This window comes from Antechinus flavipes, chromosome 3 (genome assembly GCF_016432865.1).
Source record: "Antechinus flavipes isolate AdamAnt ecotype Samford, QLD, Australia chromosome 3, AdamAnt_v2, whole genome shotgun sequence".
Classification (NCBI taxonomy): Eukaryota; Metazoa; Chordata; class Mammalia; order Dasyuromorphia; family Dasyuridae; genus Antechinus; species Antechinus flavipes.
Window position 1 is genome coordinate 615,233,100 of NC_067400.1, and position 60,859 is coordinate 615,293,958.

General features: G+C 42.9%; 3 protein-coding genes across 4 annotated transcripts; all 3 read right to left on the minus strand.

Moving 5' to 3' along the window:
* Positions 1-4,782: 4,782 nt before the first annotated feature.
* On the minus strand, positions 4,783-28,467 carry C5AR1 (complement C5a receptor 1). 2 transcript variants are annotated; one of them, XM_051989288.1, is made up of 2 exons: positions 28,390-28,467; positions 4,783-6,760 (listed from the first exon to the last, which is right to left on the minus strand). In XM_051989288.1, exons 1-2 carry the CDS (start codon positions 28,403-28,405, stop codon positions 5,700-5,702), a joined length of 1,077 nt encoding a protein of 358 aa, XP_051845248.1. In that variant the 5' UTR covers positions 28,406-28,467; the 3' UTR covers positions 4,783-5,699. The 2 variants fall into 2 exon arrangements, with proteins under 2 accessions (XP_051845248.1, XP_051845247.1); XM_051989287.1 differs by lacking the exon at positions 28,390-28,467 and having other exon boundaries at positions 4,783-6,809.
* Positions 28,468-30,273: 1,806 nt separating this feature from the next.
* Positions 30,274-31,554, minus strand: INAFM1 (InaF motif containing 1). Its single transcript, XM_051989290.1, has one exon. It carries the CDS (start codon positions 31,464-31,466, stop codon positions 31,032-31,034), a length of 435 nt encoding a protein of 144 aa, XP_051845250.1. The 5' UTR covers positions 31,467-31,554; the 3' UTR covers positions 30,274-31,031.
* A 480-nt stretch (positions 31,555-32,034) lies between these two features.
* CCDC9 (coiled-coil domain containing 9) lies at positions 32,035-47,835 on the minus strand. The gene is made up of 12 exons (XM_051989289.1): positions 47,647-47,835; positions 47,303-47,367; positions 46,397-46,501; positions 46,211-46,312; positions 45,851-46,129; positions 45,039-45,122; positions 44,784-44,954; positions 44,329-44,504; positions 33,499-33,545; positions 33,245-33,377; positions 32,999-33,086; positions 32,035-32,878 (listed from the first exon to the last, which is right to left on the minus strand). The coding sequence occupies exons 2-12, from the start codon at positions 47,303-47,305 to the stop codon at positions 32,441-32,443; spliced, it is 1,626 nt and encodes a 541-aa protein (XP_051845249.1). The 5' UTR covers positions 47,306-47,367; positions 47,647-47,835; the 3' UTR covers positions 32,035-32,440.
* Between the last annotated feature and the right edge of the window lie 13,024 nt (positions 47,836-60,859).

The following is a 60,859-nucleotide window of genomic DNA, read 5'->3' on the forward strand; positions in this document are numbered from 1 at the left end:
TGTCTTTGAATTTTTTCTGGAGCTTTGTGCAATTTGTAGTTCCTTAGTGTTTCTATGTCTTTTGTAGACATGCTTCTAACATTTGTTCCTCAGGTGCACATCCCAATATATCATCCATGTAATGCAATAACATTACTTTTGGAAATGCTTTTCTTACTGGAGTAAGAGCAGCAGCAACATACATTTGGCACATAGTAGGGCTGTTTTTCATTCCCTATTCATATCTTTTATAAGGCTCAGCTAAGTTAATGCTGGGCACTGAAAAGGAAAATCTTTTCACATCCACCTTATCCAGAATGATAGAAAGAAACAATCCTTAATGTCTATAACCTAAAGAGGCCATTCTCTAGGCAATTGACTAGGAGATGGAAGTCCAGGCTGAAGAGTTCCCATAGTTTCCATCTGTTCATTAACCTTTCTTAAATCAGTCAACAGCCTCCATTTTCCAGATTTCTTTCTTACAACAAATACTGGGGAATTCCAAGGACTTAGAGAAGGTTGTAAGTGTCCTTGGTCAAGTTGCTCCTGTACTCCTGAATTTTATTGTTACCTAAGGGCCACTGCTTTATCCACACTGGTGTATCAGTTTTCCATTGGATAGGAACAGGTGAAAGTATTGGCAGGCCTTCAACAGCAGCCCTGCCTAAAAAACCGAAGTACTCATTTAACTAATTGTTGTAAAATATCTCTTCCCCACAGATTGATGGGGATTTTTTCAACTATAAATGGAATAAAAACTCCTGTTTCACCTTCAAATATCCATCTCAAAGGAGTAGCACTAACTTCAGCTGCTATTGATCCTCCTATGCCAGACATATAGGTGTCTGCCTTAATATTTGGCCAGTGACTGGGCCAATTGGCACCTCTAATGACTGTACAATCTGCACCAGTGTCTACCAATCCTTCTAATGGTATGCCATTTATATAGATAGTGAGCATAGGTCAATCAGCTATCACAGCTGCTGTCCAGAATATTCCTGGATTTTGTTGCTTGGAGTCAGAATCTGGGTGACTATCACCAGATTGTTTGTTAGGAGTCTGTATCAGTAAACCTGATGCTACTATTTCTCCTGTGTGATTTATCAACCATTGACACCTGTATTAGTGTCACCTGTGTGATTTATCATACATTGTCTACCTGTATTAGTGATTGGGATATTAACTACACATTCCCCAGTTTCCCACATCAGTGTATGGATGGACACTGTTTTGTACATACACTCAGGAGGTGAAATGGTCAAGCCTACTGTGCTTGGAGGCAAGGGATCCATAGGCTGGAGAGGAACAGATTTCACCTCTAAAGGGGGTATCTCAGTTGTCCCAGCTGCATATAACTCTGTTCTTCCCAATTGTAATCCCTTTCTCCCATCAGATTGCTTCCTGGCTGGTTGATTGTGTAATCCCCTTCTCCCATCATATGGCTTCTTGGCTGATTGGTCACGTCTGGGTACTGGACTTCTAGGCACTCTCTGGGTGTAGCATCGGCTGCCATCATGCCCCAAGTGTTTTTTGCCTTGTTTGGGCCCTGGGGCTGGGCCTCTCATCCCATTTCTCTGAATCAGTCTACATTCTGAGGCCCAATGGAAGCCTCTGTTGCATTTTGGACATGGGGTTTTGGGTCTTGTTCTCCCACCCTGTTTTCCCATTCTGTCTCTATACCAACATTGAGCTTTCAGATGTCTTACTTTACCACATTGAAAGCATTGACAAATATCCCTGGAAGTCCCTTGCCAGAAGGCACCCTGTCTTCCCATGTTGGGATCTTAGGAAGTCTGCATTATAGCCTGGCTACAAAAGGTATTTGTGCCCACTGTGGCACAGTGTCTTATGATCTCCTCTAAAGGAGCATCCTTGAGTAGTCCTAGTATAATTCTTCTGCAAACCTCATTAGCATTTTCTTTAGCAAGTTGCCTTATCATAATGTCTGTTACTGCATTTTCACCATTAGTTCGTGTGACAGCTGTCTGCAAACATCCCACAAAATCAGCAAAGGGTTCATTTGGCCCTTGTGTTATTTTTGTGAAGGCCTCACCATTGTCATTTTCATCGGGGAGAGAAGCCCATGCTTTGATAGCATCATATGCTGCTATGGGGTAATTAATCTGCACTGAAATTTCTGCATAAGAACTTACATCTGTTAGTTGGTCATAGGTGATTGGAGGATTAACTCCACTATGACTATTTTGTTGGGCTTCTATCCTACAGAGCTCACTATATTCAGAAAGGCACAGCAAGTTTTGTCCAGGTTCTAAGCATGTCCTTGCTATAGATTTCCAGTTTTTAGGAGTTAAGACTTCATAAGCCAAATTCTGTAATAACATCTTAACATAAGCTGATGTAGCCCCATAAAGACTGCAAGCCTTTTTTAGTTCTTTGAGGATTTCTATATCAAAAGGAATATGTCTTTGACTTTCTTGACCTGAAGAGTTAAACTGTTGAATCACAGGATACATTCCTATTTTCAAATCAGCTAAATCTTGCCCTTCTTCTATGGCTTTAAGTACTGCCTTTTGCAATCTAGTCATAGGAGGGGGTGATGGCTGGTGGGGAAGGTGCTGGTGGTATCACTGCCCCTTCCACTACTCCTCCTCCCTCCATCCCAGAAGGTGAAGTTGATGGGGGCGTGTCAACAACCTGTTCCGATTTAGGTGGGATTGAAGCAGCTTTGTGAGAGCAAAAATCACCCTGAACTTCGACATGCCCTTCATCTTCACTTAACTCCTCATGCCCCCTAGTGATATAGCCATTAGTCTGTTCATTGTCTTCCTCTTTTTTCCTCATATTTCTCATCTGGCCATTTTTAGAATTTTTCTTTTTTCTATAACTTGCAGGATTTTTTAAGATGAATTGTATTATGTTGTATGTATAGAATGTTTCCTTGGAAATTGAACCAGGACCTTTATCATTGTAGTATTCACATAATTGATCTCCTACTAGTTTCTAATTATCTGGCCCTATATCTTCTTCCTTTAAGAACCAAGGGGTGTGCGTTCTAATGTACCCAAGAGTCTAGCGATCTGCAACCAAGTTACAATTAAGCTTGTCCCTTGATCAACTTAAGTTTGCTTTCTATAGCGCCCCCTCGGAGCAGGGGTGGGGTGGGGCTGGCACTGGGGGAGAATCTTTTCCTAATATCTGCCCCATTTCAGCTAGAAAAGGTTACCAGTTTAGCCCTTAACAAAGTAAGTTTCCTGTTTGTCTATTAAAATACTCACCCTATTTCCTGGTCACCAGAGACTTTTTCAGTGAAATTAGGGTCCTTGGTCCACACATTGGGCACCACATGTGAAGACCAAGTTAGCACCCTGGATACCTTAGAATCAGCTGAACTCAGGATAAGCAAAAGTCCTTGGTCTCTATTCTTGGTCTTTAGCAGTAGAAGTGAATTGGATGGATACAGGATCTCTACGACCTCTCTTCTTCATCTCCCGCCCAGAAGTGACTCTGACTAGTCTTACTCCACCCTCCTACAATTCTCTGTATACAACAATTATCAAGCCAACACAGAATAGTGGGAAGGGCCATTTTCCAAGCATATATTTATAGAGTATTATCCAATCGGTAATTAGCCTTAAGTGCTCAGTTGTCTGACCTCAGTGCATTAACTCAAGAGTTTTAGCCCTTTACAAAAAGTATTTAATAAGTGTTGATTGCATTAGATCAGAGGCTGTTTGCTACAAGGAAAACTACAGGTGGGGAAGAATTCAGGGAAAAATGTATGGGAGATGGGCTATTGAAGACTTAAGTTCAAAACCCGCCCTGCCATATACAACCCATGACCTTGGGCAATCAGCTTCTTCTAAATTGAAAAGTTTGAAGTAGCTCACTGCTGAGATCCCCTCCAGCTTTGAATCTATGATCCTGTGAATCAAATGTTCTAGGTTCCTCTAAAACCCTATGTCTTATTTTGAAGGTCCCTGACCACCCCCAAAGTCTTGGGATTCTTAGAGTGTCCATATGTGCTTTCTTTACCTGCTCCCCAGAGGCTTTTTGGACCAAGATGGGAGACTGGAAATTGGAAGACATGAACAGTAAGGACCTAAAAGGACCATAATCCTCATGGCTCAGGAGCTGGGCAAGAACCAGAGGCAGGTAAGAAGAGGCGGGCACACAGACAGACTTGATCAAGATCAAATAAAACCAGGTGTAGAACAAGAGACAGAGGAAAGGGCCTGTGCTCCATGTTCTTCCAGTCTGATAGGGGAAAACCCTCAAATGGTGAAGGGTGGTAAAAAGGATCTCAGCAGTTCCAATATCCAGTTGACCCATTTTGAACTTGCAAATTCACTGTCCATCCCTCTCCTCTTTTTTTCCCAAATATATTATTGCCTAATCATACTTCTTCCATAAAATGAATTTGTCTCTCTAAATGTCAATGAAGGAGAGAGAAAGGACAGCTGAGCAAGGTTGTAAGGAGGGAACATGAAAGAATAGGTTAAACTAGAAGGGCTTTTTGGAGGAGGCAGCTAAGGAGTAGAAAGGGGCAAAAAAATGGGGATGTTGGAGAGAAGTTTGGGAACTGAAACTATAACTAATTTCCCTTTCTTGAAAAGCCCCTCTCCTCTGTTTTCCTCTCCTGCTTCTCTCACGACCTTCTCCCCACTCCTACTCCCCCCTTTCCTCACCCCCACTCCGGTTACTTCAATTTTCTTTTTTTTTCTTTTTCTTCTTCTTCTATTTTCTTAAGACACTGATTCAACGAAATGAAATTTGATCGAACTGGAGATGAATTTGGTGACCGGTGACATGCCCCACCACCCCACCGGCTCACATTCTCTGAGCTTTTAAATTATCTTAATAGTATTTATTATTTTCAATTATACATAAAATAACATTCACTTTTGTAAGATTTCAAGTTCCAAATTTTTCTCCTTTCTTCTCCTTCCTTCCCCCCTCCCCAAGAAAGCAAGCAATATCATATAGGCTATATATGTACAATCATTTTAAACGTATTTCCATATTATTCATGTTGTGAAAGAAGAATCAGAACAAATGGAAAAACCGTAAGAAAGAAATTTTCTTTAAAAAAGTGAAAATAGTGTGCTTCACTCTGTATTCAGCCTTCATAGTTCTCTTTCTGGATTTTGATGGCATTTTCCACCACAGGTGTATTGGAGTCTCCTTGGATCGTTGTACGGCTGAGAAAAGCTAAGTCTATCGTAGTTGATCATCACATAATGTTGCTGTTACTATATACAATGTTCTCCTGGTTCAGGAAGCAGTCATCCTTAAACCATACTTGGACATCCAAAACCTGATGGAACGCTGGACAGAGTCCACCTGTACGTACTCCCATTCGATTCCAACCAATTCAGAGTCTTAAAGATTTATTGAATAAAGTGGGAAAGGTTCAAGAGTTCCTAGTCGGGGGTGAGGGGAGCAGAGTGGGATGCAATATGGGAAGATTTTGTGGAAAATGAAGGAAAGAGGCCACCAGAGAATCTCTGAAATGGGTCTCTTTGGGCACTGAAGGCATTCAGGCAAAGCAAGCATGGAGAACTCTGGGAGTGATGGGAGTCCCATTTATTAATCCTACATGCCAAGCACTGTGATAAATAGAAAGGCAAAAAATGGTTTCTGCCCTCAGGAAGCTCCTAAACTAACTGGAAATTAGAGGAGGTAGAAAGGGAAGAAATGCAGTCCGTCGGGTCAGCCTGACCGCCCCTCCATCGAGAGGAGGCTGTGGGCCCCTCTGTGCCTCAGACTGCATCGCTGCTCGACTTCTCCTCGGGGACTGCCGTAGACCCCATCGTGGAGCGAGTAAAGGATCTGCTGTCTCGCCCCACCGAGTCCTCCATCAGTGCATTCCGGAGCTTGGTGCAGATGGAGTGGCTTATTATGCGGCCCTTGATGCCGTGGCCCGCGACCACGTAGATGACCGGGTTGATGCAGCTGTTGATGTAAGCCAAAGAGATGCTCAGGCTGTCGATAGTCTCTGCCCAACTGTAGAGTCTGGAGCCCCTGCGGTTCAAGGCCAGCATGAGGCCCACGATCTGATAGGGGGTCCAGCAGAGGAAGAAGCCCACGACCACGGCCACCACCACCTTGATGGTCTTGTGGGAGCGAGTGGCGTGGCGGCTCCATAGGCGGGTGAGCAGGAGGATGTAGCACAGAGAGATGATGATAAGAGGACCCAGGAAGCTGAAAAGGAAGCGGGAGACAGCCACGCCGACCTCTACCGACTTGTTTTTGTAGAGCACCCCGCAAGACCAGCTGGGAGGAAAGAACTCCTCCTCCAGAGAGCGGTACAGTATGGAAGGGATGATCAGGACCAAGGCCAGGACCCAGGCCAAGAAGCAGGCAAACCAGGTACCGTACAAGCTCCGGTGGTTCTGGCACCAGATGGGGTTCATGACCAACATACACCGATCGATGCTGATGGCCGTGAGCAGCAGGATGCTGGCGTACATGTTGAGGAGGATGATGGAGGGCAGGAAGCGGCAAGCGCCTTCGGTGAACGGCCAGTCCCCATGCCGAATGATGGGGATGGCCAACAAGGGAAGGACCAAGCAACAGAGCAGGTCAGCCAGGGCCAGGTTCAGGAACCAGATACTGTTCACCGTCTTGTGGGTCTCCATCGCCGTCACCCAGATCACCACTGCGTTACCCGGCACGCCCACCAGGAAGACCACGGAAAAAACCAGGAGGGAGATGATTTCGGAAACTGTATATGGAGTCTCCCCATCTATACGGCTATTGTAAGTCCAGTTTTCATAATCTGGGTATTCTGTAGAGCCATAATCCATGGGAAACACAGTGCCTGGCAGGGAGCAAACATTGAACATGGGACCATTAGTAATAAGTGGCATTAATTAGCGGATTAGTAATAGCACCTTTTTGTTGTTGCCAAGTCATTTTCCAGTCACATCTAACTCGTCCTGACCTCACTTGGGGTTTTAATGGCAAAGACACTAGACTGCTTTGCCATTTCCTTCCCCGTCTCTTTTTACACATGAGGAAACTGAGGCAAACAGGATGAAGTGACTTGACCAGGGTCACACAACTAGGAATTGTCTGAGGCTGGATTCGAACTCAGGAAGTTGAGTCTTCACAACTCCAGGACGGGCATTCTGTGCACTATGGCGCCATCCAGCTGCCCCATATAGATCCTTAAAAGGGCTTTATCTCATTTGAGTCTCATAAAAAGTGTTCTAAAGTTGATGATATAAATGTTGCCTTTTTATAGATAGGAAAACTGAGGTCTGGAGGGATTCATTTCCTTATGTTAATATAATTAGTGAATATCTGATACAGAATTCAAATTCAGCTCTTCTTTCCAGAAGGTTCTTTCAAGGGTTCTTAACCTGGGATCTGTGAACTTCTTTTTAAATATTTTTAAAGATTTCATATAACATATATATTATTTTATATAAATATATAAATGTAATTTTTATATTAAATAAAATAATATTTATTTATACAAAGAAATATATGATTATATGTAAATAGATATCATTTCTATCTAATAAATATATAAATACTTATACAATTATTAAATAATAATATATAAATATAATTTCTATATTATTTTATATTCCAATATAATTGGTTTCCTTTTCAATACTATGTATTTTATTTTAGAGTAGCAAGTAAAAAAATAGAGATAGTAATAACACATCCTTCACAAGGTTACCGTCTGAATCAAATATGTGTAAAAACACTTTGCAAATCTTAAATTGCCATAGAAATCCTAGCTCTTATTACTATGAAAGCAACTAGTATGTGTCCCTGGGGATACGAAAACAAAAGTGATATGGTCCCTGTCCTCAAGCTTATATGCTACTGGAGGAGATAACATTCACAGGTACATACAACACACACACAAAGTTGAGGGACAGGTAGAGCTAAAGGGGGGACACCAGCAGCTGGAAAGCACCTTTCTGAGAAGGTGGCACTTGAATTGAAATGTTGAAGTAATCCAAGGATCAGGGATTCTCCATTGTAGGTGAGTCCTTTGATCCAACAGAGGCCTATTGGGTCTGTATCCCAAATAGAAGATTTAAAAACTAGAAAGGGGGGTAGGGTAGCTAGAAGATGCAGTGGGCACCAGCTCTGAAGTCAAGCAGACCTGAGTTCAAATCCAACCTCAGACACTCAACACTTTCTACTTGTATGATCCTGGACAAGTCACTTAGCCCCAGTTGCCCAGCCCTCCTCATCCAAATTTTTTTTCACTAAAAAAATTGGAAAAGGTCACATTATACAATACTATTTTGAAACTTTACCCTCTTTTTGATTTTTCCATACAAAGGAATTTCTTAAAATTGCTAGTCTTTTCTCTCTTTTCTCTGCTCTCTGTCTCTATCTCTGTCTCTTGTCTCTCTCTTCCTTACCCTCTCTTTTAAAATTATGTCTTATATATTACATTCCCTAGAAGAATAGAAGCCCCTCCAGAAGGACTTTTTATCAATAATATCAAGCAGAAACATTCTCATGAACTATTTGATTAAACTTTCAGTGGGAGATAAGAAGAAAAACTTTGTTTCTATGTATCTGTTTTGTCAGATTATTTATGTTTTGTGCCTTAGTACTAAATCAAACTTTTGATCTGATCAAAGAAAATAGAGTTCAAAACGCAAAAACCTTTCATAGTCTTTAAAAAGGAAGCTCTCTCTATGTCTTTCTAACTCTGGCTAAGTTGGAGAGGTCGACAAGGGGCACAGATAAGAAGGAAGGGAATCTTTGTTTCCAGTCTGCAGAAATTTGTGGCATTGTAAATCAATTAGTTTTTGGAAAGAAGTTTTTGATCCCATTGAGATAAGAAGGATTTGAAACACTTTGTAGAGAAATGCCCATTGACAATTTCAGATAGACAGTAATTTGTCAAGATATAACATTTACCAAATGGAAACCCTTAGAAATAAAAATTTGCAGCATATAATTATTTGGATAAGCTAGCTGACACTCTTGTCTTTGAAAGGATGAGTCTCATACCTTAGGACCTCCCAAGAACTGAAACAGGGGAATGGGAATGTAAGGGTGAAGGTTAAAACTGAAAAGAATAATCAGGGAGTAAATCAGGGAAAATTTTAGACATACACTTTATTCTCCTTCCGAAAGTATGGAAGAGGGGAGGCATATTAAGAAAATAAATGGAATTGATTTGATTCATTGGGTGATTTATTTTTAAATGCCACCATGAAGTCAAACAAACATGAACTAACTGAAAAACAGTGAACTCTAAAGTGTGAAGAATAATAGTAGATAGCCCTTAGGAAAGTCAAGGTTCTAAATATCACCATTTACGATTGTAATCCCAAACTTGAATTGTTGAAAATTTTGTCCTGAAACTAAATTATGTGGTCTCATTTACAATCAAATGTCTTCTCTTATTAGGAAAATTATAGTAAATTAGAGCTTTCTGCAAAACACATTTTCTTTTTAGCTATATGCTGAAAAATGCACGGATCAGGAAAGACTAAATTAAAATCCAATATTAATTATGTGAATGTTTACCATAGTCTCCTAATCTGAGAAGGATATAAAATAACTATTACTTCCCAGGGTTGTTGTGAGGATCTGCTGATTGTACAGGATTTGGCACAGTGCCTGACATATAATAGGCAATATATAAATGTTAATTATTATTCTTTTTGAATTGAAGGTCATTACTCAATATTGAATTATTCTATACTGACTTTCGGTGTGATTAGTATAGAATGCCAAAAGTGATCAATGAATAACTTTCTTTTCTTTCCTTTTTTTTTTTTTTTTTTAATTTGAGGCAATTGGGGTTAAATGACTTGCCCGGGGTCACACAGCTAAGTTAAGTGTCTGAGACCTATTTTGAACTCAGGTCCTCCTGACTTCAGGACTGGTGTTCTATCTGGTGCGCCACCTAGCTACTTTAATGAAAAACTTTCTAAGTAAAAAATTTGGAATTACATTCTACTGAATTGATGTCACTTAACTATTAATGAGTTTTGTTTAATGTTTTAAATTCCAGATATTGTTGTGTGTTATTATTGTGTCTCTAATATTTCTTTTCATATCATTGTAAAATTTCAGAAATCGTTGTGTCAGAAATACTATTTAAAATGTAATTTCTCGGGCCTGGAGAGACTTAATATAAACTGATGCTAACTTCTAAGAAGAAGGCAGAACAAGAACATTATACACAGCAACAGCAAGATTATATGATGATCAACTGTGAAGGACTTGGCTCTTTTCCACAGTGAAGTGATTCAGGCCAATTCCAATAGATTTGTGATGGAAAGAGCCATCTGCATCCAGAGAGAGACTGTGGAGACTGAGTGTGGCTCAAAATATAGTATTTTCACTTTTTTATTGTAGTTTGCTTGCATTTTGTTTTCTTTCTCCTTTTTTTTCCTTTTTTGATCTGATTTTTCCTGGGCAGTGCGATGAATGTGGAAATATGTTTAGAAGAATTGCACATTTAACATATATGGATTACTTGCAATCTAGGAGAGGGGAGAAGTGGGGAGGGAGGAAAGGAGAAAAATTTGAACACAGGGTTTGGCAAGGGTAAATGCTGAAAACTATCTTTGTATGTATTTTGAAAATAAAAAGCTATTATTATTTTTTTAACGTAATTCCCCTTTCCATCTGGACACTCTTGGATTATGAATTGAGCTGTTAAAAGAATATGATAAAATGTGTGAGAACTTATTTATTGAGCTATCTTTTGCTTTAAAGTGGACAATAATAACAATTTACTGTTGGGAGAAAAGTAGCAAAGTCCTTTTGAACTATCTTTATCTATGAGGTTCCTTGTGACTTTCTTCTGAGGCAGAATCATAAAGTCTTATCAGTCTTACTGACCTCTAAATTACTCAATTTTGAGAAATTGGAATCTCTCCAAGCCAAAGTGGGGAAATTTACAAGGTTGTGTCAAGTATGACTTTCAGTGGAGATTATCTGACCATCACTTATGAAAAAATTATGAATTTGTCTCTGTTAATAATTAGCTTCTATTGAAGTTATAACTTTGAGCCAATTTAGTCACTTAAATAGAAGTGGCAGAACTGGAAACTGAGGAAAGTTTTTCAAAGAGACATATTAAAGCTTAAGGTCTGGGCTGCCTCGGGAGGTATTAGATTACCTCTCCCTGGAGGGCTTCAAGGATTTACCCAGAATGTTGAGTGTCTTTGCTCTCAAAGAGTAACTGTTAAGGTCTCAAAGTCCCTGTGGCAAGAAATCTCCAACAGAGTGTCCCATGCCCATGAACTTTGCTTGGTTTTGGGCTGTTTTACTTAATTTATCTATGACTCGGACAAAGGCATTGATAACATGTTACTCAAAATGCCAGATGATATCAAGCCAGAGGAAGTCAGGGAAACACCCTGTTTGGCCATCAGAATCCATGGCCAAATCCATGGATTTGGGCTGGATCTAATCTATTAAGAAGTAGAATAGGGATACAAGTAAAGTCTTGAACCTGGATTCAGAAATCAAGTCGCCAGTATAAGATGGGGAAGGTACAGCTAAATGACAGTTGTTCTGAAAACATCTGGGGGTCAGAGTGACATGAGGGCGGTTTCTAGGGAAGATGTAACAATAATCCCCGACGTCACCTGACCTTGGGAGTGATGGAGTTAGAGATGATATATCTCTTCCCCTAGGTTATCTTGTCCCTGTTTACTCTTAGACCAGGATGCTACAAATCTTGCTGGCTGTCAGCTAACAGCCTGTTGGTCAGTTCTAATACAGTTTTTGAGACTAGTGAGCAACAATAATAAAGTGCTTCAAATTGATGCAGGTGCAGAACAAAATTGTGTATCTAGCAACATTTCAGGTCTAAAAACATACTTCCAGAAGGTTTTCCCCTTAAGCTCCACCAAGAGAATTATGGGTATTACACCTGTGCACAAAATCAGAATTCACCCACTTCTCAACTCCACCTCTAAACCATGAAATGAGCCCATCAGTGCCACAAAGCACCTAATTTCTCTAACTTTATCCTATAAATTTATCTTCTTTCTCCTGGTTCTTTGCTAACTTCTTTTGGAACTTAGCCGCTTTAATTGGTATTATAATTATAATAAATTTTGCCCCTTGACTTGGAGATGGGTCCGAGCTGCAAATTCTTTTGAGACACCTCGCAGCACCCTAACCTTTTGGGGGGTCTCCCTTGAGCCCCAACAAAAGTGGCCCACAAGCACACTATGAAACAGCCATGTGATGAGGCACTAATTGGGGAAGAGCTTCCAGGCACAGGGAGGGGATGGTCCCCTTGTAAGCAGCACTGGACAGATGTCATCAGAGTATTGCATTCAGGTTGGGGGCTTTCCATTTGGGAAGGAGTTTGGTAAGCCGCAGAGTCTCACGAAGAGAGCACTCAACATGGCGAAGGGTCTTGAGCCCATGTCACATAAGACTTGGCTGATGGAGCTGGGGAAGAGGAAGCTAAGGGGCGGGGAGGGGGGGAAGGGGGGATATGATCGTTGCCTTCCAATATCTGAAGGGCTGTATGGGGGAGAGATTAGACCTAGTTTGTTTGGCCCCAGAGCCCTGAGTCGGGAACAATGGTTGTTAAAGTGGCAAAGGGGCAAACTGGTCTATATGTCAGTGGCTAGAGGCCCAGGTGGAATGGGATTCTTCTAGAAGGGGGAGGCTCTAAGCTAAGGTTGAACAACCAATTATTGGATGAATGCTAGCAGAAATTCCTTTCAGGTTTGGGTTTCACTAGATACCTACTAAGGTCCCTTCCTGAATCTAAATCTGACCATGATTCAGGGTTTGAATTGAATGCAACCCCAAATCTCTCCCAGCTCAGAATGTGTGAATCACTCTACAAGAAGAAGATATTGGGGTTCAGAGAAAGGGGAACCTGGAAGGTAAATAGGGACCAGTGGCTAGAGCAGCAGCCCTGAAATCAGGAGGACCTGAGTTCAAATCTGACCTCAGACACTTAACACTTCTTGGCTGCGTGACCCTGGGCAAGTCACTTATTGACTCAGCAAAAATAAAGAAGAAAGAGGTAGACAGCCATAACAGGAACAAAGAGAAGAAGAAACAGAATCACAGAGATATTAGAACCCAAGAAACAAAAATGGGGAGGGGGATAATGTTGAGGTATAGAGAGAAAGAGAAAAAAGAGAAAAAAATGGAGCTTGAGAAATGGAGAAGAGAGAACACCTAAGGAAAGAAAAGATAAGAGACAAAGAAATAAAGAAAATGGAGAGACTAAAGGCCCAAGAGAAAGAAGACTGAGGAACAAGGTTAGGGGAAGAGTAAAGGACAAAACAAAAGACATTGTCGGACAAAGGGAGGAGACTGAGAGACAAAGAGGGCAGAGATTGGGGTACAGTTGGGGTATCATGGAAGAAGGTTGGTAGGTCCTGCTATTCCATGGATACACTTAAGAGCTGACTTTCCTTTTCTGCTCAACTTCCAGCTTTCAGCCAGATGTTGACCCAATGCTGAAAGATCTTTGTGTTTTGTAAAGTCTCCCCCACCCTATAACTGGGACTTCATCAGTTAGGAGAAGGGACAAGAATCTTTCCATGGCTTACCAATTCTCCAAGGGGTATCATATAACCCTGAGATTTCCAGTAAAGAGTGAGGAAGTGCTGGCTTTTCTCCACCCCAGTATCATGTTGACCACAAGCAAAATGCAAGCCACAGAAACCCCCAAATCTCTGTTTAGACAAGCAACTGTCTGCCCATCCTTCTCCCATAAGGAGGGTTTGGTTTTGTGGATTTCAGTAGATCAGTGGGCAGAGAAGAGAGAGGAAGAGGTAGCTTGTACTTTTACCCTTCGCTTCCTTTTCTACTTTTGTGTTTGTTCTTTCTTGATCTTAGATAAACAAGTATCAATCCCAAGATGGAAATGATCTTGTGAATTCCAAAATGGCAGGAACTGCCGGGTTCTTAGAGAAGATGGCCGCAGATAAGAGAAGAGGTCCCCGTATCAGGAATTAATTTGGACAAGTGCAGAGTCTTGGTGAAATAGAAAATGCCTATTTAGCTATTTTGCCAACACTGGTAGGTTCTGGTGATTGTACTAGATTGTTACGGTCGTAATAAATTACTGAATCTTGTTTTGAGTTATTCTATTAATGCAGGTTTGGAACCTTTTATGGTTTTTTAGCATTTTTCTTGTGGATAGAAAAAATGACCTATCATATACTTGATTCATGTGGAACCCCTTTTTACCCCTCCTTTTTTGGGGAGACCCTTGACACGAGTCACAACCTAAGCCATAAGTAAATGTATATCTAGGGCACCAAATAGGGGTTTGGTGAGACAAAAAAAAAGATAAAAAAGAACCCCTCTCTCATTAAAGACAGATTCCCCAGGACTGAATCCAGTCTAAATCACACACCTGAGTACAGAATAGAATGAAGGTACACTCTTGTGGGTCTAGTAGCTGTTTCTTCAGGTTAGATTTATTTAAATGGATACAAAAATGAAATGAGGAGAACCCAGACAATAATTTACCCAAACTCACAATGGAAGAAGAAACAACAGCCATTATAACAGCAAAGAACAGTGTGGATTTATAATGACCAAGTTTGGCCCAAGAGAAGACTTGAAAAGGTGTATTTCCCTCCCATCTTGGAAGAAGTGGGGGACCACTAGGGTGGACTATTGTATATAGTGTCAGGCACTATTAGTCTGTGGTTGGGTTGATTGGACTGCTTTTATATTCCTTTTTTTATTCTTTCTTACAAAGGATATCGAGGAGAAGGAGAAAGGAAGGAAAAGCAATATTTTGAAAGGAAAATGATATAATTAAAACTTTTAAATATATCAGTAAATTAAAAAACAAAGAATAGCAGTAAAAACATTTAGAATTTCACAAGAGATAAAATTCAAGAAGAAAGATGGCAATAAAACTCATGGCCTCTGAGTTTTAAATACATATATAAATGAATATTTAAATATATATAAAAATAAATGAAATATATAAATTTAAATATATAAAATTTAAAATATAAATAAATATAAGAAATTATATGAATGTATATACCATGTATAGATAACAAGCAAGAAGAGGAGATATTAATGAAATAAGCTACTCTAGCTCCATTGCTATCTGTAAGACTTGAGGAAATGGAATTAATCATTCAACCAACAATCATTTAGTAAGACCCTAGGGTATATACAGGGATAGAAAGACTCAGGAGACTTGAATTCAAATCCAAGTTCAGATACTTCTAGCTGTGTGGCACTGGGCAAGTCACTTAAGGCTGCCTCAGTTCCCTCAACTGTTAAATGAGGATAATAGCACCTATCTGCCACAGTTGTTGTGATGATCCAATGAAATGTTTTAAGTGCTTTGCAAACTTTAAAGCATTCTATAAAAGGTATTATATGTTCCAAAAAACTGTGCGAGGTGCTAAGAATATAATTCTAGATTGAACTATAGTTCTAAGGGCCATTCATCAAAACAAAGAGGAAAGGAAAAGTGGTGATGGGTAGTTTTGAGTTATAAGAATAGATATACTTGTAATTAGGGGTGGATTGGAATCAGCTTAAGAAGCTTTACCAGAGCTAATTACATTTACACCTCAGGAATCATCAGTCCTTATAAACCAGAGCTTGATTTATTTTTTCTTGATACCTAAACTTGAGAAAGTATGAAAATAATGCAGATTAAACTTGAAAGTGTGTGTGTGTGTGTGTGCAGAATTCCCTTTTTCCCTTCCTAAGAGCCTGGTTATTTCATTTATCAGTACACTCTTGCATTGTTTTATAAACATGATCAATAGAAATGCCGGAGAAGGCTCAGGGAATGAAGTCATCCTCAGACTATGGACTAATTAACATTAATAATAATAATTTAAAGCTGGAATTTATATAGCCCATTACTTAACAATTATCTCATTTGGGTGTCATAACAACCTTTCTTGGAATAAGACGGGGAAATCCAGGAATGAGAAGAGGGAAACATAACAGAAAAATTTTGGATGAACAAACAGAAAGAACAAGAAGTGGTTTTCCTTCAACAGAGGAAGAAAAACATGTGAGTTGTTGAGGGTACCAAAAGTCTTAGTGCAGTAAGTGAGAAATCTTGTTTAAAAAAAAAAAAAAAAAAAAAAGGAAGTAGAAACCCCTGATGAGTTTAAATCTCTGGCCCAGATGAATTACATCCTTGAGTCCTGAAAGAATTAGCATCATGTGATTGTTGAGTCACAATGAATTGATATTTGAAAACCACCAATATTGGAAAGATTACAGAGAATTGAAGAAATATCACAGGAGTGGAGAAGGGTTTAACTTTTGCTTTGATTTCAAAAAAAGAAGAAGAAGAAGAAGAAGGAAGGAATGGAGTTTTTAAATTATAGGCTAGTAAATTTGACTTCATTCTCTGTCAAAATTATAGGAAAGATTAAAGACATGGCTTGTGAACAAACAGAAGAGGAAGCAGAGATGACAAAGCTTGGTTTCGTCAGAAATAGGTCATAAGTAGAAAACACCAGAGAAGCAAATCTCAGGAAGTATCCCAACTCAGCATTTTAATTTTCAAACATTTGGAAACACAAAATGACTAAGGAAGATTCTCTATTCATCAAAAACTTACACGAAAACTAGAAAACAACTGGGCAGAAATTAGGCTTACACTAGCATCTTACACCATATACTACAGTTAGATCCGTTTAGATATTTGAACTAAATGTAAAGAGTCAAGTTATTTTTTTTTTAATTTGGGGGAAATGGAAGGGCATCCTTTTTATAATTGTGACTGAGGAAGAATTCTTAGCTAAATGAGGAGTGGAAGGATCTTAAAGATAAAGCAGACAATTTTGGCTACATAAAATTATAGTATTTCTGCATGAACAAAATCAATGCAACTAAAATAAGAAGAAAAACTGAGTAGAAAAAAATCTTTGTATCAACTTTGGTAAAATTTAGATATCCAAGATATATAAGGAATTGACACAAATATGTAAGACTAACAGCTATCACTGAATAGATAAGGGGTCAAGTGATTTTCAAAAGAGCTCCAAAACTTAACAACAAAGTCTGAGTAAATGTAATGAAGCAGAATGATTGTTAAAAGGAGAGGTACAGTTGCGGTAATGAGACTTGAATTCAAGTCCTGACTTTACACTTACTATCTATGTGATCTTGGATCTCTCTAGACTTCAGTTTCTTCATCTGTAAAAACAGATTAGGAAGTAAAATATACATTTGGTTTCGCTCTTACTATATCCTAAGCATTGTTCTGAGTGTTTTGGGTTTGTTTGTTTGTTCTTAACAAATATTATCTCATTTGATTTTTACAACAATATTATTCCTATTTTACAGATTAGGTTAAGTGATTTATCCAGGTTCAAAGCTATTAAGTGCCTGAGGCCAGATTTCAATTTAACTTCCTGACTCCAAAACTAGCACTCTGTCCCCTGAGCCACCTAGCTGTCTCTGATAATCTCAAATATTCCTTCTAAATTTTAAAGTGTTCCAAATTATCATTAATAAGATTGTATGGTTCCATGACGTCAGTAGACAGTTTGTGGAGGTTTCAGGAAAATAATGTCCTTGGTTTTTCCTTCTACATTTCTTTCATTTCCTTTCATATCCTTTCATGAAGGATGATGTGAAATGTGGATTGGGTATTTATGAGTATCTGAAACTGGCCAGCTTGGGACTGGACCCAAAGAATAGTAATAATAGGTTAATATCAGCTTGGAGGGAAGCCCAGGAATCTGTCCTTGACAGCAATTATCAAATTGGCAGGTGATCAGGACCTGGAAGGATCAATAATGTATTATAAGTAATCTAAAGTATCTAAAATGACAAGTTCAAAGGATGGACTAAATTGAGGGTGTGTGAAATTAAATAAATGATGAATCAAGTGAAAATTATAGGCCAAATCTTGGAGCAAAGATAGGAATAAACCCTAAAATATAAAAGGGATGAATAAAAAGTTCTATATTTAGATTCAAGGAACTCAGCTTTCTCAGTTCAACTCAGGGGAAAGAGACATGACAAGATTGCAGTTTCTGTGCTAAAAGTGGGAGAGGGGTACAAAGCAGATTTTTGATCTCATTATGAGTCAGAGTTATGACACGGTCAACAAGAGAAAAGCAGTATCCAGAAAAAGGGAAGTGATAGTCCAATCCAGAGGTACCCACCCCAGCTGTGTTTGGGTTCACTTTGGGGTTCCTCAAATTAATATGCTAAGGATACGCAGAGAAGATGAATCAGGACAGTGAAGACACTTGAGTCTAGGGTCAATAAGGAGAGCTTGAAAAATAATCTTGAGATTGTTTAATCTGGTAGAGAGAAGATGGGGGACGGAGAGGGAATGATAGCAACCTTCAAGGCTGGCTGTCTACTTGTTCTGTTTAGACAATAAAGGCAGAAATTTGGAGCTCTGCTCAAAAAGTTATCAAACTGTACATACCCTTTGATCCAGCAGTGTTACTACTGGGCTTATATCCCAAAGAGATACTAAAGAGGGGAAAGGGACGTGTATGTGCAAGAGTGTTTGTGGCAGGCCTGTTTGTAGTGGCCAGAAACTGGAAACTGAATGGATGCCCATCAATTAGAGAATGGCTGAATAAATTGTGGTAAATGAATGTTATGGGATATTATTGTTTGGTAAGAAACAACTAACAGTAGGATTTCAGAAAGGCCTGGAGAAACTTACAGGAACTGATGCTGAGGGAAATGAGCAGGACCAAGAGATCATTATATACTTCAACAACAATACTATAGGATGACCAATTCTGATGGATATGGCCATCCTCAGCAATGAGATGAACCAAATCAGTTCCAATGGAGCAGGAATGAACTGAACCAGCTACACCCAGGGAAAGAACACTGGGAGATGACTAAGAACCATTACATAGAATTCCCAATCCCTCTATTTTTGTCCACCTGCATTTTGGATTTCCTTCATAGGCTAATTGTACAATATTTCAGCGTCCAATTCTTTTTGTACAGCAAAATAATGATTTGGACATGTATGCTTTTTTTTGTATTTAATTTATACTTTAACATATCTAACATGTATCGGTCAACCTGCCATCTGGGGAAGGGGGTGGAGGGAAGGAGGGGAAAAATTGGAACAAGAGGTTTGGCCATTGTCAATGCTGAAAAGTTATCCATGCATATATCTTGTAAATAAAAAAACTATTAAAAATAAAAATAAAAAAGACAATAAAGGCAGAGCCAGCAGCAAAGAAGGGACCAAGAGCCAGCTTGATCCCAGATCTATCAGTCAGTTATTACCTATGGAACTTTGGTCATGTCATTTTACCTACAAGCCTCAGTTTCCTCATCTGTTAAATGAAGGAAGTAGGCTACAAATGACCTCTGAGACGCCTTTCAACTCTAAAACTAAGATCTGTGAAAGGAAAAACATGTCCTAACATCAGCCCTCTCATGTGTTCTTCCTCAATATGATGAAATAGTGAGTCAGGCAGTCAGTGGGTTAATTTGCTTTGCTTAACCACATTTTCAGCAGAAGAGAAAATAGAGGGAAAGGAGGGATAGCTTCAATGGTAACTAATGACCCACCTCCAGAGAAAGAACTGGCGGCATCTGAATGTAGATCAAAGCAGATTTTTTTTTAACTTCCTTCATTATTCTTGGAATTTGCGATCTGCATTTTCTTTAGCATTGTGGCTTATGTGGAAATGTTTCGTGTGACAAGATAATTTATATCAAATTGCTTATCAAGGAGCATGGCAGGGAGGGAAGGGAGGAAGTTTGAAATGGAAAATTTAAAAAATAATAATAATGTTAAAATCTTTGTTTGCATGTAATTGTGGGGAGGAATTAAAAGGATTTTAAACATAACCATAGCTAGCAGTTTTATAATACTACAAAAGTTGCAAAACATTTTATATGGCTGTAAAGGGCAGGATACTTAACCCTGGGCAGTCACGTATCCTGCCTTTTACGTAAGGTTTATCTCCTTTTATCCTCTCTGCCATCCTGGGAGGTAGGCGCTATCATTATCCCTATTTTTCAGATGAGGAAACTGAGGCAAGCAGAAGAAAAGTGACTTGCCTAGGTCACACAGTTAGTATCTGAGGTCAAATTTGAACTTCCCGACTCTGTCGAACATTCTATCTCTACTAAGTCACTTAGCTGTCTAATTAAAATATTTTAAACCACCAATAAAAATGAATTAAATGAATGCTTTCAAAATTAATTATAAGTTATAATGGAATTGAAATTTTAATTAATTTATAATGCTTTAATTAGAGTGATTCCGGAGGGGAAGTAAGCTATAGGTTCCTTCCAAATCCAAAGTTTTGAGATTCGGTGAGCAGGTAGGGATGGTTCGGACGTACCTCAGGGCTAAACATCTACACGGACAAGATCACAGACCCATGGGGGGAAATGCAGGGAAAACTTCTTGATGATGAAAGGTGCCAAAAGGGAACGGGACACTTAGAACATAGCAGGCTATTCTCCCCATCCCCACCTCTAGGGTCCCCATGGGAGGAATTCAAGCAAAGCTGGAGGAGTCCTTTGTGGGGAACCTTGTGAAGATAATTTCTCTCTGAATCTGAGAGTCTGTTTCTGGAAACCTGAGCCACAGTCTGGGGACTAAAAGACAGAGAGAAGAGGTGGGATTGATAGACAGAAGGAGGAAAAAATAAGGTAAGGAGAAGAGGGAGGTAGAAAGGAGAAACTGAGGGGCAAAATCGAGGCTGCTGACAGGGAGAGAGGGTAGAAATTAAGAGGCAGAAAGGGAAATCAGAGAAAGCTAGAAGAAAATAGAACGGGACAAAGAGAGGACAGCCGGAGTGCCCCAACAGAGGAGCCTGAAGGATAGAGATACAAAGAGGCAGAGACTGAGGGATGGAGAAGAGGCAATGGGGAACAGAGAGGGAGAGTAAGATAGAGAGAAGAATGAGGGACAAGTGAAGGGGAAAGAGAAAGGAATGGATGAAGCTAAGAGACAGAAAGGAGACAGAGGAACAGGGACAACAGGAATATAAAGAAAGCAGAGATTGAAGGGCTGAGTTGGACAGAAGAAGAGTTGAGGGTCAGAGTGGAGTGAGGGGAAGGATAAAGGACAGAAGAAAAAAAACTACAAAGGGAAAGATGAGGAATAAGTAGGGAAGGAGAGAGAATCCCTAGAGTAGAAACAGAACAGATTCATTTCAGTTTATGTTCACACAAACAAAACCAGTGCATTGAGGGCAAGCAGAAAGAGAAAGAGAAGGAAATATGCATTTATTAAGCACCTACTTTGTGACAGCATCATGCTAAGTGCTTTCCAAATATTATCTCATTTCATCCTCACAATAACCCCATGAGATAGATACTCTTGTTATCCCCATTTTACAAATAAGGAAACTGAGGTCGACAGATTGACTTGCTCAAAGTCATCCAGAAGTGTAGAGGCCCTAGTGTACTTGATACAAGTAATCTTACAACAAGGTGTTAACTCAGTGGAATTGAGATAATGATTCTCTGGTTTACGTGTACTTAGTATTTAGTGTAATTCTACAAGTTAATACCTATTATGATGTATTTAGAGTATATAAGAGCTAAGAGATCTGAGAAACTATCAAGTGGATAAAAATTATTGTTGGTATCAATATATCCCATAATATTTTAGTCTCCAAAAAAAAAAGAGAATTCACACAAATATACAAAATCAAGAATCATTTTCCAAAGATTAAGTGATCGGAGGATGTGAATCTAACTTCTCAACAGAGGACATGCAATTGGTGACTATAAGGAAGATGGCTCCAAATTGTGAATAAAAAGAGAAATGCAAATGAAAACAACTCTAGAATTATACCTCATACCAAGAAAACTGGCAAAGGTGACAAAAGAGGCAAAGAGTATTTTGGAAGAGCTACCTGAAAACAGGTACACTAATACATTATTGGTGGAGTTGTGACTGATTGACGATTCTGAAAAGCAATGTGAAATTATGCCGATGGGAAAATATAGCTAAAGCATCCATATCCTTTGACCCAGAGATCAACTGGTGATCAAAGACCCCAAGGAGGTTGAAGACTGAAAGTTCTCATACATGGAAACAAAATATTGGGGTCTCAGATGAAGAGAAAACTGGAAATTAAATAATGTGTAAGATTTAGGTAATATTTACTAAGTTTCTATATTGTTGATCAGGGAAGCTAGATGCTGTTCTTAGAGTCAGAAAGTCTGAAGTTCGAATCCAGTCTCAGAAACATGACTCTGAACAAACTACTTTCCCCTGCTTACCTCAATTTCTTCATCTGTAAAAATGAGCTGGAGAAGGAAATAGCCAATCACTCCAGTATCTTTGCCAAGGAAACCCCAAATGGGTCATGGAGAGTTGGACACGATTGAAAAACGACTAATAACAACAAACTATTGTTTGTGTTTATCTCTTCCTGTTATTGGGCAATATCACAATTTTTATTTCTGGACCATTTCCCTTTCCATTTGATAACAATTTAGCTCACTGATAATTCTCTCAGTGATTCTTAACTTTAATGCACACCCAAAGATAGAAATAATTTCTAGAACTTCCCAGAAGTAGCTACACAAGGGTATGTTAAATCCTTGTTGGCAGAGGATCTCCATAAAGGTCAGTTGTCCATTAAATAGCTGTTTGATGTGATTTAAAAAAAACTATATTATTTTTAACTGATTTCCTTAATGCTTTTCTTTCCTGGAAAGATGTCATGCACAGTGGGATTCTAAGTCTGGAAGATAGTATGGATGTCTTGGAGCAAAGGTCCTCTGGAGACAGAAAGGAAATTTTCTTAATTGTTATGTATGTGGGTATAAGTCTTTGGTGGAGGAAGGAAAGAAGGGAAGAAGGAAGAAAGGGGAAAGGAAGACAAGGGAAGAAAGGAAGGGAAGGAAGAAAGAAATAAGCATTCATTAAGCACCTACTGTGTGCCAGGTACTGGCTAAGCACTTTTTTTTTTTTTTTTTTTTTTTTACAAATAGTATCTTATTTAATCTTCACAACATCCTTGAGAGATAGGTGGTATTATTTATCCCCATTTTACTGATAAGGAAACTGAGGCAGACAGAAGTTAAATGACATGCTCAGGATCACACAGATAGAAGGTATCTGAGGTTGAATTTAAGTCTTCACTACTTCTCTATCCACTGTGCCAATTTGCTGCCTCCGGGACAAGCGTTTACCCTTAACTTGATGTTTTAGTCCATCTGAATACTTTCTAGAGGATCTAACAACAGTTTTCCCAAGAGACCTTGGAAAGCATCAGACGCTAATGTTAGCAGAGAAATTTCTAATTCGGGGCAAGCAGCAAAGAGTACGATTATTGAAATACTCTCTCGAGGTTGAATTTGGTCTGTGTGAGACAAGAGTTGTGGCTGAATTTGGCTGAATTATAATTGGAAGAAGAAATGGACAAGAATATCACCTGGGGATTAGGAAGGGCTAAACAGGAACGGGACAGGGACAACAGCAGAGAGATCCCAGAATCCTAGATTTGGGAGTAAAAGGAGATTCTTGCTTACAGTAGGGACACTGAGGTAATTTAGAAAGGAGGAAGTGGGAGTAATGCATTTAAACTCAAGTCCTCTGCCTCTAAACTCTACTTGAATTGCATTTAATTCCCTGAACTATGTAGAGATCCTTTAAATTCAATAATAATAACGCATGATAGAAGGGCCCTTTCCAATTCAAGGAATCCACTGGGGTTCTCTCTTTCCGGTCACTTTGCTGAAGGACAACAAAAAGCCTTTAAGGAGGCGGCCGAGTCAGAATTATATGACTAGAATATAAGTTTCTCCAAGCCAAGGACCACAAGGAGGCTTTCTTGGTATCCCCTACACAGCACTTTGTCTGGGACCTAATAAGTACTTGATAAATGGCGATACATATTAAGAAAAACTAACAAATTAACGTTCTCTTTCTCTCTCTTAACTGCTGAGGGCCTAGGGCTTGCTCTCCTACCTGGCCACCGCGGGGTTACGGAAGCATGGCAACAATGTGTCTTGCCTCGTTGTGTTTTTCCTTTTCCTTCTTAAGTGAGCACATATTAGGAGACTAGACTGGTTTAGGACCAAGAAGATTATGATCTATAAGGTTCAGACAAGCCCTCAGCAACCGGAGTCCAGAGCAGGGCCCACCAGCAGCCACAGCAGCTAAATCCACTCGTGGAGTCACCCCTGACCCGTGGGAATGGAGTCCCCCCGTCCGGCTAGTAAAGGAACAAGTTGCCCCTCAGCGTGACCCACCCAGAAATGAACTTGGTAGAGCATTTATAGTCACCAACTTAAGTTGAAATCCATTGTTCAGAGACCAAGGGGATGTGTAGAAGGCAGAGGGCACCCTGGTTCAAGAGGATGCTTTCCTATGTATATCCTTGCTATACTTTCTCAGTACATATCGCTTTTGAAAAGCAGATTTGTATTCATTGATCACTTGACATTGAGGAGATAGCAACCGGTTTGATGGTATCGGAGAGAGATCTGATGATGGATAGTGAGAACATTCTAGATGGGGGCTTAAGATCAGTAGTGAAAATCAGTCCCCAATTCCTCAAAGGTATCCCTGAAAGGAGAACCAGCTGTGCTCTGAGGTCCCAACTGAACAGCACTAGTTGGCATTAGGAGAATAAGTCAAGAGCTCAACATGGAACACAATGATCATTTTTGAAACCAGATGATACCAGATAACAAAACAAATTGAGAACAAAAGAGATCATCTGGAATTAGAAATAAATTCCTACCATACAATAGTGTCAAATAAAGTTAAGATCTGAAAATATTAGGGGAGAAATGTAATCCTTCACTTTTTAAATGTTGACAAAATCGGATAACGGAATAGCAAAGGTCTCCCACCATATGACACAATAAATTCCAAATAGATTGCTGATCTGGATTTTTAAAAGGAGGGGAAGAAGAGGAGGAGGAAGAGGAGGAGGAGATGATGATGATGATGATGATGGTAGTGGAGGAGGAAAGGAAGAAGGAGAATAAGAACAAGAAAAAGGAGAAAATGAAGGAGGAGGAAGATGAGAAGAAGGAAGACAAGAAGGACAAGGAGGATGAAGGAGGGGAGATGAAGATAATGATGGAGGAGGAAGAAGAGAAGAAGAAGAAGAAAAGAAGGAAAAAGGAGGAGAAGAAGAGGACAGGAAGAAAAGGGAAAAGAAGAATAAGAAGGAAAAAAAGGAGGATGAGGAGGAGGAGGAAAAAGACAAGGAGAAGGAGAAGGAGAAGGAGAAGGAGAAGGAGGAGGAGAAGGAGAAGGAGAAAGAGGAGGAGAAGGAAAAGGAGAAGGAGAGAAAGAAGAAGAAGAAGAAGAAGAAGAAGAAGAAGAAAAGAAGAAGAAGAAGAAGAAGAGGAAGAAGCGGAAGAAGAAGAAAAGAAGAAGAAGAAGAGGAAGAGGAAGAAGCGGAAGAAGAAGAAGAAGAAGAGAAGAAGAAGAGAAGAAGAAGAAGAAGAAAAGAAGAGGAAGAAGAAGAAGAAGAAGAAGAAGAAGAAGAAGAAGAAGAAAAAGAAGAAGAAGAAGAGGAAGAAGAAGAAGAAGAAGAGGAAGAAGAAGAAGAAGAAGGAACTCATAGATCTATAGGATTTGGCAAGGAAAAAAAGCTGAATTTTTAGCTATTTAAAAGCAAAAGAAATAGGACACAGAGAAGCAGCATCATGTGGTGTCAGGGCTGTTGCTGGTGTCAGGGCTGTTGCTGTAGTCAGGAAGACTTCCACTGATGGTCACTAAGTTTTTAATAAGTACCTACTAAGTGCCTGGCTCTGTGCTTTTCGCACAGAGGGATTCAAAAAAAGACTAAAGGGAGGGTAATGAGAGGGACTGCATGCAGACAGCTATTTACAAGATAAATTAGAAATCGTGGCCACAGAAAAGGCACCAAGGGGATCAGAAGCAGCTTCCTGTAGAAGAGATTTTGTCTGGCCTGGAAGGAAGCCAGGAGCAAACCCGAGGAGGGAGGGCGTTCCAGGGAGAATGTCTGGAGGCCCGAGATGGAGTGTCTTGAGGAAGCCCAAAGAGGGCAGTGTCATGGGATGGCATGGGGGGGGGGGGAGGGGAGGAGGAAGGCCTCCTGGTGGGGGTGGGGTGTAAGGCTAGTGGTCAAGAAGATCTCGGGACTCCAAATGGAGAACTTGACAGTTGATGGTGGAGACAATAGGAAATCATCGGAGTTGACTTGAGTTTAATTTATAGTTAGTTAGTCAGGGAGCTTACAGAGGAGGGTGAGAGTGTCTGTCCTGCCCCTTGAGAAAGGTCAGTTTGACCTCAGGAAGGACCGGAGAGGAGGGAGCCTGGAGACTGGCAGCCCTCCCAGCAGCCACTGCAGTGGTCCAGGCTTGAGGTGGTGAGAGCTGGACCGGGGGGAAGGCAGAGTCAGGGGAGAGAAGGGGCTGGATCAGAGAGACCTTACAATGGTGGACTTGGACTCAATTTCCAGCTGAGACCCACGCCAGCTGTGCAAAGGAGAAGTCGTCGCAGCTAGAGGGAATGTCCACAAGGAACATTTTAAGATTATTTGAATATCAGTGGCTGATCTAAAAAAGGGGAGGAAGTTTCCACAGCAGAAGTTCCCTACACTGATGCAATTATAGGACCAGAAAAGCACACACACACACACACACACACACACACACACAGCCAAAAGTTGTTTGATTACATAAAAAGTTTCTGCATCAAAGCTACGCAATAAAGAGGAAAGAAACTTGTTAGAGGAAAATTACCCTGAATGTTACTGATCATTTGACATCCCGAGCCTTTTTTTTTCAGTCTATTCTATTCCATTTTTTTTTCTTTTTAATATAGATTTGATTTTTTCACCGGTTGGTGAAATGGGAACCACGAGAAAGGACGTGGAAACCAGAGTGATATGGGGTGCGGCCAAGAAATTCAATATGAACTTTTTTGGGGGGAAATGGTCAACAAAGTGTAAAAACAGAAAGCTTATGAGGAAACCTGGCAGCCTAGTAAAGGGCCGGCTTGGGTTGGAGTAAAGATCGGCTTTGAACGTGGGTCCTCTGCTTTGGAAGGGCAGGAAAAAGGTGAGCCCTTCTCCTGAGTCAGACAGTCCCAGGTTCTTTGCAGTAAGGGGGAAGAGGATGCTGATGAAATGATGGTTTTTTGCATAACTCTCTCCTTCCCCCTATCCTTTCCCCTCCTCACCAGTCCTCTATACTCCCTTTTTTCCCTTTCTGCAACCACGTACCATGTCTGTTGCTTGGTTTTCTCTCACAGGTTGTTGCTTTCTTATTTTATTTAAAAAAAAATTTTCCCCCATGGGGGTTAATGGACTGGTTACATCATGGGTGGAGACCATACTTGTGAATTCAGGGAAGGGGGGGGTGGAGTTTCCTCCAATGGGGGAGTTCAGCAACTCCTCTTTGAGACCCTGGAGGAACAGAGCTAAAGAGATTTAGCCAGGGTCACACAACCGGGCATCCTAGGCCAAGCTGGTCCTCTAACCACTAAGCCAGCCAGGCTATTTTTCTTCATTTCTGTTACTTTTTTGTTTATGTATTTGAAAAATCTACATTTGTCCAGAGAAATTAAAAAAAATTTTTAAAAGGGAGAGACAGAGAGAAGGAAGCACCAAAGTCAGATAAAGATAGTGGAGATGGAATGATCGAGGTGCAGGGGAGAGAACATGGGGTCATCGGTCAGGGCTGGGAGAGACTGGGAGCCAGAGATCAACAAGCAGAAATAGAAGGGTCTGAGGAAGGAGCAAAGGAAGACCGGGAGGTGGGAGGAGGAGGAAGGACAGACCGGGATACTGGGGGATGGAGAAAGGGTAGGGGAAGGGGGAGCACAGATGAGGAGAAGAGGATGGAGATGGAGGACTTAAAATGGAAACGTCAGGCCGAAAGGGAAAAGAAAGGAGAGGGTCAGAGATGACAGAGAGAGGGGACAACGAAGGGCATGGATAGAGAGAGACCAGGGACAATGGGGAGATAGATCTAGGGGAAGCCAGGGGGCAGAGATGGGGAGACTGAAAGATCAAGGGGAGATTGGGGGACGGAGAAGGAAAGACGAAGAGATCAAGGGGATATTGGGAAACAGACAAGGGGAAACTGGGAAATAAAGGGGAGATTGGGGACAGAAATGGAAAGACTGAAAGATAAAAGGGAGATTGGGGGACAAAGATAGGGAGACTAAGAGACAAAGGGGAGATAAGACAACAGAGAAGAGGAGGCTGGGAGATCAAGGGGTGATCAGAGGACAGAGAGTAGAGAGACGAAAATAAATGGGGAGGTTGGGAAACAGAAGGGGAGACAGAGATCAAGGGAGATTGGGTACAGATGGGGAGACACTTGGATAAAGGGGATATTGGGGGAGAGTTGGGGAGTCTGAAAGAACAAAGAAGAGAAACCGAGGGACAAAGAAGAAGGGAAGGGAACAGAAAGGAATTACAGAGGAGACGGACAGAGAAGGAAGACTAAGGGAGGAGGATTAAAAAACAGAAAGGGACAATGAGAGACAATGACCAAGACAAGGGAGACACCGAAAAAAGGGGAGGGATGCTGAGGGGCAGAGAGGGGAAAACTCACTTAGCTCCATCTCCATCCAGTCCTTCTGGCTCTAAACTCAGTTCTTCCGTTTTCACCAAGCAAGTTACCAACTGTCGCTCTGGCTTATAAGTGAGGGCGAATAGACCGGGGAGGGGGAAGAAGAGGAAACACTGGCCTAGCTCCTCCCAGGGGTTCCCCTAAACTGGACTGCCCAGTACCCAAAGGAGCCTGGGAGTTCCCCCTCTGGCTGCAGTGGTAGAAGGAGAGCTAGCCCTTGTCCTGAGGCTGGGAGGCTAGGACCCTGAACTGGACCAAACCACTGGGCTTACCTCCTTCCCCATGGGATAGAGTTCATCCATTCCTCTGGAAGAGGAGAATCTAGTTAGCAGATTTAAGGAGCAGAGGGAGTTACTACCAAGGTGCTGAAGGCAGATTAAGTTAGAGAGGTCAAAGGAGCCTTGGAAGGGAGACGCCCCCACTCAGGGCATCTAAACCCCAGTGTCCATTGGACAAAAGTACGTGGGGGGAACAGCTTTATCTGTCCTAGAGACGAACTTTCCATTCCCTAGAAATCTCAGCTACATCCAGGTATACCCTCATATCATTTCCGAAGATGAGCAATATTTTTAAGTTTGTGTTTTAAATAAAATTTAGTTAACTTTTAAAAAATGATTTTCATGGAAATGTTTTGTATAACTTCCCTTGTGCTTTCTTGAGGGGGCAGAGGGAGGATGGGAAGAAGGGAGAGAATCTGGAGCTCGGCAAATGTTAAAAAATTGTTTCACGTGTACCCAGGAAAAATAGGATATTAAAGTGTTTTTGTTTAGTTTGAGGGATAAAATGCAATTTCTTTATGATGGAATCTTCAACAAATGTTCATCTTAAAGAAATAAAAAAATGGAATTTACTTGGGGCCCAGTGTGTAGTCAATGGTACGTCCCCCTTACGGGACGGTAGGGATGGGTGTTTGGGGCTGGGAGGGAGCCTCCAGAGACTGCACGGGGAGGGGGACCTGTGAGGGGCAAGGGCAACGTTCTCCAAGCCCAAATCAGTGATTCGGTGATTTTTCTCATCGGATGAGGGGAAGGGCTAGACAGTCCAGGTGCTTCAAAGGTCACCTCCTGTCCCTCTCCTCTGCCCCTGAAAACAACTGATGTGCCCTTTCCCGGGGGGTGAAGTAACTTTTTGAGCTTGTGACAAGATCCTGTGGTGATACAAGTCTAGACTCTGTGTGTGTGTGTCTGAGAGAGAATGGGGGGGAAGGGGGAGGGGCAGGCATCCAAGAGCTTCCAGCCTTCCTTGCACCTTCACAGGGAGCCAGCGAGTGCGTTTCTTCTCTCCCTTGTGGAGAGCGGCTGGTTTATTCCAGCTGTTTCACCCGCAAAAGGTGAGAAGGGGCTGGGCCAGGTGACCAGGTAGAGGATGTTTTGCACGCAAGGTTTCCTCTCGGCTGGGAGATCTCTAAGCCCGCATTCTGCTCCCGACGGTCCGGCGGCGAAGGCGGGAAGGCAGCAGCCCGTAGCCCGGAGGCCTCGGAAGGATGGCGTTCGTTAGTGCCCATCTCCCACCCAGACAGAACACGGAAGTCCTGCCTCGTCGTCCGCCCCCCATCAGGCCTGGCGCAATCGTCAGCAGTCCCCCCCGCCGTGGGCATTGCGTTGCAGTCCGCCTGCATCCCCGGATCTAACCGGGCCTCTGGCAGCTCTTGCTTTCCCCGGCTCTCCTAGGCAGCCCCCTCCCCAAGGGGAGGGAGGGGCTGAGCGCCGGGATCCAGGCTAGCGACCAAAGGTGCCCGCGCAGCCACAAAGGCCAAAGACTAGAAAATGGCACCTTTTCCCCAGAAAGGGGCGCAGCCCACTAGAGGTGGGGGGGGGAACCTCCCAGCCCCCCGCGGCGCAGATAGAGCTAGCTCACACGCAGGACTGCCAGGGAATGGATGAGTTTATTTCCAAATAGGAAACACGTACACGTACACATACACACACATACATACACACACACCCCCAGACGGGATGGCTAGACGAGGCAGGGAAGTCACCACGGGGAGGTACTCTTCCGAGAGGCTCCGGTGGCCTCCCTTTCAGGGAGGTCGAGGCTGGTCAGCGACTAGGCTCCGGGTGCCCTGGGGACTCCGCTGGGTAGCCGAGAAGAGTCCCCAGGTGCGGGGACGCTGCATCCCAGAAGGCCCGGAAGCGGCTTGGGGGCGGCCGCCCCACCTCCTTCCCTATCCCCCATCGCCCGGGGCCTGCACATCTGGAGGGGGGGGTGGGGGCAAGAAGGGCACATCTGGAAGGGAGAGCCTCCATGGGGGGGCGAGGGGAGAAAGGAGCACAGCTGGATGCGAAAGCCTCCATCTGGGCTGGGAGTGTCAGGGGTGGGGGAGGGAGAGACGAATATTTGGGAGGGGGTGGGATGCGCACATCTGGGAGGGGGGTGTCCGGGGGTGGGGGTGCACATCTGGGAAAGGGTGTCCGGGGGATCCGCTGGAGGGACGGAGGGAGGTTCCCGACCGGCCGCGCGTAGGATCCTTCGTCCGAAGCCCGGCGGGGAGGGACATCGGGGGCAGAAGTCCAGGCGCACGTCCGGCGGTTCCGAGGCCCAGGACTCCAGCGGTGGCAGCGACAGGCGGGGCTGGGGTTCGGTTCGGCCCGGCCCAGGGCGCGCGTGGCCGCTTCGTCTATCTACCCGGGGCTCGTGGCGCGACCGCGGCGGCTCCAGCGGCGGCGGCGGCGGCTCCGGCGCGGGATCCCGGGCGGCAGCTGCGGGGGGGAGCGGGGCCCGGACGCCTGGCCCGCTGCTGCGGGGGCGGCGAGCGCGGCGGGCGCCGCGGGGCTGCAGGAGGGCCCGGGGACCGCGGGGCGGATGCAGGCGCCCGGGGGCGCAGGGCTGGCGGCGAGGCGGGTGGGCGCCGCGGGGGCCCACACGAGCCCATAGTAGGCGGCCAGCAGGGCCGCGGCCAGAGACACGCACACGCAGTAGGCGCACACCGGAGCCAGGCGCAGCCAGCGGCCAGCGGGGGCCTCGCTCCCCACCGCCTCGAACCCCGGCTCGGGCTCCGAGGCCCCGCCGCCGCAGCCGCCGCCGCCGCTGCCGCTCGAGCCGCCGCCGCCGCGCATCCCTGCGGGGAGCCCGAACCGCTGCTCCGCACGCTCCCGCGCCCGATCCCGATCCCGATCCCGCGGCCCCGCAGCCTTCGGAGCCCTCCCCCGAGCCCCGCCCCCTGCCTGAGCCCAACGCTTTAACTCCGCCCCCTGCCGAAACTTGCAAGCTAGCCCCGCCCCCTCCCCCTTACAAACCCGGCCTTCGCCCGGAGCCCAGCGTCCTAACCCCACCCCTACTGAAACAGGCAAGCCAGCCCGCCCCGCCCCCTGTCAAACCCGGCTTAAAACCCGACCTTCACCCGGGCTCTAGCCCCGCCCCCTCCCTTCACCTCCTAACCGAGCCCGCCCCCTCGGGTTCCTTCAGGCCCTTGGTCCGCCTCAGCCCAGCCTCCGGGGGTCCCCGAAACCAAGCACCCCAACTTTCCCCCGGTCTCCAACCTCCAGGCTCTAGCCCTTCAGTCTGACAGGGGAAACGGGCCACAGTGAATGAATGAATCGGAGAAGACAGAGGGCCCAAGCCTCCCACTTCCTAGCACAGAATCGGGGCCGCGAAGTCCCCCAAAGCGAGGAGGAAGGACCCAAGTTTATTTACAATCGGCTCCTTTATTAAGGTTCGAAGGGGAGGAACACAGGAAGATGGAAAGGGATGAGACCGCTCCCTCCCGAACCACAGGGGCGGGGGATCCAAGCATTAGGGAAAGTGACCGGCACCAGGAAGGGATGAATCCACCACCCCCACTCCCTAAGGGCACCACTACCCCTCCCCCACTCTCCCCCGATGACCAGGCTGAGTGACCCCGGGGGCCGTGGGGAGGGAGCAGGGCGGAATGATCTGCAGGAGCAATCCCTCCCGCCCACATATCTTGGACTAGGGCCTAACCGGCCCAGAGAAACCTTCCAGCCTCCAAATCTGCAGCCGGGAATGGGTCAAGGTCAGTGCGAAGGGGAGCTGGAGCTCTCCGTCGAGGTCATGCATCCTTTCTGGCCAGTCACTTCCCCGCCCCAGAAGGGGAGGTTCCGGGGCTAGAACCACTATCGGGGAGCGCAGCTCGGGGGGAGCTCTGCTCCATCTCCTCCCCCCAGTCGGACACGGGCTGGTGGCCTCCGGAGGGGGAGAAGGGGCTGCTCGGGGCTGCGGAGGCCGTCTGGGCTGGGGCAGAGCTGCCCTGGGGTCCTGGGGTCTGCCCTGAGCCACCAGCACCTGCTTGCAGCTGATCCTCTTCTTCCTCTTCCTCCTCCTCCTCCTCTTCCTCTTCTTCCTCATCCTCCTCCTCCCCAGAATCTCCATCCTCTTCCTCTTCCTCTTCCTCCTCCTCCTCCTCCTCCTCCTCACCACTCACATCCTCCCACTGGTCCTCATCTTCATCAGCAGTGGATGGGGTTGCCTCTGGAGCAGGGGGCTCTGGGGCTGCACTGGGAGTCTGAGTCTGGGAGGTGGAAGAGCACAGCAGGCCTGGCTGTCCCTCCTGTGCTCCCGACTCCTGCCCCTGCCCTGCCTCTCCCCCAGACCGGCAGCATCTGGAAACCCGGGGCCCTCTCCTCCCTACCTGTGGCTCTGAGTCTGGGGGCTTCTCCTGGTCAGTGACAGGCAATTGCTCCTTCTGTTCCTTGGGCTCCCACCGGTCATCATGGTGGCTGGAATCAGGCGAGTCATGGAAAGAGGGGAGAGGGAGATGGAAACACACACCAAGGAAGGGGTCTGTCAGTCCCCCTCCCTTTTCCCCTCTTCCAGCCTGGCTGGGCACTGCCACAGCCCAAGGACTAGCCAGCTCTAACAGGGAGAAGACTCCCACCTGTAGCCCCGAGGTGGGCCTTTGGCCCGGGGCCGGCTGGTCTTCCTTCTCCTTCGGCTGCCAGATACACTCTTGTGCTGGGACAAAAAGTCTCCAAAGGTTGGGGGTTTGGGGGGTCGGCTACTGCCTTCATCTGTGGGAAGAAAGCACTGGTAGAGACAGGACCCTCACCTGGCCTCCTCCCCACCCTAGTACAAGCTCCTCCCTCCTTTTCTCTCCCCCAGCCATCCCTCTGACGCCATCCCAGGTCTCACCATGATGCGAGGGTGTTTCTGGGACAGAGGCAGGTCCATCCTTGAACCTGTGGAAGAGGGTCCCATTCAGCAAGACAAGGTTGGGGGGTAAGGCAGGACAGAGCAAGAGAACGTGGGAGATAGTAGAAAGCGCGCCAGGAGTAAGGAGGTGAAGACAGAGCAGGGAAGCAAGCAGAGAAAGGGGAGAGGAGGAGGAGGAGGAGAGAACGAGAGGGAAAGTGAGGAGAAAAGGGATGGAGGTGAGAAAATCAAGGGGCAGGCAGGGAGGTGAGAGGAGAGCAAGAGACCCACCCAAGGTGGTGAGCAGCACAAGTACAGTCCAGTTTGCCCCCAATTACTCCAGAAAAGTCCAGATAAAAGACATTCAAGACCAGATGGGGGATGGCCAGTCATTTTTTCGGCCCAGGACAGTAGATCAAGGCAGACCAAGACAATGGCGATCAGGTGGGCCAGAAATCCAAAGCTACGGATGTGCATGAGGATGAGAGGAGCAAGGCTCATACGGATGGGCCAGCCTAGAATCATGGAGCCAGAGGAGTGGGGTCTCAGACCTAGTCCCCAGGCCAGTCTGTGGGAGGGAGCCCACACCAAAGGGGAGCCTGCATTCTGCCACTATGAACCTGGAGAGGGCTGATTAGATCTGAGCCAGCCTTCTAAGCAGGGGCAACTTCAGAAGCAAATCTAGGTAAGGAATCTGAAGAGCTGAGAAAAGTAGTAGAGCTCAAACTCTGCCCTAGAACAGACCACTGTGAGCCCACTGACAGACTGCAGGTCCTCAGGCTGAGCTGCCCAAGACGCAATACTCTGAGACAAGACCCTAAAGAATACAAAATAAGCAGAGCTAAGATGATCCCTCCAGAAATTCACAGTACCTAGCCCTAACAGAAAGCTCAAGCCAGAAAGACTGGAAGAATAAGCAATAAGATATATATATATACTGGAAGAATAAGCAATAAAAATATATATATATATCACCGTGAAGAGATATGGTGGTTATGAAGGTGCTCAAGACACAAACCCAGAAGAAAACGACTAAAACATCTACAAACAAGTCTCCAAGAAAAACAGAGGCTGGGCACAAGCTCAACAAGAATTTCTGCAAGATAGTAATCAAGAGTATAAAAGGACTGAAATTATTTTACAAATTAAATGAGAACCCTAAAGAAAAGAACTGGAAAAGATATAAGAACACTACGGGGAGAGGGGGAAGATTAGAATTATGGAAGAAACAATTGGAAAAATAACAGCTGGGCAAAAGAGATTCAAAACTTTACCCAAAGAACAAAATCCTTGAAAACCAAATAGAATTTAATTACTTCATGAGACAATAAGATATATTTAAAAAGTTTAAAGATTGAAGGAAACAAAATAAGGTATTTCACATGAAAAAACAATTTAAAATAGTTTAAGAAGAGAACTAAAAATCAACGAACTTGAGACCGAAAAGATTAATCATTTTTAAATCAATGGACTATGCTAAACAGGAAAACAAATTACTCAGGTAATAACTCTATATTTGATTTAAAAAAATAATTGCTAGAAAAACCAGAAAACAGTCTGGTAGAAATTAGGCTTAGATCAGGACAGTATGCCATATTGTACACTCCATTCTAAATGGATACATGACCATATTATTAAAAGATCATAATATAAAAAAACATTTAGAAAAAAAAAATCTCTCCCCGAGGAGAGGGGGAATGTATAGGAAATATATTTTTAACCAAAGGACAGGGGCAATTACAAAAGAAACTTTGTTTTACATAAAACTGAAAAGCACAAATTGATATATCTAGGACAAGAAAGGAAGTAGTAGAATGGAGAAAAAAATCTTTCTACGTATTTTCCCTGATAAGGGTTTGTATATACGCACACAGTTCCCCCCCACAATCTTCCCAATTAACCATTTCCCAATAGATAATAGGTCAAAAGATAAGAAGAAATATTTCTCAGAAGTTACAAACTATCAAAAATCACATGAAAGGATATTCCAAATAATTAAAAAAACTACAAATAGAAACATTCTTGAGGTTTTATGTCAAGCCCTGTAAGTCGGTAATGACAAATAATGATGGAAATAGTTAATTTCAGAGAGGATATGGAAAAAGAGGAACATTAATACATTGTTGATGAAGCTGTGAATTGATACTATCATTTTAAAAAGAAATCTGGGAGACTAAAAATGTCCATACTCGAGGTTCCACTACCCCAAAGTGGCCATTAATTTAAAAAAAAAGTCCCCATTCAAACAAAAATACTGATAACAGTATTTTTTGAAATAACAAAGAACTGGAAACAAAGTTGATGCCCATTGATGAGGGAATGGCTTGGAAAAAATAAAAACTAACAAATCTGTCGTATTTGAATGTAATGGAATATAAGTATGCTGGAAGAAATGATGGATGAGAGGAATACAAAAAACATGGAAAGTTCTCCATGAACTGATGCAAAGAGAAGAAAATATACACGATTACAAAACTGTCAATGGAAAGACCCATTTACCAAGAAAAATTCAAGAAAAAGCATGGCCCTAGAGAAGAGAAAGAAGATTCTTCTCCCATTCCACCCTTTTTCAGAAGTAAGGAAGTCCACAAGTGTCTTAGAAACATCTTCAGACTTTACTAAGTACTAAGTACTAAGTGAGACTGATTGCTTTTCTCCTCTTTATCTTTTCTCTTTTTTCTTCTACTATTTATTGTGTGGAAGAGAGAAGGGACACTGGGAAACACCAAAGTGTTGTAAAAACAAGCAAACAAAAATGTGTCAATAAAAACTTATTTTAAAAAAATCAGCAGACTACTGGAAAAGGAAGAGGGAGATGGAGCCCAGATGGCAAAGCGGCAGAAAGGAAAACCATAAATTTCTCCCTGTCCTAATACCTTTAAACAGGTTTAGAAAACATAGTGGGACAAATCCTGATCCAGAAATCCAAAGGAAAAAAATCACAGAAGTTATTTTTCCAGTTCCTGTAGGCATGGAGAAACCGAGAGATCCGCAGACACGGGGCATGGAACCTGGCCAGGCAAGATGCTGCAGAGGTTGTGCACCAAGGCAAGAAGAGATACCAGATATGGTTCAGAGGAGTCCAAACATGGAACAGATGCCACCAGGAAGCCCTCTCAGCTTATGGTCACAGATCCAGGGCAGACTGCAGAGAGGAACTGTGCCCATGGGTAGCGTTCCAAAGTAAGGAGCATCTGCAGGGCTTGAACTGATACCAAACAAGCAGGAGCTGTGTGCTCAGATCCTGGGAGAGAAGGAGGACCTCAGTTCCAGTCACCAGCCCATTCCAAGCCAGCCAGAGGAATCCCACACTAAAGGGAAGCTGACAGTTCTGTCCCTCGGAAGCAGCAGCAGGATATTCCTGAAGACTTAAGAGAAGATGAGTACAGAAAGCCCAGACTGCTAACTCAGATCCAGATCCAGGAACATACGGAACTGAGACCAGGAGACTCCTCAGACCATTTTATAGGCTTTGAAAGCTTACAGGTTCTGGGCTTGAACCGTCTGTCAAACCTAGGATAACACAACACTCAATACCCCTAAGAGAACAACAGCAGGACCAGCTCAGATTTTCCCTCCAGAAGTCCAGACAGCCTGGCCCCGACATACAGTCTGAGATCAAGCAAGTGTGCTGGAAGAATGAAGCAAACAGAAAGGAATCTCATCATAATGAGCTATTACGGTGACTGGGAGGTTCAAGACATAAAACCATTAAGACAAAGATTCTAAAATGTCTAAAAGGAAAGATTTAAAAAAAAAAAGTTGGGCACAGATTTAACTAGACAATAGTAAGCAAGAATTTAGAAAAAGATTTTAAATGTTTTTGTCAACGAAAGAACTAGAGAGGGGAAAAAAATCAAAGAGATAAGAGAGCTGTGGAAGAATGAATTGGAAATGGAATTAAGAGCTTGACACGCGGTACAAAGCTTTGCCCAGAAAACAAACTTCCCAAAACAAGAATGGACGAAACAGAAGCCAACTACTCCATGAGAACACAAGAAATAGTCAAGTCGAAAGAATGAAAAAGGAAATCTAACTTATTTCAGAACAAAAATATCTGATATGGAAAACAGACAAGAAAAGATAAAAGAATCAATGGACTACCTGACTTGCCAAAAATTAAAAAAAAAAAAAAAAAACCACGAAAATTCTGGAACTCATAAAAGAAAACGGCTAAGATCTCTCAGGATGAGAAGATAAAGAGAAAATAGAATCTATCTGTTACTTCCTAAAAGACATCAGATGAAGAGAGCCATCTGTACCCAGAGAGAGGACTGTGGAGACTGAATGTGAATCACAACATAGTATTTTCACTTTTTTGTTATTTGCTTGTATTTTGTTTTTTTCTCATTTTCTTTTTCTTTTTGATCTGATTTTTCTTGTGTAGCATGACAATCGTGGGAATATGTATAAAAGAATTGTATATTTAACATATATTGGATTACTTGCCATTTAGAGAAGGGGGTAGAGGAAAGAGAAGGAGAAAACTTTGGAACACCAGGTTTTGCAAGGGTGAATGTTGAAAACGATGCATGTGTTTTGAAAATAAAAATTAAAAAATCACAAAATGAAACCTCTCAGGAACATCACAGCCAAAATCCAAGAGCTTCTTTCTACATTTAAAAATATATTACAAGCAGTCAGATACAAGCAGTAGTATAAATAAGGTACAGATAATTAATGTCCCAAGCAAACATAGTCAGGATCCCATAAGATTTAACAGCTATCACTATAAAGAGTAGAGAGGGCATGTCTGATGAAAAAAAAAACCAAAAAACAAAAAAAAAAAACAGAGCTGTATAGAAACTTTTAAGTTAAAACACAGGAGTAAAGAAAAAGATAAAAACATAAATAGAAAAGATAAAGATAAACCGTTTATATCCTAATTAATGTAATTCTAATTAGAATGTACATTCTAGATTAGGATAATGTCTCCCTCTGAACCCTATTATCATCAGAGATCACTGAAGGAGTCTAATTAGCCTGGGAGTGGTTCTGTTATAGCTGAATGATCTTAAAAGAGGACAGCAAACAGAAAGAAAAAGAAATCGGGGAAATGGAAAGAGAAAAGAGAAGAATTTTAGGAAAAATATGTAATTAGGGTATACAAGTAGAAGTCTACAAATGAGGAGGAAGAAGTGGGGGTAAATGAGTGACACCTGATCATATGATCACACAGAAGAAGATACATACATATGCACAACTATTAATAGAAATACATTTCATTCAACAGGGAAACAGGAGAAAAAGGCAGAAAGGAAGACTAAGAGGAAGATTAAGAAAAAGATCAATCCTTAATCCTAAGCAAATCAAACTCAAAGGACATATAAAAAATATTAATAGTAGCTCTAGAAAAAAAAAATGGAAACTGAGGAAGTTTCCATCAACTTGGAAATGGCTAAGCTAAACAAGATATGATATATAAATCTGGTTGAATCCTATTCTGCTAGAAGAAATGTTGAAGAGAACAATTTCAGAGAAATCTGCGAAGATTTGAATAGATTAATACAAACTAAAGTAAGAGAAACAGTACAGTTTCTACAGGGGCAACAACATATAAAAGACAAAGAACAGCGAAAGACTTTGAAAGATTTCTAATTGTCATAATGCCAATTTTGATTCCAGAAGATTCATGATGAAAAATGCTATTCATCTTCTGACAGAGAGATAAAGGGTTCACAAAGCATAATTAGATTTTTTTCTTTTTGACATGGTCAGTTTGGGAATTTGTTTTGCTTAATTATACATGATTATCACAAAAGGTTTTCTTTCTCAATTTCAAGGGAGGAGAGTAGATTTTGCTATATGAAAAAAAAATTTTTTTTTTTAATGGGAAGAGAGGGACTCCAAAATAAAAATTTACAAGAAAACTGCATTCAAAATTCGTATCTTTCTGGAGAAAGTAAAAATTTTACAAACAGCCAAAAAGAAAGAATTCAAATACTAAGGACACAGAGATAGGATTATATAAGATTTAGCAGACACTACTTTAAAGAAATGGAAAATCTGAATTAATATGTTATAGAAGGCAAAAACTGTAATTTACAACCAAGGGTAACTTACCCAGTAAAATGGAACAAATTCTATTAGATTTAAAAAATATATTACAAGCAGCCAGATAGAATTTATGTACAAAGCAACCACAGTCAGGATCACACAAGATTTAACAGCCATCACTATAAAGAGTAGAGAAAGCATGTCTGATGGGGAAAAAAAAAAAAACTTTTAAGTCAAAACAGAGGAGTAAAGAAAAAGATAACAATATAAACAGGAACAATTATAATTAATTGAGATAATCATAATATACTAAATAAAAACAATATGTTTGCATTTTAATATGGAAAAGTAGTACTCTGAACCTTTTTATGAGAAGTCATGTAAAACAAAGGATCTAGGAGTGTTTGTGATATTCTGATGACCTTAAAAAAAGAAAGGAAAGGAAGAAAAAAGAGAACACACACACACAAAATAAAAACAAATATAAACAAAACAAACTCTAATTATAAAGAATGGGGTTTTTAAAAGAAAAGAAAGGATAAGAATCTGTGACTGGGTTGTGGACCAGACAGAGTAGAAAGAAGGGTCAATTTCACCCAGCCTAGAATACATTTCTCTTACCATCCTCCTCTTCATAAAGGTGGGAGGAGGGCAAAGAGAAGGAAAAGTATAAAAGAACAGGATAGAGAGAAATAAAACAATGATCATAATTGTGAAGATAAATGGGATAATAAATTTACCCATAAAATGCAAAAAGAGTCCACCAAGATATACACTTTCTTTCTAAATATACTGTACGTTCTCACAGATTTAAAATAAAGACTGAGAGCAAATGGAAAATAATCTGTATTGTTAAAAAGCTTCAATGCAATAAAATTATATTCAAGAAAGGGCCCCTGGAGGAACTATTAAAAATTAATTAGAGATTAAACAATTATCCTAAAGAATGAATGGGTCAAGAACAGGTAGGTAACATAGAGGACCTGAGTTCAAATCAGGTCTCAGACACTTGACACTTACTAGTTGTGTGACCCTGGGCAAGTCACTTAGTCTTGAATGCTTTGCGCCAAAGGAAAAAAAAAAAAGAATGAATGGGTGGAAGAATAATATCACAAAAACAATAATTTCACTAACGCTAATGATAATAATGAAATTACATACCAAAATTTTGGGGGTACAGCTAAAGCACTCTTTAGAGATAGATTTATATCTCAATACTTTTATCAATAAAAGAAAGAAGAGGTCAACAAACTGGACATACACTTAAAAAAATTTTTTTAAAGTGACAAATTAAAAAACCACAGAACTACCATAATGGAAATTCTGAAAAAAAAAATTAACAAAATCGAAAGAAAAAACCTCCAATGAATTATTATTTTAAATAAAACTAGAAGCTGTTTTGGGGGGATAAAACTAATAAAATAAACCATGAAGCAATTTAATTTTTAAAAATAAAGAAAAACAAATTACCATTATCAAAAATGAAAATAGTGAATTCACAAGAAAGAAAGGAAATTAGAAACCCAATAATATACTTAAAAAAACACCCTCACCATCTAATGAAATGGGTGAATTTTTACAAAAATGTTAAAATGTTCAGATTACTAAAACATCTCAGAAAAAAGAAAGCAAGCAACATAAAATGAGTTCCCAATGAAAAATCTCTGCAAAACAGATGGATTCACACATGAATTCAAAAACACCTTTATACAACAATTAATTCCAATATTACAAAGACTAATTGAAAAAGTAGGAAAAGAGATTCTACCAAATTCCTTCTGTGACAAAAAAAAAAAAATGATCTTGATACCTAAACCAGGAAGAGTCAAAACAAAAACCAATCTCTCTAATGAATATTGATAACAAACTTTTTTTAAAAAATGTATTAGAACAAGAACACAGCAACATCACAAAGATTATACACTATGAGCAGTTTGGATTTATACTATAAAGACAGATTTCATTCAATATGGGGAAAACTATAATTATAAGTAACCATATTAATAACAAAAAAAACATGGTTATGTTAAAAAACTCAGCAAAAGCTTCTGACTAGACACCCATTCCTGTTTAAAAATAACAGGCAATAAAATCAAATGAATTATTAATACAAGTAATGTCTATCTAAAATCAAGAGCCATTATATGTAATGGAGATAACAAAACTAGAGACTCTTTAAACAAGATTAAAGGTAAAGCAAAAATATCCATTATCACTATTACTATTTGATATAGAGCAAGAAATTCTAACAGTAAAATTAAAAAAGTGAAAAACTAAGCACAAAGAAGAAACAAAATTAACCCTTTTTATAGATGATATGATTTACTTAGATGAGTTGAGGCAATTTAAAAAATTAATAAAAAATTAACCACATCTGCAAAATTAGATAAATCTAAAACTAAATAAATCCACATCAAATATCTGCATTTCTGCATGTTACTTACAAAAGATAGTAAGAGAGAAATTCTACTTATAGTAATTATAGTCAAAAATACTTGGGAGTCTACCTGTGACAAGACACATCCAAGAACTATAGAAATACAATTATAAAACATCTTTACACAAATGAAGTCGTCATCTTACTTAGATGACTTAAATTTAGAACTTGAGATTGGAAAAATATTAATTGCTCATAGATGAAACAAGCAAATATAATAAAAATGATAATACTATCTAAACTGACTTACTTGTGCAGTGCTAAATTCATTAAACTACCAAAAGATTCCTTTGTAGAGAAAGAAAATAATAAAAATAAAGTGCATCGGGAAGAACAAAAGGTAAGAATCTCAAGGGACAGAAGGAAAAAAAGGAAGAAGGCCTAACCACACCAGCTCTCAAAGCAAACCACAATGCGATAGTCACCAAAACAATTTGGTCTTGGGGTAAGAAACAAAAAAGTTCAATTAGGTATAAATGAGGTACACAATTCACAGAAGAAAACATAGTGGGTCTGGTGTTTGACAGATCCTAAGTATTAGGATAAGAACTCACTAATTGTCAAAAATTGCTGGAAAACTGAAAAGCCTCCTAGCGGAAATGAAGCGCAGATCAGCATCTCATAGCATATACCAAGTTCCAAATGGACACATAATTTAGACATAAAAGGTGACATCACAAATTAGAAGAGCAAGAAAGAAATTATCAGTTAGATACATAGTTAGAGGAAGAATTCATGATAAAATAAGGAGAGAATCACAGAAAGTAAGATGAACAATTCTGATGAAATACAATTCTGAAGGTTTTTTTCACAAATAACCAATACTGCTAAAATGATAAAGAAACAAATAGCTGGGGGGGAAAATGTTTTTTTTTTGTTGCAAGTTTGTCTGTTAAAGCTTATATTGCTAAGATATATAGGAAATGGAATCAAATTTATAAGAATAATTCATTCTCCAAAATGACAAAAGGTCAAAGAATACGCACCAACAATTTTCAAAAGAAGCAATGGAAGCTATCCATAGCTGTTATGGACCAAGACCCTGAAACAAGGATTCTTACAAGGTGCTAAGTCAGTGGAATTGAGACAATGGTTATCTAGTTTAGCGTGGTGCTTAATAGTTCTCTAAGTTCAGTAGGAATGGTTTCCTAGTGATATAATGATTGGTTTATATTCAGTGTAGAGCACATAAGCTGGGAGCTCAAGCTGGGGGGGGAAGGAGAGGGCAGGAGAAGGAGAGAGAGATTCAATTCCATCTTCATCAGCCTTATGGTGGCTGGCCTGGCCTCCGGCACTTCTCCACTGAAACCAAGACACCGCAAGGCCTCTAAGAAAGCTCACGGGCCCCAGGCAAGGAGACAAGACTTTGAAAGAGATAAGAAAGGATTTGGACTTTAATACCTAGCTATTCTTGCCATGATTAATCTACTGAAAAAAGCTTGCCCCAGAGACTTCCAGAAAACCGACCTAAGAACATTACAAATAGCCACCTAAAAAAATGCTCCAAATCACTAATAATTAAAGTGAAATTAAGATGACTTTGAGGTTCTACCTTATACCAAAATTGAGATTAAAAAAAAAAAAAGAAGAGGAAAGAAAAAGTAGCAAATGCTAGAGAGGCTGTGAGATAACTGGTCTATTGATACATTGTTGGTGGAGCTGTGAATAGGTTCAGCCGTACTGGAAAGCAATTCGGAATGATGCCCCGAAAGGTATATCCTCTATTTGTCTTTTGACCCAGCAATACACCCATTCCTAGGTCTATATCCCAAAGTGACCGAAGAAAAAGGGACCGTTCCGTACAAAAATACTCACAGCTGTTCTTTTCATATTGTCAAAGAACTGGACACTGAGGGGGTGATCCTCACCTGGGAGTGGCTGAACAAGCTGCGGTACTTGGATGCTACCATGCTGAGAGGAATGAAGGGGATGGCTCTGGAAGAGCTCAGGAAGACTTGGACGAAGAAGCAGATCAAAGTGAGAAGCAAGAGGCCAGTCTGTATCACACACCGTAAAGATGAGTGACTTAGAAAGCCTTGGAGCAGGCTCAGTGCGAGGGCCAGCCCGGACCCCCAGGATGCCTCCTGCTAGAGCTTCCAGCCTTGTTGGGGGGCGGGGTTTTTGGCCATGCCCAATTCAGGAATTTGTATTAAACAATTATACTCATAACAAGGTTTTGTTTTTCTTTCTTTCTCAATGGGAAGAGTTGGGAAGAAGGGGGGAAAAGAAGCAAGATTTTCACTGATTGAAAAAAGTTAACTAAAAAAGCGACCAGGAGATGAGAAAAGAGCCAGAAGATGAAAATGGAAGAAAAGGACAGAGGGCAGAAGGGGCACTGGAAGTCCGGGGTGGGGAGGGGGGAAGAGGAGGAGGAAGGGGCAGGGACAAGCACCCACATGCCCTCTGTCTTCTCAGCATCCCACTCCCTGCGCCACTGGCCCGTGGGCTTCCGATGCCGCTGTAACCTCTCCTGGTCGATGCGCTCCCGCTCCTGCTTCCATCGCAGGTACTCAGCCCGCTCCCGGCCCGTCATGGACAGCGTCATGTCCCCACTTGGTCCTGCCCGACGACCCTGCTCTCTCCAACAAACAGCATCGCTGGAGCCGCGTGTCTAAGGAGCCCAGCACCCCCCTGTCCCGGTGCCACGCCCTCCTGCTCAGCACCCCGGGCTCAGGACCCTCCCAGACCCCTGTCCCCCGCCAGCCTCCCCCAAACCCAGGGAGTCAGCCCGGCGGTCCCTTTTCAGCCCCGCCCTCGTCCGGCCCCTTGCTCCTGGCACCCTTGGCCCAGAGCCTCGCTCTTCCCTGTGGTCCTCCCAGGCCCTGCTCCCCACTCGGTTTCTAGCACCCACATAACGCTCGTGCTCCAGCCCGCTGCGAACTCGCTCAAAGTCGGAACCACCCCAGTTCCGCCCATGGCGCCGGCTGCCCTCGCGACGGTCGCGCTCGGCCTCCTGCAGAGGCCCACTGCGACGAGGATCGTCCAGGAAGTTCCGCACAGGGTTCTTTTCTGGCAGCCCGTCCTGAGGTGGGTAAGCAGGGGTGAGTCGGGCCCAGCAGGCCCGGCAGGGCCGCCCACCCCTGCAGAGCTGCCAGGCCCCACGTACCCGCTGATTTCTCTCGTACTCGGCTATCTTTTCCATCTCTTCGTTCATCTTTTCTATATTCTGGCGGCGTCGCTCCTCCCACTCCTGGAAAGTTCAGAGACAGAGAAGAAAAGCAGCCCAGAGGAAGGGGCAGGAGGCCCAAGACAAGGAGAGGAGAACGGGGGCAGATTGACGGCCCCTGCCCTCAAGAAGCTCACGCTCTGGCAGGGGACAGACACCAGGAGCCCCGGAGGGACAGACTTCCCAGGGCCACGAGGTCTCGGAGGGGAGGCACAAAGACCAAGGGGAACTGGGAAGGCAGCTCCCAGAAGGTGGGGCCTGAGGGAAGCCGGCAAAGGCAGCAGGAGGAGACGAGGTGGGAAGGGGGCGTCCCCCCAGAGAAAGTGCCTGCCGCTGGGACGAGGGACCGGGCCACATGGGCCACGGGGCCGGAGCCATCGCGGGTCCAGAACAGCGGGCAGGGACACAAGCAAGGTGGAGGCCAGTGAAGGAGGGAGGGCCTTCAAAGCGGGATTGTGCATCTGCTCCCAGAAATGGGCAGAGAAATATGGTGGGAGCCTCGGCAAAGGAAGCGTGTGAAGGAGAAAGGGATGGCCTGGGCCCCGTTCACTTTGGGGAGGGACTGGGAGCCACGGGACAAGGGGCATGGGCCCCCAGGAGGAGCAGACGGACAGGGGCTGGGCGAGGGTACAGAGCTCAAGCGTGGGGGTGCCCGCGGGGCAGTGGGCTGCGGACGACAGTGGCAAAGGCAAAAGGGTTTCCTTGGCCAGGGAGACAGACCGGGGGAAGGGGGCCCTGTCCCAGCTCACTACCTTGGATCTCCTGTCGGGGACCGGGGCGTCCCCCGCCGCCAGGCCGCTCCCTCCAGAGTACGCTCCCCCTCCTCGGCCCCGGCCTCGACGGCCCCGGCCTCCTCCGCTTCGGGTTGGCGGCGGCTCCACGTAGATCACCACTTCTTCTTCCCAGACCCTGGACCCTCTCCCCGGCCCGGCCCTGCCTCCGCGCTGGGGGGCATTGCGGCCCCCCTTCCCAGTGCTCCCCTGGGCCCGGGACGGGGCAGCCGGCCGGCGGCCCGAGCCCATGCTCCTCTCCTGCAGGGGACACATAAGGGAAGTGGTCAGAGCCTGGCTGGACTTCCCAGGCCCCCCTCCCCCCATCGGGGGCCCCATCACCGTATCCACAGCAACATTCTCCTTCTCGGCGGGGCGCCCCTTCCTGGGCGCAGTCACGGCCACGCCCTCCAACTCAGCCTTCTTGCGGTCCTCCTCAATCTCCTGGGAGACAGACAGACAGACGCTAGGCCCGGGAGACTCACCACTGGGAACCGCGGGGGCAGAGGAAGGCCAGCGGCCGCCCACCTGGTAACGCCGGATCAGGGCGGCGTTCTTCTTGCGCAGGGCCTCGATCCGCTTGTCCAGCTCAGCATCCTTCTCTTCCTTGGACTTCAGGTCCAGTGTGGTGGCCTGTGGGGAGGATGGGGGGGAGGGCTGGAGGACGGGGGGCCTCCCTCACCCCCCCCCAGCTCTTCCTTCTTTGCTGGGGCCTGGGGGTTCTGCACTCAGGGTCTTCAACCTCCTCCTGAGGGACTCCCCTTAAAGCTGGGCACCTGAGAGGGCACCGTACACCAAGGTTCCCAGCCCTCCTCCATGGGTCCCCCAAATCCTGACATCTGCCCTCCAGGTTAGACCCCACCACTGGGCGCCTACACTCAGGGTCCCCTCTTGGGGTTCCCTTCCCCCCAGACGTATCCACTGGGGTCCCCTCTCAGTATCTCCCCCCCACTGGGCACCTGCACTCGAGGTCCCTTTCATGTCCCCCCAGATACCTATACTCCGGGTCTCCTTCCCCCCCATGTACACTGGAGTCCCCCCTTATGTCCCATGGCCCCTTACGCCTGTACTCGGGGGTCCCCTCTCAGGGTCCCCCACCCCCCCAGACGTACGCTGGGGGCCCTTCCCTAGGTCTCTCCTCCCTTACTGGGGGCCTACGCTCAGGGTCCCCTCTTTGGGTCTCTCCTCCCTCAATGGGCGCTTGAATTCGGGGTTCCCTCTCAGGGACCCGTCCCCGCTGGCCACTTGCATTCGGGGTCCCCTTTGAAGGTCCCCGCTCCCCCAGGCGCGTACACTCGGGGTCCCTCCCAGGTCTCTCCTCCCCCACCGAGCGCCCGCACTCGGGGTCTCCCCTGAGGGTGCCCCTCGCTCTCCGTGGCCGGGCGCCCGCTCCTGGCCCCCCTCTCCCCCCCTACCCGCCGGCGGAGTCCTCACCATGCCTCTGACCCGGCGGTCCCGGGATCCCGGCCGCCTGCGCGGCTGCGTTGGCTCGGGGGTCTCTGCGGGAAAAGGCAGGCCAGGGTCGGCGGTGACTCAGCCCCGCAAGCCCCGGCCGCGGAGAAACTGCGGCGTCCACCACGGGCCCGCGTCCACGCCCCCGCGCAGGCCACGCCTCCAACAAACCACGCCCCCACGCAAGGCCCGCTTCCTGAAAGCCACGCCCATTGTGGCACGCCCCCTCCTGACCATGCCCTGCATACCCACACCCGGTCCCACTTCTTGACCCCCTCCCACGACAGCCTCGTACGGCCCCGGGAGTCCCGCCGCTCCCCGCTCACCGGCTGGGAAAGCTCGCGGCTCCTCCGGCGGCCCTCCTGTCGCCTTCTCTCTATTGCTCCCGGATTCCCCTCGCGTCACTTCCTCTAAAAACCACGTGGATCCAGAAAGGGGAGGGGAAAAGAGAGCCACTTCCGGTCTTGCCTTCTGATGGAGGGAAGTTATCTTAAAGGGGCCGCACCCTCTTTGGGTTGCTGCTTCAACCTAAAAAGTGCGTTCGACTTTGTGAACCTCAGCGTGTAAAGTTACTTATAATGGGTCCTGTCACGTGGTTACGAAAGCCCTCCCCGCTCTGGCACTCAATGCCCTAGAGCTTTTCCATCTCTGGTCTTTCTTATTCTCATGTCTGGTACATCCCTGTTCTAGGCCCCTCCCAGCCCTGACATTCCCTGTTCTAGAGCCCCTCCCAGCCCTGACACCCCCTGTTCTAAGGGTCCCTCCCAGCCCTGACACCCCCTGTTCTAAGGGTCCCTCCCAGCCCTGACACCCCCTGTTCTAGGCCCCTCCCAGCCCTGACACCCCCTGTTCTAGGGCCCTCCCAGCCCCGACACCCCCTGTTCTAGGCCCCTCCCAGCCCTGACACCCCTTGTTCTAGGCCCCTCCCAGCCCTGACACCCCCTGTTCTAGGCCCCTCCAGCCCTGACACCCCCTGTTCTAGGCCCCTCCCAGCCCTGACACCCCCTGTTCTAGGCCCCTCCCAGCCCTGACATTCCCTGTTCTAGGCCCCTCCCAGCCCTGACATTCCCTGTTCTAGGCCCATCCCAGCCCTGATATCCCCTGTTCTAGAGCCCCTCCCAGCCCTGACACCCCCTGTTCTAGGCCCCTCCCAGCCCTGACACCCCCTGTTCTAGGCCCCTCCCAGTCTGACTTCCCCTGTTCTAAGGCCCTCCCAACCTGACATTCCCTGTTCTAGGCCCCTCCCAGCCCCGACACCCCCTGTTCTAGGCCCCTCCCAGCCCTGACATTCCCTGTTCTAGGCCCCTCCCAGCCTGACATTCCCTGTTCTACGCCCATCCCAGCCCTGACATCCCCTGTTCTAGGCCCATCCCAGCCCTGATATCCCCTGTTCTAGAGCCCCTCCCAGCCCTGACACCCCCTGTTCTAGGCCCCTCCCAGTCTGACATCCCCTGTTCTAGAGCCCCTCCCAGCCCTGACACCCCCTGTTCTAGGGCCCTCCCAGCCCTGACACCCCCTGTTCTAGGGCCCTCCCAGCCCTGACACCCCCTGTTCTAGGCCCCTCCCAGCCCTGACATTCCCTGTTCTAGAGCCCCTCCCAGCCCCGACACCCCCTGTTCTAGGCCCCTCTCAGCCCTGACACCCCCTGTTCTAGAGCCCCTCCCAGCCCTGACACCCCTTGTTCTAGGCCCCTCCCAGTCTGACTTCCCCTGTTCTAAGGCCCTCCCAACCTGACATTCCCTGTTCTAGGCCCCTCCCAGCCCTGACACCCCTTGTTCTAGGGCCCTCCCAGCCCTGACACCCCCTGTTCTAGGGCCCTCCCAGCCCTGACACCCCCTGTTCTAGGCCCCTCCCAGCCCTGACACCCCCTGTTCTAGGCCCCTCCCAGCCCTGACATTCCCTGTTCTAGGCCCCTCCCAGCCCCGACACCCCCTGTTCTAGGCCCCTCTCAGCCCTGACACCCCCTGTTCTAGAGCCCCTCCCAGCCCTGACACCCCTTGTTCTAGGCCCCTCCCAGTCTGACTTCCCCTGTTCTAAGGCCCTCCCAACCTGACATTCCCTGTTCTAGGCCCCTCCCAGCCCCGACATTCCCTGTTCTAGGCCCTCCCAGCCCCGACACCCCCTGTTCTAGGCCCATCCCAGCCCTGACACCCCCTGTTCTAGGCCCATCCCAGCCCTGATATCCCCTGTTCTAGGCCCCTCCCAGCCTGACATCCCCTGTTGTAGATTTGCTCCCAGCCCTGACATTCCCTATTCTAAGGGCCTCGCAGCTCTGACATTCTATGCTCTAGGTCTCTTCCAGCTCTGGCCTTTCTTACTGTGTAGTTCCCCTCCCAAGTCTACAAATCCCTATCCTACATTTGCTCCCAGTTCTGACATTCCATGTTCTAAGGACCCTCCTAATTCTGACACCTCTCTTTTCTCTTCGGAGATCCTTTCTAACCTCAATAAGCATTTATTAACAGTTTAACAAAGTTGAAGGTTGGATAAAATTTCTGCTATTTCTTCTGGTTGTTTTGTTAATCTAGAGGAACACTGATGATTTGTGGGAATTTATTTTATAGCCTTCAATTTTGTTAAACTTTTAATAAATTTCATTCAAAATAACAACAGAATTTATGAAATATGTGCCAGTCTATTTATCAAGACTCCCCAAGGAACATCTGACTGAACAATCAAAATATGACATATACAAATAAAGACAAATAGTGGAGAGAAACTAATTGCTTGTGGAGAGGCTAAGCCAATATAATAATAATTTTTAAAAAGATACTACATAAATTAATTATTTGGTGCCATACCAATCAAAGATATTCCAAAACAATATTTTGTATTTATTGTTCGGTCCTGAACAACTCTCTATGACTCCATTTTTTTTTCTTTTTTAAAAATTTGATTTATTCTTAATACACATTGCTTGATGAATCATGTTGGGAGGGAAAAATCAGAACAAAAGGGAAAACCCACAGGAGAGGGGGAAAAAAAAAAAACAGAAAAAAAATTGTGTAAAAAAATAGCATGTGTTGATTTACTTTCAATACCCATAGTTCTCTTTCTGGATGCAGATGGTGTCTTCTATCCAAAGTCTATTGGGATTGTTTTAGATCACTGAACCACTGAGAAAAACCAAGTCTCTCATAGTTGATCATCGCACAATCTTGCTGTTGCTGTGTACAGCGTATTTCTGGTTCTGCTCGTTTCGCTCAGCATCAGTTCATGTAAATCTTTCGAGGTCTTTCTAAAATCAGCTCGTTCATCATTTTTTTCTGGAACAATAATATTTAATTCCCTCCATGTACCACAACTTGTTCATCCATTTCTCAGTTCCCATTCTTTGCTATCACAATAAGAACTACTACAAACATTTTTGATTTTATGATTTATGATTTTCTTAGGGTACAGACCCAGTAATGGCACTGCTGAGTCAAAGGGTATGCACAGCTTTATAGCTCTTTGGGCATAGTTCCAGATTGCTCCCCAGTGGACAGATTTAATTTACAACAGATTTAAATTCAGGAAGACTCATCTTCCTTATTCTAGGTCTAGCACTCTATCCACTGCAACACCCAGCTGCCCTAAAAGAATATTTTATCGAGGTAAAATAATCACAATAAAATTGACCTGGAGAAACAAGAAGTAAAGAATCTCAAGGAAAATCATGTCAAAAAATAAAATTAAATGAGATTTTAGAAAGGCCTGGAAGGATTTACACAAACTGAAGCTGAGCGAAATAAACAGAACCAGGAATATATTGTACACAATAAACAGCAAGAATGTGCATTGATAAACTAGGAAAGACTTGGTTCTTCTGTTATGCCACAGTTCTCTTTAACTGTCCTGACTCAGTTTCCCTGTACGAGTTTCCCTTGTCTCAGTTTCCTTATCTGTTCTGTCTCAATCTCTTTAGTTGTAAATCCCCCTCTGACCCAGTAAGACTGAGGACTATTTGTTCTAAGGTTATAAATTAGCAAGATAAACAAGAGAGTAGACCTCCTGACTCTTTTGTGTCCTCAAGAATTTACAATATCCCTCTAAAATATTCCAAGATACCTCACTGATATCTTTACTTCTTTGTATTCAGACATCCTGTCTCTGGGTTTTCTAAGATTTATGGCCTCCCCCATCCTGACAGAAGTTCGCTTCTTAAGCCTTCCTTTGTTTAGAGAAAAGGTATTTAAGAAGTTGGGGTTCCTCCATTCATTGCTGGACACTGGATTCTTTGGGATGACAGTCTCCTCCAGCCCTGAGACCAACATGGATTCCTTGGTCCCAGTATATCTTTATCTCTGTCTGACTGGATCATTTGAGAGAGAGTCCTGTCCAGTCAATCTTACTCTCCCATTAATAAAATATTAAAAACTCTCTAATCTCTCCCCTGCCTCAGTTTCTCCAGCATTACACTTTTCAGCGGCTCAATGAGCCAAAGTAATCCCAATAGAATTTGGATAGAAAATGCCATCTGCATCCAGAAAAAAAGTACTAAGGAGACAATGTAAATAACACATGCTATGTTCACTTTTTTTTGTTTGTTTGTTTGTTTTCCCCTCCTGTGGTTTTTCCCCTTTTGTTCTGATTTTTCTCTCCCAACATGATTCATAAAGTAATGTGTCTTAAAAATAAATAAATTTACTGAGGGAAAAAATGGGAAGGAAGAAGACCCTGACAAGACCAAATCTAAAACCACACCACACAGAAATAGTCATCAAAAGGACTTAGAGTTGTTGAGTCATTTCAATTATGTACCCATTTGGGGTTTTCTTTGCAAAGATACTTGGTTTGGCATTTCCTTCTCCCAATTTACAGATGAGGAACTCAGGCAAACACGGTTAAGTAGCTAGCCACAGCTAGAAAGTATCTGAGGCTGAATTTGAATTCCCAATAGCCCCCTGTCTTTCTAGACACCTTCTCCATCACTTTCCTAGAAGTCTTTTCACACTAGCAATGTTTCCATCCCTAAGGTTGCCTCCTCTAACTGATGAGTTACTTCCCAGAATTTTCATCTGAGGTAGGAACAGGCTCTTCCACCCCCACCCTCAGCCCCCAATATTCAGGCTCACTTCAAGTCTGGCTCAACTTCTGACTTTCTAAGTGATGTTTCTACCATGTCTCCTCTGGTGCCATCCTACCTTCTCATGCTGTTTAAACTGCCTTCCGCCATTAAAATGGAATCTCCTCAAATGTGCAAAAATGTTTGTAGCAGCAAAGAATTGGAAACTGAGTGGATGCCCATCAGTTAGGGAGTGGCTGACCAAGTTGTAATATAAGAATGGAATGGAATATTTTTGTTCTATTAAAAAAAAAAGATGGACAACAATTATTTTAGAAAGGCCTGGGACAAAAATTATTTTAGAAAGGCCTGGGAAGATTTACACGTACTGATGCTGAGTGAAACAAGCAGAACCAAGAAAACATCATATACAGGAACAGGAAAAATGTGGGATGCTCAACTATGAAAGACTTGATTCTTCTGAGTGGTTCAGTGATCCAAAGCAATCCCAGTAAACTTTGGATAGAAAACACCATCTTCATTCAGAAAAGGAACTATGGAGATTGAATGTAAATCAGCACATGCTATGTTCACTTCTTTTTTTTTTTTTTTTTTCTCTCCTGTGGTCTTTCCTTTTTGTTCTGATTTTTCTGTTCCAACATGATTCATAAAGCAATATGTGCTTAAAAAATTAGATAAAAGGAAAAAAAAAGAATGGGATCTCCTTGAGGATGGAGATTCTATGTACTTGTGTTTGTATCCCACAATGCTAGCACATATTAAGAGTTTAATCAATGTTTTATCTATGGTTGCCTATCATTATTATGACAAAATCTGCTGGGAAAATAGGAGGATACTCTGGAAGAAATGAAGGGTAAACTAACATCTCATATTATATATCAAAATAAACTCCAAACTGGCAATGATGTAGACATAATAGGTGGGTTTTTTTTGAGGAGTAAGGAAGAAATTGCCTTTCAAGGTATTTGAACATACAAAGATGTCTTGGAAAAGCAAAGGACAGAGGGTTCACAGAAAAGAAAATGGGACAATTTTGACTATAAAATGTAAAAGTGTTCATACAAACAAAATCAATACAATTAAAATTAGGAGGAAAACAGGGAATTGCATTAAAATCTTTGCAACAGATTTCTCTGATAGAAGTCTGGTATCCAAGCTATCTAGTCATCTGATTCAGATTTATTTGAATAAGAGGCATTTTCAATAGATAAGGGGTCAAAAAATCTGAATAGAGGGTTCCCAAAACTATCAACATCCATATGAAAAATATTCTAAATCATTCATGATTGGAGAAATAATGCAAATTAAAATATCTTTGACCTTCTACCTCATACTTATCAAAAGAACAAAAAAAAAAGATTTTAATAAAAAGAAAGAACTACGTTGAAGGGGCTTTAGTAAAACAAGCACAATAATCTGTTTGTGGAGATGGGAATCAGTTCAACTATTCTAGAAAGCAATTTCCAAAAAATATGTCCATGTCCATAAAATTAGCTAAATTTGTACTATGGGATCTGTAATGTCTGTGCTATGATAGAACTTTCCTTCTTCATGGGGGAGAGGGATTTTATAGGAGTGAAATGGATGATGGGAAATCTAAGGGGGTAAAGTGAATAGAGAGCACTGAGACTGAAGTCAGAAGCATCTAAGTTCAAATCGGGCCTCAGACACTTCCTCTGTAGGCAAGTCACTCACCCATGTTTACCTCATTTTCTTCATATGTAAATGAACTGAGAAGGAAATGACAAAGCACTTCACTATCTTTGCCAAGAAAATTCCAAATTGGGTCATGGATAATTGGACACAATTGAACAACAACAATGGAACGTTATCATTCTCGGGGCTTAGTACAGTGCCTAGCACTCCAAAAGTGCTAGCCCTAGAAAGACCAATGGCATTAGTTAGTGCAAAAATTTTATTATAATTTTATTTTCAAATAGCAATCTTTTTCCTACTATCTCTTATTTTCTTTGTCTTATGAATTAAAAAAAAATGTGCTGTCATGGAATATTTCCCATGAAAAATGGGAAGTTAAAAAAAAAAAAAAAAGGGAAGATTTCTATAAGGGATAATCTATCCTACTTACAGAACGCTTGGAATGACCTCTGTCCACTTGGGCAGACTGGAGGCTGGAGTAGTGATGACTTGGAATGGGAAGTTCCTTGGGTTTGGCTTTGGTTTTTTAGGTGGATGATTCTGGTCAGTAATCCACATCATTAAGAGGATGTTTTTTTCCTTGAGGCAGCCTGAAGTCTTTTAGTTTCCTTCTCTCCTTAGCAAAGCCTTCTACTCTAAGTCTGAAAGACTGCAGCCTAAGAGACCAGGAAAGAAACAGGCCTCAGGCCTTGACCTTTGCCTTTGATCTTTTTACTCCTAGGGAAGGTATTTCCACCTTGTATAGGGGAAAGTGTGCCCCTAAGGTATTAGGATAAGAATTCATATGCCTGTCCTTGAAAAGTAAATATCCCCTTTCTAAAAATTAATTCATGTGAAATAGCTAAAAGGAGCTAATTCCTCACAATTGGGGGAAACACCATTGATGTGGATTCAAGCAGATGAGAACCGATTATTAAATTTTCAGAAGAGCATGTATGACTCAGAAATCTGCAAATCAGAGTTTGCCTTTTCATTTTGCTGATTATCTAGACTTAAGAAAATAATGGAGAAAATGTTAATCAGATCAAACTTTAAAATGTGACTTTTTTAGGGAAAAAGGACCCACATGTGCAAAAATGTGGCAGCCCTTTTTGTAGTGGTAAGAGTTGAAAACTGAATGGATGCCCATCAGTTGGAGAATGGCTGAGTAAGTTATGTTTTATGAATGTTATAGGATATTATTGTTATATAAGAAATAATCAGCCTGATGATTTCAGAGAGGGCTGGAGAGACTTACACGAACGGATGCTGAGTGAAATGAGTAGAACCAGGAGATCATTACAGCAACAAGATTATATGATGATCAATTCTGATGGATGTGGTTCTTTTCAACAATGCCATGGTTCTGGCCAGTTCCAATGGTACCTTTTTTGTTGTTTTTTTATTTGCTTGCTTTTTTTTTCTTATTGTTTTTCTTTTTTGATCTGATTTTTCTTGCACAGCATGATAAATATGGAAATATGCATAGAAGAATTGCGCATATTTAACATATATTGAATTACTTGCAATCTAGGAAAAAATTTGGAACACAAGGTTTTGGAAGCGTGAATGCTGGAAATTATCCACGTGTATGTTTTGAAAATAAAAAGTTTAAAAAATAAAATGAAAAACAACAATATATTTTTTAAAATTATTCACGTTTAAAAAATATTGGATTACTTAACTATCTAGGGGAGGGAGGAGGAGAAAGGGAGGGAGTAAAAATTTGGAACACAAGAAAAAATTGGAACAAGGTTTTGCAATTTGCAAAGATGAAAATTATTTATGCATATATTTTGGTTTTTAAATTTTTTTTATTTTATAGCTTTTTATTTACAAGTTATATGCATGGGTAATTTTTCAGCACTGACGGCTGCAAATCCTTTTGTTCCAACTTTTTCTCTTCTTCCCCCTATCCCTTCCCCCAGATGGCAGGTTGACCAATACATATTAAATATGTTAAAGTATAAATTAAATACAATATATGTATACATATCCAAACAGTTATTGTGCTGTATAAATAGAGTCGGACTTTGAAATAGTGTACCATTAGCCTGTGAAGGAAATCAAAAATGCAGGCGGACAAAAATAGAGGGATTGGGAATTCTATGTAGTGATTCATAGTCATCTCCCAGAGTTCTTTCCCTGGGTGTAGCTGGTTCAGTTCATTACTGCTCTATTGGAACTGATTTGGTTCATCTCATTGCTGAAGATGGCCAAGTCCATCAGAATTGATCATCGTATAGTATTGTTGTTGAAGTAGATAATGATCTCCTGGTCCTGTTCATTTCACTCAGCATCAGTTGCTGTAAGTCTCTCCAGGCCTCGCTGAAATCCTCCTGCTGGTTGTTTCTTACAGAACAATAATATTCCATAACACTCATATACCCCAGTTTATTCAGCCATTCTCCAATTGATGGGCATCCACTCAAGTTTCCAGTTTCTGGCCACTATTAAGAGGGTTTATGCTCTCTTTTTTGAAAATATTTTGAAAATAAAAAGCAAAAAAAAAAAAGTATTAATTTTTCTTTTGAAAACTGGTTGTTAAACATTTGCCAGCAAATCTTTGACTCAAATCAATTGTATTAAAGAAAATACACAATCCCAACCCCTCAGCTGATACCCTAAGGGAAGAAGTCATCTCCTTGACTTTGTCATTGAAACCCGGAGACTTCTAGCTCCAGTTTTATCAATCAGTTAGCAGAGCCAGTATACAGAGACATCTTTTTTTTTTTTTTTTTTTTCCCTTTTCACCTCCTACCCCCTCTCTCCTAGATGGCAGGTAATCCAATACATGTTAAATATGTTAAAAGATATGTTAAATCCAATATATGTATACATATTCATAGAGTTATGTTACTGCACAAGAAAAATCGGATCAAAAAGGAAAAAAAACCAGACTAATTTTTTTTGTTTTTTTTTTTATCTAGACTATTTTTGAACACTTAATTATAGTGATAGATATATTAAAATAGAAAGAATAATGAAAGAGAAGAGTTTTGGACTGGGAACAAGGTGTTGAGTTGTAACTTATGCCTTCTTGCATAAATCACTTTCTTAGCTGTGAAGTGAGGTTTGGCTAAATAATTTCTTTTTTTTAAATAGCTTTTTATTTACAAGACATACGCATGGGTAATTTTTCAGCATTGACAATTTGTATGTTTTGAAAATAAAAAGTTTAAAAAATAAAATGAAAAACAATAATTTTTAACCTTCTTTTCCAACTTTTCCCCTCCTTCTCCCCTAGATGGCAGGTAATCCAATATATGTTAAATATGTTAAAGTATATGTTAAATACAATATATGTATACATATCCATACAGTTATTTTGCTGCACAAGAAAAACCGGACTTAGAAATAAGGTAAAAATAACCTGAGAAGGAAAACAAAAATGCAAACGGACAAAAACAGGAGTGGAAATGCTCTGTTGTGGTCCACACTCATTTCCCAGAGTTCTTTCGCTGGGTTCTACAATGACATCTTAAAGAAAAAGAACTCTGTGTGACTTTAGAACAGGTAAAGGTGCAATTTTGGGAAGGGAGGGAGGATCCAATTAGGATCCAAAGCTTCAGTCAGAGGTAAGTCAATAGGCGTTTCTCAAGTAGGGCTGGAATTTCAGAACCTCTCCAAGCACGAAGCTGCATCAACAGACACAATTTTTGCCTTTTATATACACAACACAAAAGAAGAATTAAAAAGAGAGAGAGAGAGAAACAGTGTTTTTGTTGTTTTTTTTTTCCTTTATTTTGTTGCTGAGGCAATTGGGGTTAAGTGACTTGTCCAGGATCACACAACTAGGCAATATTGAGTGTCTGATGTAAGATTTGAACTCAGGTCCTTCTGACTTCAGGGCTGGCGCTCTGTTCACTGCACCACTTAGTTGCCCTCAACACTGTTATTTCCAAGTCAAATTATAATAACATCTTCACAGCAATTGATGCAGCTGGTCGTTCCTAGGATGCAGCACTTACCGAGGGCCAGGCCTGAGCCCTAGGACTACAAAGAAAGGTTCTTGCCCTCGCGGATCCCAAGGGAGAAACCAAGATACAAACACTTCGGTACAAATTAGAGACCAGAGAGGGCGGGATGGATGCCAGAGGCACAGGAGGAAGATGCAGCTTGGAAGTGACCAATCAGGAAATCTGCTGCGGTGCGCTGTGCTCATTTGATCAGTTTCTTTTTTGTTTGTTTTCCTGGCCTTCCCCTCCTCCCCTCTTAAAGATGAGACTTTGTTTCAAAAATAAGTTCAAGGAGACTGTGTATATAATTTAAAGGATGTGTGTAGACACTGAAGGGCCGCTAGGTGGCGCCATAGCGCACAGAGTGCTGGGTCAGAGCAAGGAAGCTTCTTTCCGGGAGCTGTGGGACCTTCCCCAATTTCCTCTGCCTCAGTTTCCTCATCTGTAAAATGAACTGGAGAAGGAAATGGCAAACCCCTCCAGTATCTTTGCCAAGAAAATCCTAAATGTGGTCACAAAGAGTCCAACAGAACTGAACAGCGACCCAGACGTATACGAGTGTCGATGTTATGATTTCTATAGCCACGAGGAAAGCAGATAGGAAGGAAAATAAAAGCATCTTTGACACCTAGAAAAAAGCAAATTTTTACGAAGAGCTCACTATTTAAACATTGAGCTTTAACAACAAGGGAGGGGGAAAGAATAGGCATTTATATAGCACCTACTATGTGCCGGCCAATTAAAAAAAACTCTGATGACGTCATTTAATCCTTGAGATAATGAGAGAAGTGCTGTTATTACCCCCATTTTGTACTTGAGGAAACAGCAGTAAACAGGGTATGTGATTTGTACGTGCCCACAGAGTGAGTTAGTATCTGTATTTGAACTTTGGCCTTCCTGACTGAGCGGAGCACTAAAACCACCGAAAAGCCAACTAGCTGCAGGAGACATATTGAGAGACAAGTCCAAGTCCCCCCATAGGGGAAGTCAGGTCAACGTGCACTAGTTGCAGGAGATCTTTTATTTGTCCATTTTATTTTTTAAGTTATTTTAAAACTCTTTTTTTTTCCTTTTTGCTGTAGACATGGAGACGATGCCTGATGTCTCAAAGTCCAAGTCCCTCCTTATAAGCAGTAACATCAATAAATCAGGTGGTAAGGTCACCGACCTTGGGAAGTCGGGTAATCTCTGGGTTTTAGGCAATTCTCTGAGTCTTAGAAGACCCTTAACCCCGGGAATTTGAAATTTGAGGAGAGTGGATCTGTAAATTCAGATTGGGAAAGAATTATGTCTTTATTTTCCCGTACTTTTTAAAACAGTATTTTCTTTTTTCATTTACCTGTAAAGATAGCTTTCAACATTAATTTTTGTAAGATTTTAAATTCCAAATTTTCTTTCACTCCCTCCCTTACCTCCCTCCTCCCCAAGACCATAAGCAATCTGATATAGATTATACATGAACAATCATTTTAAACATAGTTCCATATTAGTCATGATGTTTCACAAACTTCAAGACCAAAATTTGGCATTTCCCTCAATTATAATATTTTTAAAGAAATATAATAAACAAAAAAGACTTCCTCCCATAATTCTGAGAAGTTTTTACCAGATGTCAAAGGGCACTAAGATACAACAAAAGGGAAGAACCCTGATTTAAGATGAAAACATCAGAAAAGGTGCTTTAGTCCAATTCGATCAAGTCCAAAACGGAACTCATTATCTTACCCCACTCCCTCCCTGCTTACTGATTATTGTTAAGAGTATTTATCAGCATCCTTTCAATAAACCAGGTCTCCACTTCAGTAGCATCCTTGATTCTTCATTCACTCAGCCCTCGTGTCCAAACTGTGGTCAAACACACACACACACACACACACACACACACACACACACATATATACACACACACACACTCACACACACATATACATACATGCACAATACACTCACACACACATACAAACACACTCACAAGCACACACACGCACACGCACATACACACTCACACACACATACTCACACTCACACAATACATATACACACACATACACACTCACAAACACACACACTCACACACACACACGCACACAGTTGTTACCTTGCTATTTATTGTATATTAGAACGTGACTTCCTCAAGATCAGGCACTACGTTTTTGCCTTTCTTCATATCCTCAACACTTAGCCCAGAGTCTGGCCTATAATAAGCACATAATAAATAATTCTAGACTGCCTGACTGGTGGCAGTCCCTATAGCCATTGAACCATAAGTCCAGTCCCTATCTAATCTTACTGGCACAGTACTAATTAGGACACTAGAGGCAGAAAAACATCCCGACCCAGCCATGAGATAGCTTATATCCTCTTGAGTGGGAGAGGAGAGAATCACTACAGTTACCCAGGTTAATAACAATATTAATAATAATAGCAATAATAATAACAATAATAATAATAATATGAGCTGGAGAAGGAAATGGCAAACTACTTTAGTATCTTTGCCAAGAAAACCCCAAATAGAGTCATATAGAGTCAGACATGACTGTAAAAGTGACAGCAACAAAATATGAACAACAATAATAAATAGCTAACATGTATCAAGCACTCACGCTGTACCAGGCACATAGTAATAAATACTTGGTAAGCCCTTTCGATGACCAGCTCATTTGAAACTCACGACATCCTGGGGAGGTAGATGTTATTATTAATATCCCCATTTTCCAGATGAGGAAACCAAGGCATATCAAAGTAAAATGATCTAGCTAGGAAGTAGATGAGGCTGGATTTGAACTCAGATTTCCCTGACTCCAGGCTGACTGGACCACTTAAATACATGTAAGGTAATTTGTGTAGGGAGAGACCTGACAAAAGAAGGGAGGAGGGAAGCCTTTGCTTTAGGGTTGGTACAGGGAACTAACTGATTCTTGAGGGAAGGGAAGAGTT

Bases quoted from the DNA above. Each gene is read 5' to 3' on its own strand.
- INAFM1 (XM_051989290.1), bottom strand. From the start codon at position 31,466: ATGCGCGGCGGCGGCGGCTCGAGCGGCAGCGGCGGCGGCGGCTGCGGC.
- CCDC9 (XM_051989289.1), bottom strand. The intron at 46,313-46,396 runs GTGGGCGGCCGC...TCTGTCTCCCAG, and splicing joins CCCTGATCCGGCGTTACCAG to GAGATTGAGGAGGACCGCAA. The intron at 45,123-45,850 runs GTAGTGAGCTGG...TGAACTTTCCAG, and splicing joins TCCCCGACAGGAGATCCAAG to GAGTGGGAGGAGCGACGCCG.
- C5AR1 (XM_051989287.1), bottom strand. From the start codon at position 6,809: ATGCCACTTATTACTAATGGTCCCATGTTCAATGTTTGCTCCCTGCCA.